General features: G+C 44.5%; 2 protein-coding genes across 2 annotated transcripts in view; one reads left to right on the top strand and one right to left on the bottom strand.

Annotated features, from left to right (window-relative positions):
* The window catches only part of LOC137412978 (thioredoxin reductase 1, cytoplasmic-like), a 110936-nt gene extending 105134 nt beyond the window's left edge, over positions 1-5802 (top strand). The window contains exon 16 of the mRNA XM_068098338.2: positions 5025-5802. Coding sequence (XP_067954439.2) covers positions 5025-5087 — 63 coding nt within the window. The 3' untranslated portion in view covers positions 5088-5802. The remainder of the gene's footprint in view (positions 1-5024) is intronic.
* A 22969-nt stretch (positions 5803-28771) lies between these two features.
* Positions 28772-59892, bottom strand: LOC137415665 (caveolin-1). The gene is made up of 5 exons (XM_078775423.1): positions 59733-59892; positions 52252-52422; positions 33361-33452; positions 29941-30206; positions 28772-29804 (listed from the first exon to the last, which is right to left on the bottom strand). Exons 1-4 carry the CDS (start codon positions 59751-59753, stop codon positions 29942-29944), a joined length of 549 nt encoding a protein of 182 aa, XP_078631549.1. The 5' UTR covers positions 59754-59892; the 3' UTR covers positions 28772-29804; position 29941.
* Between the last annotated feature and the right edge of the window lie 12197 nt (positions 59893-72089).

Raw genomic sequence — 72089 nt, 5'->3', positions numbered from 1 at the left:
GTCTGGAGTATATGGAGTATTGGAATGGATGGTCGTGGAGTGAGTATGGTGGAAACTGTGGAGTGGAGTGGATGGTGCGAAGGTGTGGATGGGGGAAAGGAGGATGGACCCCATCACGAATACCCGGGGAGGGTAGTGTAAGAGTTAGGTAGAGGGTACAGGTAAATTGTGGTTGGATTTTGGCATCTGTGGTGCGTGGTGGAAGAATGGTGATTGAATGGGTGCATTAGTGTTGTGGAAATGGCTGGGCGTGTAGCCTGTTAGTGTGTGTAGTTGGTTTGGGCACTCCACCACTGTGAGGATGTCGGCCAGGTGAGGCCGCAGGTGGGCTCTGGGAGCCGGTAGAGTTGTTGTGGATGGGGCCCGAGGATCCGGAGGACGGACCCGGGTAGCCCAGTGCCAGAGGGCACCGAGGGGTGACAGAGCCAGGAGGGGCCTTCCCCAGTTAGATAGGTTAGGGTGAGGAGCTAGGTAAGCTTGGGTGGCAACTACAGTGGTGGAGGTGTACAGGTGGGTAGACCTGCTGGGAGAGCTGCACGACCCAGCCCGGAAATTGTGCAAGGGCACAGGGAGATGAATCGGGGGAGTGAGACCCCAAATTGAGAAGCACCACAGTTTGGTCAATGGGAATTGGTTTCTAGAACCCATAGTGTAAGTTGGCCAATGGATTGGCAGGGAAAGACCCCGGGTAGTGTAAAGTGTGTTAAAGTCAATTAGAAGGTAGTTAGGATTAAGATCTCCTCGCACCATCTACATCCACTCACCTGAGGTGACGTAACTCCACACCATGCCATGTTTTATTATTTTTATTGATGCAAATGTTTGGAATGTGAGGCGCATCATGACGTGGGTGTGACATTGTGCTTTGTGTTCCATCTCTTCCTCCTTATGAGGATTGATGATGAATTGGTGATGGCAAATTTTGGCTTAAAGGGATTGAACCAACGAATTTGGAGTAGGGGAAATATGGGGAAGACGTGACGTTAGCGACGAATTTGTAAAGGTGTAGATTTTGTAAATATGGGGTAAGGGCAAGGGTAGAGTAGGTGACGGGGGGGGGGGGGGGTGACGTACGGTAGGGACGAGCTTTCTCACTTCGCTCTCCGTACGCACTTCGCCTTGCATTGCCTGTATTGATGTGTACCCTTGTGACCTTACCCCTCGCTCATCTGTCTTTTCCCCCCTTGTCTCCCACATGAGGACCTGTGCGCAACTGGGCGCCGAGGGGAGCGTGCTTGAGTCCACCATTGTGCGCCCGAAACTCCCGGAACCAGCTGTCTGCATCGATGCACCACCTTATGGACCACATGTCTGTGGCTGAGCACCACTTATGGACCCCATGGGTTGGGGCATGGCCCCTCTGCTGGAACCGGCCATGAAGGCCCGAAATCTTGCTGGTGGACCTTGGTCACAGGGCACCTATGCCCCACAGGTGAACCACACTAGTCGGCCCTGTGGGCCATAAATAAATAAAAATGGACGCGTTGGGTGCATTTTATTATTGGAAATAGGCCGCCAGCAAAGAAGATGACATCAGGAAGATGGCAATAGCCAGCAGAGGGAGCTGAAGAGCAAGAGACCACCAGCAGGGTTAGGGGTTGTTTGGTTATTTTTATTGAGAACTGTGGTGACTGTGCACCGATTGGTGCTTGATGGTGTATTGATGCAGAGCAGACTGTCCCCCCCCCACCCCCCCCCCAAAAGAACAATCACAGGTCCTGGGTTCGTTTTGTAAATAAAATAGCGTCGTTGTAAATAATGCGCCCCCACCGTAAATGTATAGTTTGAAGACCATTCCGCAATTCGGTTAGTTGTGGGCGTGAATTTGTTAGGCAGGGTGCAATGGAGCAGCGGGACATATTTATTTATGTTTTAAAACTGTCACACTCAGGGTCAGGTTAAATGTAGAGGGAACTACACCTACGTGCCACACTAAAAGTTAAGGTAAGAGGCCCGGGACGTGCCTAAGAGGAGGAGGGTGCAGTGTTGTGGATATGAGGATTGTGTTTTTTTTTTTTTATTGCTTTATTCTGGACCCTCCTGCCTCCAGTCTGTTGTATAAAGGTCAAAGGGCGTTCCCGTAGTTAATTCCATAAAGCATACACGGACACCATATATCCCTGTTCAGTAGTTATATCCTTATTATGTGTCTTAGGCTAAGGATTTGTCTTCCATTAATTTAAATACTCCATTGCACCAAGTGAAATAAGAGTAGATCCCCTTTCATTCACATTCCCCTTCCAACAAATGCCAACTGTTCCCTCCGCGACTCCATTCGCCACGAGGTCGGCTTGGAGAAGAAGGGGGAGGAGTTGCCGACTCCTGGGCGTGCCCGCCCATCGTCATCAAGGGCGGAGCCAGAGGGCCGTGCCGACCAATCAGGGCCGAGGCGAGCCCACCGATGGGCGTGTCCTGGACACCAGTGGCTTGATCGCCTGAGGCGCTATATAGAGCGCGCGCGAAAGCAAGAGAGGAAGTTGTTGTTGGACTAAGCAAGAGAGGACTGTGTTGGACTAAGAGTTGGACTAAGCAAGAGAGGAAGTTGTTGGACTGGGTTGGACTAAGAAAGAGAGAAGAGAGAGAAGAGAGAGGAGAGAAGGGGTGAAGCGAAGCAAAGAGAGAAAGAGTCCTGGAGTTTGTGAGAGAGGGAGAGAGAACCCGTCATGCCAGACCCCCCACCAGCAGCGTTGGCTCCACCAAGCAGCTCCGACCCGTTACCCCGCGCACACGACAGGATCGGCGGCCGTCGAGGTCCAGCCCGACGTCCCGTGCGGGATCAAGCTTCAACCAGCTCCGTGCCCTCCTCCCCCTCCAGCCACCCACCTCCTTCCAGCCAATCCTGCCTGCAATTTCCCCATTCGTGTACGTGAGTTTGTTCTGTGTGTCTTGTCCCAGGGTATTAATTAAGCCTGTTTAGATAAGCTAGTATTTTCACTGTCTTTCTGGTCCGTCCCTCTTTCTGCTTTATTTTATTATCCTCTTCTCCTTGGTTTCTTTGATTGTGTAAATAGTAGGAATAAATTTAGTAGCATTTCAAACCTTTTTGTCTCCTTCCTCTTCTTCTTCTTCTTCTTCTTCTTCACATCCGTCGCGCCTTTGTCTTTTCCCTATGAATATCTGTGGCGCGATTTTGGCCAACATTCAGGAATTGGGTTAGTCGGGGTAACTGTTCGGGCGCGGCGGCCAACCGCTCGGCCAATCCAGTAACATCCTAGCCGCGTCCGTAACAATATATATATATATATATATATATATATATATATATATATATATATATATATATATATATATATATATATATATATAAAAGAGATTTGTTTGTTTGTCTGCACGCGCAAATCTCCTGAACGGTGAAAGATAGGAGGAAATCACAAACAAAAAATGTCGGGACAGGCCCCAGGAAGGTTATAGGCTAGGTGGCGAGGCCGCCTCAGCCGCGCTGGGCCCATTTCACAATTAAAACCTGAGCTGAATTAGTCGTCAATCTCTACAGCCATGAGTAAAAGCTGAATTATAGTTGTAAATTCATTCAAAAAGAACCCGGGCAACACCGGGTGCTTTCAGCCAGTCTTCAATAAATGATGAAATCCTCTGTGGCAGGAATAGGATATGCTGTATTTGGAATAATGGAATGAAAGGTCTTCGATGCATGACAGACAGGATCACCATTGCAGAAGGTTCTGGCAGCCCAGCAGTCACCATGACAACCGGTTAGTCAAATTGCAGCAAAGACTCGCAAAGGATCAACCTGTATGCAGAGCACAGCAAGATGGAATCTCTTCCACTCCACAATTTCCTGGTTGTTTGTGAAGATTTCAATGCAGAGATGGGTCACTTGTTAAGAAATTCGTATTGCAGTAAAACATGTCTTTTGACACTTCCCTCTACTGCACCTCATGCGATTGGCCAGGGAAAGTTTTTGGCTCGTCTTTAATGAACAAGCTGCTGAGGTTTGTAATTTGTTCAGGGTTCTCGTATTGCTGGCCGAAGGAGTTCTATTATTGGTACGATTTAAGTTTATTCATGTGAGGTCCTTTCTGCCGATCGGAGTGTCTTGAGACGGGAAGGATGTGGAAAAAGCAGAGGACAATAAACCAGCAAATGTCGGAAAGCTAAAAGGCCATTAGACCTTGGGCCAACGTTATCCGTCTGTGATAACTGTGGAAGGGATTGCCATTCGAGTCGGCCTTTACTGCCACGAGAGACCATGTTTAACCCAGAAGTTAACCTCCCAAGAACCCAGATCCTCCCAAGATGCAATGGTCTCCCAAGATGGACGGGTGCCTATCTAAGGATGAGCACGTCTCTAGGAATTCGTAAATTGTTATAACTAGCCTACTCTGTTAATGACGCTGGGATCTTGTGATGTCCACCAGCTAATGCTGGCAGACGAGACTCCCAGCTTGATTGCCATCCGAGGGACTGCACACCCTGATGCATCGCTATACCTCCAGCAAAGCACCAATCAGAATTTAGTCGGGACATGGCTCTAACCCAGACCAGACCGCTATCAGCTAAGTGTGCCACCATCGGCCCAAATCCTTTTTTATTCATTGGAGTTTGCTTCTCATGAAACTATGGCTTCAAGAAAAGGAAACTTGGCCATGTATAACCTAAACCAATAGCACCAAATGTCATTTGGATTATATTTTGGCATGGAATAACACTGAGGATTGAATTGTACAAGAACTGATGGGTCAGATCAGAGGATTGACAGCAAATGTGTGAGCCTTTCAGTACCTAAGCTGTATGGGCATAAGCTTCAGACCAAAAAAAGAAAACCTTTCCAAAAACAGTGTGTGAATAAATAGTGTTCGGTTTTGGGCTGTTCTGCTTTGCTATTTCAACCTTAAACATCTTGTGAAGTTACAAAATCGTGTCACTTTTTTAAAATGTTGTTTTAACTTGGAAGTTTTGCTCTGTATGACCGTTAGGCCACGATTGGAGATTGGCTGTCCCATAATTGCTGGTGTACATGTTGAAGTAAACTCACCCAACATTTATTCCTTTGTTTTCATTTGTAGATCTTCACCACTCTGAGCGTCACCAAACGCTCAGGGCACACTACTGAAGTGACCGGCTGCTGAGGTTAAGCCCTGCTGTACCTTGCCGGATGTTCACTGGCCTTGACTCTTGCCCTTGTAGGGTGAGGGGTACAAGCGCCAGTGCCTGGCAACACAGCGGGGGTGAAGTCTCATTTCTGATGACGTTTGCTGCAAGCAGCGACGTGTGACTGCTCCGACCATGTTGACTTCGGTCCACTCGGATTCAGTACAGTCGCATTTATGAAACCTCAGCCAATAAACCTTTCGGTAGGCCTGGCTAGGATGATTGCTCTGCGGCAAGTTCATTCTGTTGAATTTGACGTTGTTTTGCTTCTTTCTCCCTTCCTCGCTTCAGCTTGTTTCAGAATTTTGTTACTTCCATCTTTTCTATTATTTCTTATTTAAGACAGCCATTTCGATTTGATCAGCCATTGCTGCTTTACATGTGGAACTCGACTGTAACTTTAGGTCAAGCTAAAAAAAAAAATTCCTATTTACGATTTGGTAACTAGAAGGTTGTGGGAATCAAGCTTGTTGTTTTGCAGTTTAGGGTCTTTTGTTTCGATAAATGATTGATTTGATGGTGGTCCCCCCAATCAAATATCACCTTTCGTTTTTGAACTTTAATTTGCAGAAGATGCGTGAATGAAATTGACATGAAAGTGTAAAAGCTTTTTCTATATTCCTGGTAGAAATGCATCTGGTTGGGGTAGGTGATGGTATAATGAGCATTGAAAATAAATGTTGTGTATTACAATTATTTTGTAAAAGTATCCTCTATCTTCGATTCCTGGACCTAATGGTACACCAGTTTATTATTTTTAAAAATTTCAACACGCATTGGGATGGGCAGGATCACCATTGCAGAGGTTTCTGGCAGGATCAACGCTTGCCTGGTCAATAATTCCTGTTGCTTTTCATCATATAGATTTGACAAAAACATTTTTTGTATGTAGTGTCAAAGCTTGAAGAAATGTTGGAATGGATTAAACAAAAAAATGGGGAAGAAATGGGGGGAGATGGAGAGGAAAACATACCAACATTACAGACGAGACTTAGAAATAAGGGATGCAGAGAAGAATTAGGGTGAAAGGTTGACAAAATGGACACAACTCTAACATCTCAAGCCCAACAGTTGAATAAAAACAGAACCTGGAAGAACTGGGGTAGAGTCCCTGTATATAGAGTTCTGTCAACTCAAATTTGGACGCCATTTTGTGTCTAAGTGTGTCGGATTAGATATACATGTACATTCGCGATATGGGGTGATATATTCTAAACCTGCTTTAAAAATTTTTACTACACATATTTAGTCTTATTATTACATACAGGTGATATTTGTTTTGTCAAAAACTCAGCTATTGCCGTGAAAAAGAGCTGTGTGGTGATATTAAAAGTGGTATGGCAATGCATATTACAAGCCAACACTGCATATAAGAGCTAACATTATAAGTAAGACAAACCAATGCTGTCGTTCTCTGAATTTTAATAACTTTTAGAAAGGAGTGTGGGCATATCCAATATTTTTTAAAGGGTGCCGAGAGCAATTCCGGTGTAGGACTTCCAGCCGACATATAGTCTAACACACTTAAAACAAATTCTGTACGTGGTATTGCCATATTTCTATAGTGTACAACTTTAGTTTTATCGACATTTATATTCAATTTCCATTGTAATGATTTAACAAGCTGCAAGTCAGCTTCTGTCTCTGACATAAGGAAAACGTCATCGGCATCTAGTAAGATTGAAACGTTCATTTATTACTACACCCTTGCCCAGAACTCTGATGGATATTGCCTGATCGATTAATATGTTTCATAGCTGGCGACTTAATTAACACTTAATTTTCGACTGCGCCAAGCCGTAATTAAACAGAGAAAAAACTTTTAAAAATACCTGCAGTGTGCACGGTTTGTCGAGTCGAACAGATATGGAAAAGTACAGATACGACGTCGTATTCACCATAACTTGTTTAATTTCACCAGGAACACGATGAGGCCAACACAGTAAACATTCAGTACAAAACTTAGTTCATACATTCAGTACAGAACATGATTCGTACATTCAGACCGTAAGAAAACTCTGCCCGTAATACAACACTCTGACCAGACCAACACTTCATCCCACTACGTTCACTCCTCACAAGTGAAACTCATCACTACTCCGTTCACTCCTCACAAGTGAAACTCATCACTACTCCGTTCACTCCTCACAAGTGAGACTCATCACTACTCCGTTCACTCCTCACAAGTGAGACTCATCACTACTCCGTTCACTCCTCACAAGTGAGACTCATCACTACTCCGTTCACTCCTCACAAGTGAGACTCATCACTACTCTGTTCACTCATCACAAGTGAAACATCACTACTCCGTTCACTCCTCACAAGTGACTCATCACTACTCTGTTCACTCCTTACAAGTGAGACACCATCACTACTCCGTTCACTCCTCACAAGTGACTCATCACTGCTCCGTTCATTCCTCACAAGTGAAAAAGTACAGTGACATTGCCCGCAGACTACCCAACCGCAGACCAGGCAATGTCACTGTACCGGGACATTTCATCAATCAATGACGATATGCGGTCCGCTAGGACTACCCGAAAAAAATTGAGCAGGGTTCTTCCCACGGAAATGCATTTTTGGTCAGCTCCTTGAAGATTATAAACAAACACAAATCACTTCCCTTTAAAAGGGTTTTCAACGGACAGACAACCAAAAAAAAACCGAGCAGATAGAATTGCTTTTGAACATCGATCATCAAGCGGCGTGGGCCTACCTGGCAGAGTCTCGAGGAGTCGATCGCTTTCCAGCTCTTTCGTCTGACTTTCGCTTCCCAAATTTGTCTTCTGACTTTATCACTTGGAAATCTATACATCTTATATTTCCCAGATTGGTTTGAACAACCAAAAGCAGAACAACCAGTCATTTTGTTTGGCAATAAACAACATTCCCGTACCAAGCTGACGTTCACGCACGGTTAAGTTAGACACAAAATGGCGCCACGAAATCACGTGACCAGAAATCTCGGGTCAGCGCATGGCGCAACTCTCTTTATACAGGGACTCTAAACTGGGGTGGTGAGGGTTAATAGAGCTAGAAAAGGGCCCAGTTTCTGCCCTAAACTCAAAGGGCTGGTGGCATGGCTGAACTCATAAAGCACATTTAGCACAAAAGAAAGGTAAGAATATGAAATAAAGGTCAAACGTGATGTAGTTATTATTTTTTTCAACACACATTGGGATGGGCAGGATCACCATTGCAGAGGTTTCTGGCAGGATCAACGTTTCCACAGACATGAATTAATTATCAATGCATATTTTCATTGAAATTTAATCACTTCACATGTATTCTAAACACTGAATGTGGGAATAACTATGCGTTGTTAAGCATTTATTAACCTCTTGGAACAATATCCACAACACTACACCCACATACACTACATGACCAAAAGTATGTGGACACCCGAACATCTCATTCCAAAATCATGGGCATTAATATGGAGTTGGTCCCCCCCTTTGCTGCTATAACAGCCTCGACTCTTCTGGGAAGGCTTTCCACTAGATGTTGGAACATTGCTGCGATTTGCTTCCATTCAGCCACAAGAGCATTAGTGAGGTCAGGCACTGATGTTGGCCGATTTTGCCTGGCTCGCGGTCGGCGTTCCAATTCATCCCAAAGGTGTTCGATGGGGTTGCGGTCAAGGCTCTGTGCAGGCCAGTCAAGTTCTTTCACACCGATCTCGACAAACCATTTCTGTGTGGACCTCGTTTTGTTCATGGGGCCATTGCCAAGCTGAAACAGGAAGGGGCCTTCCCCAAACTGTTGCCACAAGGTTGGAAGCACAAAATCGTCTGGAATGTCATTGTACGCTGTAGTGTTAAGATTTCCCTTCACTGGAACCAAGGGGCCTAGCCCGAACCATGAAAAACAGCCCCAGACCATTATTTCTTCTCCACCAAACTTTACAGTTGGCACTATGCATTCGGGCAGGTAGCGTTCTTCTGGCATCTGCCAATCCCAGATTCGTCCGTCGGACTGCCGGATGGTGAAGCATGATTCATCACTCCAGAGAACGCGTTTCCACTGCTCCTGAGTCCAATGGCGGCGAGCTTTACACCACTCCAGCCGACGACGCGGCATTGCGCATGGTGATCTTCGGCTTGTGTGCGGCTGCTCGGCCATGGAACCCCATTTCATGAAGCTCCCGACGAACTCTTATACTGACGTTGCTCAGGAGTAGCTGGATGGGGTGGGTGTGCCCTTGAGGCTCGCAGGCTGAGGAGTAGCTGCATGGAGTTGGTGTGCCCTTGAGGCTCACCAGCTTAGGAATAATGGGGTGGGTGTACCCCTGAGCCTCACCGGCTAAGGAGTAATGGGGTGGGTGTACCCTCAAGGCTCGCAGGCTAAGGAGTAGCTGGATGGGGTGGGTGTGCCCTCGCGGCTCACCGGCTAAGGAGTGGTGGGATGGGGTGGGTGTGCCCCCGAGGCTCACCGGCTAAGAAGTAGTGGGATGGGGTGGGTGTACCCCTGAGCCTTGCCGGCTAAGGAGTAGTGAGATGGGGGTGGATGTACCCCTGAGCATCGCCGGCTAAGGAGTAGTGGGATGGGGTGGGTGTACCCTCGAGGCTTGCTGGCTAAGGCGTAGTGGGATGCGGTGGGTGTACCCTCAAGGCTTACTGGCTAAGGCGTAGTGGGATGGGGTGGGTGTACTCTAGGCTCGCAGGCTAAGGAGTAGCTGGATGGGGTGGGTGTGCCCTTGTGGCTCACCGGCTAAGGAGTAGTGGGATGGGGTGGGTGTGCCCTCGAGGCTCGCAGGCTAAGGAGTAGCCAGATGTGGTGGGTGTGCCCTCGACGCTCGCAGGCTAAGGAGGAGTGGGATGGGGGTGGGTGTGCCCTTGAGGCTCGCAGGCTAAGGAGTAGCCAGATGGGGTGGGTGTACCTACCCCTATTCTAATGATTTGGGACACAATGGGTCCTTTGAAAATCCATTTACCCGACTCAATTGCTCCAGTGGCCGCTGACGTCCAAAATGGTCTTAAGGGAGAGCATCCCTATTCTATCCTAGTATTACCAAAAACTCATGTTCATTTACCATTAACCTCCCTCTACAGTGGTCTGCACAACCAATTTGTCTGCCGTCCTACATTTTGGTGCTCTTCTCAGTTTGGGGCTGGCCCTCAAATGTTGCACTTGTGCCTTTGGACAATGTAGTGTAGCTAGGTAATGTGTGGGTGGCTCCATCTGCGGGCATGTGCCTGACTTGAAATGTGACACTCCGTGCTGCTGGGGCTGTCCTCCTCTGCCAAGCCCTGGCGGGGTGAGAAAGGGTATTCGAGGGGGGGGGGGGGGGGGGGGAGTTTGTGTATCTGCTCCATATAAACACCCTCCTCGTGAATCATTCCTCAACCAACGAGGAAGAAAAGAGGAAGGCAACTAATGTCAATTTAGTCAGCCAATTTAAAAGATAAAGTAACGCAACTCGTCAATTTAAATAATCATTAACTAATCCCTCTTACTCCGTCTGTCTTTATCAGCCTGGTTACACACTATCTATAAGCAAGACTGCTAAATGATCCCATCTTTTAGGTGTGTTTTAATGCGTTTCCCAATCACACTGTTCATCTTTTGAGTGTTTTAAATGCGTTTCCCAATCACGCTGTTCATCTTTTAAATGTTTTAAATGTGTGTTTCTCATTCGCACTGTTCATCTTTTAAGAGTGTTTTAAATGTTTCCCAATCACGCTGTTAATCTTTTAAGAGTTTTAAATGTTTCCCAATCACGCTGTTCATCTTTTAAGTGTTTTAAATGTGTTTCCCAATCATGCTGATCATCTTTTAAGAGTTTTAAATGTGTTTCGCAATCACGCTGTTCATCTCTTAAGTGTGTTCTAAATGTTTCCCAATCACACTGTTCATCTTTTGAGTGTTTTAAATGTGTTTCCCAATCACGCTGTTCATCTTTTAAGTGTGTTTTAAATGTGTGTTTCTCAATCGCACTGTTCATCTTTTAAGAGTGTTCTAAATGTGTTTCCCAATCACACTGTTCATCTTTTAAGAGTGTTTTAAATCTGTTTCCCAATCGCGCTGTTTATCTTTTAAGTGTGTGTTTCCCAAACACGCTGTTCATCTTTTAAGATTGTTTTAAATGTTTGTTTCGACTCCACATGAAAAGATTGCAACTCCGCAATCCTCAGATTCGGACTCAACAATCCTCAAAAGATTGCAACTCCACAATCATCATAAAAACATTCAGACTCAACAATCCTCACAAAGATTGGGATTGCACGATCCTCACAAAAAGATTTAGACTCCACAATATTCACAAAAAGATTGCAACTCCACAATCTTCACAAAAAGATTGGGACTGCACAATCTTCACAAAAAGCTTGGGACTGCACAATCTTCACAAAAGGATTAGGATTGCACAATCCTCACAAAAAACAATTTACCCGACAATCCCTGCGAGATCAGTGGTGGGCCTCTTAGGCCTACTCATTTTATGTTGCGGAGAATGAACCAAACTATCCTAGCACATAGGCTATCCTACCAAATCCAAATATTCCAAACTCATTCACTATCTTTCCTAATAACATTAAAGTGGAAACTCATTCCAGTAGAGGTCACTATTCACTCATTCCAGTAGAGGTCGCTATTCTCTCATTCCAGTAGAGGTCACTATTCTCTGATTCCAGTAGAGGTCGCTATTCTCTCCTTCCAGGAGAGGTCGCTATTCTCTCCTTCCAGTAGAGGTCACTATTCTCTCATTCCAGTAGAGGTCACTATTCTCTCATTCCAGTGGAGGTCACTGTTCTCTCATTCCAGTAGAGGTCACTATTCTCTCATTCCAGTAGAGGTCACTATTCTCTCATTCCAGTGGAGGTCACTATTCTCTCATTCCAGTAGAGGTCACTATTCTCTCATTCCAGTGGAGGTCACTGTTCTCTCATTCCAGTAGTCACTATTCTCTCATTCCAGTGGAGGTCACTATTCTCTCATTCCAGTAGAGGTCACTATTCTCTCATTCCAGTGGAGGTCACTATTCTCTCATTCCAGTGGAGGTCACTATTCTCTCATTCCAGTGGAGGTCACTATTCTCTCATTCCAGTGGAGGTCACTATATTCTCTCATTCCAGTGGAGGTCACTATTCTCTCATTCCAGTGGAGGTCACTATTCTCTCATTCCAGTGGAGGTCACTATTCTCTCATTCCAGTAGAGGTCACTATTCTCTCATTCCAGTGGAGGTCACTATTCTCTCATTCCAGTGGAGGTCACTATTCTCTCATTCCAGTGGAGGTCACTATTCTCTCATTCCAGTGGAGGTCACTATTCTCTCATTCCAGTGGAGGTCACTATTCTCTCATTCCAGTAGAGGTCACTATTCTCTCATTCCAGTGGAGGTCACTGTTCTCTCATTCCAGTAGAGGTCACTATTCTCTCATTCCAGTAGAGGTCACTATTCTCTCATTCCAGTGGAGGTCACTGTTCTCTCATTCCAGTAGTCACTATTCTCTCATTCCAGTGGAGGTCACTATTCTCTCATTCCAGTGGAGGTCACTGTTCTCTCATTCCAGTAGAGGTCACTATTCTCTCATTCCAGTAGAGGTCACTATTCTCTCATTCCAGTGGAGGTCACTGTTCTCTCATTCCAGTAGTCACTATTCTCTCATTCCAGTGGAGGTCACTATTCTCTCATTCCAGTAGAGGTCACTATTCTCTCATTCCAGTGGAGGTCACTATTCTCTCATTCCAGTGGAGGTCACTATTCTCTCATTCCAGTGGAGGTCACTATTCTCTCATTCCAGTGGAGGTCACTATATTCTCTCATTCCAGTGGAGGTCACTATTCTCTCATTCCAGTGGAGGTCACTATTCTCTCATTCCAGTGGAGGTCACTATTCTCTCATTCCAGTAGAGGTCACTATTCTCTCATTCCAGTGGAGGTCACTATTCTCTCATTCCAGTGGAGGTCACTATTCTCTCATTCCAGTGGAGGTCACTATTCTCTCATTCCAGTAGAGGTCACTATTCTCTCATTCCAGTAGAGGTCACTATATTCTCTCATTCCAGTAGAGGTCACTATATTCTCTCATTCCAGTGGAGGCCACTATATTCTCTCATTCCAGTGGAGGTCACTATATTCTCTCATTCCAGTGGAGGTCACTATATTCTCATTCCAGTGGAGGTCACGATATTCTCTCATTCCAGTGGAGGTCACTATTTTCTCTCATTCCAGTGGAGGTCACTATATTCTCTCATTCCAGTGGAGGTCACTATATTCTCTCATTCCAGTGGAGGTCACTATATTCTCTCATTCCAGTGGAGGTCACTATATTCTCTCATTCCAGTGGAGGTCGCTATATTCTCTCATTCCAGTGGAGGTCGCTATATTCTCTCATTCCAGTGGAGGTCGCTATATTCTCTCATTCCAGTGGAGGTCGCTATATTCTCTCATTCCAGTGGAGGTCACTATATTATCTCATTCCAGTGGAGGTCACTACTCTCTCATTCCAGAGGAGGTCACTATATTCTCTCATTCCTGTGGAGGTCACTATATTCTCTCATTCCAGTGGAGGTCACTATATTCTCTCATTCCAGTGGAGGTCACTATATTCTCTCATTCCAGTGGAGGTCACTATATTCTCTCATTCCAGTGGAGGTCACGATATTCTCTCATTCCAGTGGAGGTCACGATATTCTCTCATTCCAGTGGAGGTCACGATATTCTCTCATTCCAGTGGAGGTCACGATATTCTCTCATTCCAGTGGAGGTCACGATATTCTCTCATTCCAGTGGAGGTCACGATATTCTCTCATTCCAGTGGAGGTCACGATATTCTCTCATTCCAGTGGAGGTCACGATATTCTCTCATTCCAGTGGAGGTCACGATATTCTCTCATTCCAGTGGAGGTCACTATATTCTCTCATTCCAGTGGAGGTCCTCCTCAAAGCATCCTCCCCGCTTCTTCCCCCTTCCAACTCTCACCTCAATCTCCCCCAACCTCCTGCTTCGCTCTTCCCCCACCTCAAATAACACCTCATTGTGCCTCACCCAATCACCATCAAACCTTTTGTCCGCCCCATCCTGCCCTATCTCAGAGCTATTCTGAAATATCTGACACCTGCAACAGCTCTCCCCACCTCTTCCTCCTCTTCCACATCTGACCCCACCCCTCCTCCCCCCTGTTCTGTATCCGATACTCCCCCTTCCTCTTCATTAATGGTATGGACCTCAAACATCCGGGGCCTTCGTTCAAACTTAACTGATCTCTCCATACAGGTTGCTTCTGACAAACCAGACGTGATCTGCTTAACAGAAACTTTCCTCCTTCATGATGTCTCTGATTCCTTCGTATCTCTCCCGGGTTACTCCCTCCTCCGGTATGATAGACCTGAGCCTCGTCCTGGAGGTCGGGTTGCTATCTTTATCAAAAACTCTTCCTCACTCGTCCTGCACTGCCCTCTTTCCACCTCACCCCCAGGAATACCTCTGGCTACGGCTTCCCCTTCGCTCCCACCTCTTGTTCATATGTGTGTGTGCTGTACCGTCCACCAAACAGTGATGACTCAATCTACATCTCGCTGTCTGATAATATGGACCAACTTCTATCTACTCATCCCAACTCTCTCTTCCTCATATGTGGTGATTTCAATTGTCACCATGCCAGTTGGCTGGGTGTGGGAACCTCTCACCAGCCATGGCTCCTCAGCAAAGGACTTCTGCGACTCACTGGGACTGACACAATCTGTCGATTTCCCGACCCGGATCTCAGTCAACGGAGCATCTTCTCTTCTGGATTTGGTTATGACTAACTTCCCTGAAAATGTCTGCTGCTCTTCTTCTGCTCCAATCGGCTCATCTGATCATGTGCTTGTTAAAGTGGACATCTCTCTGACCATTCTCAAGGAGCCTCCTCAGCGTCGACGAGTCTGGCATTTCACTCAGGCCAACTGACACGGTCTTCAAGCAGCCATCAACCATCTGGACTGGTCTCCCATCTCTACCACCTCTGACATCAACTCATCCTGGGAATTCTTCCAAAGTAAATTGCTCTCTCTCATGCACAGATTTATCCCATCTCCTCTTCTGTTGTCATACCCTTCCTCCCATGCATGGTACATGGAATCTTGTGGTGATGCTGTTGCCCAGAAACAACTTGCCTTCGTCTCCTGGAAAGCAAATCCAACGGAAGGAAATCTCATTTCCTTTCACAAAGCCCGAAACAAGTGTGTGTCCACCCTCAGGAGAGCCAGGAAACAATATCTCTCCGTTCTCAAGTCCGAACTCTCTTATCTGTCTCCCTCTTCCAAATCCTGGTGGCATCTAGTCAAATCTGTTTCTGGTGTTTGTTCCCACTCTATCCCCTCCCTTACCTCAAACGGCGACACAGCTGACTCCGCACGTGAAAAAGCTGAATGCCTCAACTCTGTGTTTGCCTCTAAATCTTGTGTCCCAAACCCATCCCTCTCTGTACCCACCGTACCCAGTCGTACCCAGCTGCTCCTGGACTCAGAAACTTTTCCACCTTGTCAGGAGGAAAGGACACGGTCAACCCTCGACTCTGATTCTGCAACTGGACCTGACGGCATCAGCCCACGGGTCCTAAAATCCTGTTCTTCCGCTCTTTCACTCCCTCTCTGTTCTTTTCACCCTCTCTTTTGCTCAAGGTCAACTGCCATCTGCTTGGAAATTAGCCAAAATCACCGCTTTACACAAAAAAGGTGCAAAAACAGATCCTGGCAACTACAGACCAATCAGCCTTCTCCCAATTATCAGCAAAGTCATGGAATCCATCATTGCTTTGGATATGAAATCTTTCCTCTTCTCCAATGGCTTGATCTCTGATCATCAATTTGGCTTCAGACCAGGTCACTCTACTCTGGACATGCTGCTTCTGCTCTCAACAATTGATGGAGGTCCTCAATGCCAAACAGGAAATTAGAGCTGTCTCCCTCGACATATCACGTGCCTTCGCTACGGTCTGGCACCCCGCTCTGCTCACCAAACTCTCCTCCTTTGGTATCCATGGAAATCTCCACGCATGGCTGGTGGACTTCCTCTCTGGTCGTAGTCAACGTGTGGCCCTGAATGGGGTTCTCTCATCTCCTCTTCCTGTTCAGGCTGGAGTTCCCCAAGGCAGTGTTCTGGGCCCTGTGCTTTTTCTGGTCTTCATCAATGATCTCTCCGACTCTCTTAAAAATCCTCTCTATCTCTTTGCTGATGACTCCACTCTCTGCCGCTCCATTCCTCATCCCTCAGATCGGCAGTCTGCAGCCTCCTCACTCTGCAGACCTGGACAAAATCACTGACTGGGCAAACAAGTGGAACATGTCTTTCAATCCTGACAAATCTCATGCTGTTACGATGTCTCTCTGAAAAGACCGACTGGACAACCCTCCCATCCACTTTCTGAATAATCCTCTCCAAGAAGTTCTGTCACTCAAGCTTTTGGGTCTCACTATCTGCCATGATCTTTCCTGGGAAAACCACATTTCAAATCTGGCCTCCAAAGCCAGTCGCCGACTGGGCATCCTCCGTTGTGCGAAGTCCTTCCTTGGCACACCTGAGCTCCTTACCACATACAAGGCTTTCATCCGCAGCTCGATGGAATACTGCTCTCCCCTCTGTGCTGGTGCTCCTGCCTCACACCTAGCTCGTCTTCATGCTGTTGAAACCAAAGCGTTCAGAATCATTGGAATCTCCCGTGATGAAGCTACCTCCAAGGGCCTTTCACTTGCGCACCGCAGGCAGGTTGGTGGTCTTTCTGTCTTCTACCGACTCCTCTCCGGCCTTGCTCCTCCAGCTTTCTCTGGGCTCTGTCCCCCAAATATTCCTGAAGGTCGCACAAGATCTGCCTGCAACCCTCTTGTGGTTAAACTGCCAAAATCAAGACTCTCTGCTCACCTTCACTTTCATTCCTCTTTTCTCCCGCCTCTGGAACAAACTCCCCCACTCCCTTCAATCCCACTCCTCCCTCCAGGTCTTTAAAACAGCTGTTCACCACCATCTCTTATCTTTCCCCATCCAAAACCTTGATCTTTTCTACCCCTGCTAATTTCACCCCAAATCCTCTTTTTTGAAATACCAAATTCTTTCCTGGAAGTCCTTGGTGTCCTTGTGTTTATACTTCTCCCACCCCCCCCCCCCCCTTCCACGCCGCCTCCCCCCAAGCCCTCTCCCTCCCACACATTCCCGATGTCCCTCACAAATGTTGTGTGTATGTGCTTCCCCTTCTCTCCCCATCTTGTCTACCGCTCCCCTTTTTACATGCTTTGGTTGTTTGTCTGTTTGATTTGTTTGTGTGATAAATGTTAGCTCTTTCACGAGCCTCGATTATGTATCCAAAAAAAAAAAAAAAAGGTTGCTATATTCTCTCATTGCAGTGGAGGTCATTATATTCTCTCATTCCAGTGGAGGTCATTATATTCTCTCATTCCAGTGGAGGTCATTATATTCTCTCATTCCAGTGGAGGTCATTATATTCTCTCATTCCAGTGGAGGTCATTATATTCTCTCATTCCAGTGGAGGTCATTATATTCTCTCATTCCAGTGGAGGTCATTATATTCTCTCATTCCAGTGGAGGTCATTATATTCTCTCATTCCAGTGGAGGTCATTATATTCTCTCATTCCAGTGGAGGTCATTATATTCTCTCATTCCAGTGGAGGTCATTATATTCTCTCATTCCAGTAGAGGTCATTATATTCTCATACCAGTGGAGGTCATTATATTGTTATGAATTAGGGGTAGAGGAATATCTAGATCCAGGTAGATCAGCATAGGTAGGTGTCCGGCTGTCATGATAGGGAACCTCACCTGTAATTTCTGTGTGTAGCCCGAATGTCGGATTAAGCTTGCATCTTTGTCCCCGCCGCGAAGGGCGGGGCATGCTAATTAGTACAGGGATTATGAGTAAAATTCCCTTGTGTGTCATTCCCTTGGTGAGCATCCCAGTGTCCCTTATGGCAATACATCCCATAGACATTAGATAGGCCCATTAGCGCACCACATTAAATAATTCCCCGCCGCGACAATGGCGAAGAACCAACAAGCAATAGCCACGCCCAGGAGAACGTGTGATTGGTTGGGGTAAGTAGCTGGCCACTGATTGGTGGAAGGAAGCGGCACACTGATTGGCTACCGACCGTTGACACCCTGGCCAATCAGTGTGGAAGGTGCGAACATTTGGCCAATCGGTGCGGAAGGCGCAAAACCACTACTTAGAAGCAGGTCGCTGATTAGAGGGCAAGGGCCGGTGACGTCAGAAGGCGAGAAAGACCACAAAGAAGCGATGCACTGGTTGGTAGAGGGAGAGAGCTGACGTCAGACCGCAAGTGACAAAACGACTCGCTCGCCGGCATTTTATCTCTCTCTCGCTTTGGTTTCTGCCCTTCCCAGACCTTCCTTCTGCCCTTGCTTTTTGTTCCGTTTGGACTTTGCTTCCTGTGCCATCTGCGAATTTGCCTGTTTGACGACGGACGTTGGAGCGCCATCGAGTCTCCTCCCTGGCGTCCACGTACGAGCGAGGCTTGCTGCTGGAGCAGACGAGACCGGGGCAAGCGGATGGCGCGGGGGCACATCGAGGCTTTTCTTCACGCCAATCAGAGCCGCGTTGGACGACGGACGCTGCACATCCAGACAGATAAGCACAGACGCGCAAACAACGGGTCCTTTAATTCTCTCCTATCGTGTGTATTTGAAGTGTGTGTGTAAGAGCACTCAATAGAGGGTTTAGTTTTTATCATCGCATTCCATTGTTCTCGGTAGAGTCCCTGTATAAAGAGAGTTGCGCCATGCGCTGACCCGAGATTTCTGGTCACGTGATTTCGTGGCGCCATTTTGTGTCTAACTTCACCGTGCGTGAACGTCAGCTTGGTACGGGAATGTTGTTTATTGCCAAACAAAATGACTGGTTGTTCTGCTTTTGGTTGTTCAAACCAATCTGGGAAATATAAGATGTATAGATTTCCAAGTGATAAAGTCAGAAGACAAATTTGGGAAGCGAAAGTCAGACGAAAGAGCTGGAAAGCGATCGACTCCTCGAGACTCTGCCAGGTAGGCCCACGCCGCTTGATGATCGATGTTCAAAAGCAATTCTATCTGCTCGGTTTTTTTTTGGTTGTCTGTCCGTTGAAAACCCTTTTAAAGGGAAGTGATTTGTGTTTGTTTATAATCTTCAAGGAGCTGACCAAAAATGCATTTCCGTGGGAAGAACCCTGCTCAATTTTTTTCGGGTAGTCCTAGCGGACCGCATATTGTCATTGATTGATGAAATGTCCCGGTACAGTGACATTGCCTGGTCTGCGGTTGGGTAGTTTGCGGGCAATGTCACTGTACTTTTTCAGAGGGAATTAATTTTGATTTTATAGGGGTGGGAAACCCATGGTCCGTTTTGTTTTCAGTTGTCTGTCCATCCATTCAAAACTTATGACAACTCTGAAAATTTAAGGCAAGTTATTTTTTTGGTTTAAAATCTTTAGCCTAATCGGCAATCATAAAAGCAATTTTAGGGGGGGACCTGCTCAATTTTTTTGCGGGTTGTGCAGCCATCCATACGTCCAAAATTTGACGAGTTATTGTTTGCTTTGTACAGTGCTCATGCGTCTTGTGGCATATTTGCTCAAATATTTCCCACCCCGGGATTTATGGCCAAATTGTAGTGATGGAAGATTTTGCACATTGGACAATCCCTATATATTTAACCTGGTGACATCTATCGTTCCCAAAACATACAATATTTCTAGGTGATTAATGCAGTAAAACAGGTGTATTTGTGTACCCACATTTAAAACTGGCTCAACTTTCAAAAGCTGTTATCCCTGTTTGATATCAATATACATGTGGTCGATAGAGCTAGCGATTTGTCTGGCCATCTTCCAGAAGATTGTCCATGTGATTTTCTGTTGTGGAAGTACTAGTACATGACAGCTCATTAAAATTAAACTGTGTTGTGTTAGAATAAAAATTTCAATAAATAAATACATCAAGGACACTCATTGTATGATTGCAGGAACATTTCGATGTGAATCAGTTTGAGAGGGGGCGAGCTGATGACAAAAAGAGGTTGAAGTGCTCTGCAGTTCCAACAATATTTAGCTACCGGAAACCCGTGAAGCTGCGCAACTCCCCCAAAAAGCGTGGACCGTCCAGAACTGAGACTACATCTACCAAACTTGTCCGACCACACCTACTCCACTCATGAACGTATTGACTCCTCAAATGAATCTCAATGTAAGAATTGTTTTATTCGGCAATTCGGCATATTAATCGATCAGGCAATATCCATCAGAGTTCTGGGCAAGGGTGTAGTAATAAATGAACGTTTCAATCTTACTAGATGCCGATGACGTTTTCCTTATGTCAGAGACAGAAGCTGACTTGCAGCTTGTTAAATCATTACAATGGAAATGAATATAAATGTCGATAAAACTAAAGTTGTACACTATAGAAATATGGCAATACCACGTACAGAATTTGTTTTAAGTGTGTTAGACTATATGTCGGCTGGAAGTCCTACACCGGAATTGCTCTCGGCACCCTTTAAAAAATATTGGATATGCCCACACTCCTTTCTAAAAGTTATTAAAATTCAGAGAACGACAGCATTGGTTTGTCTTACTTATAATGTTAGCTCTTATATGCAGTGTTGGCTTGTAATATGCATTGCCATACCACTTTTAATATCACCACACAGCTCTTTTTCACGGCAATAGCTGAGTTTTTGACAAAACAAATATCACCTGTATGTAATAATAAGACTAAATATGTGTAGTAATTTTTTTTTTAGCAGGTTTAGAATATATCACCCCATATCGCGAATGTACATGTATATCTAATCCGACACACTTAGACACAAAATGGCGTCCAAATTTGAGTTGACACAACTCTCTATATACAGGGACTCTAGTTCTTGGGTTCTGTAATAAAACTGTTTATTTTTGTGCATTTTACCCCCATGTTCGTTTGAGTTCGTTTCCTCCAGGATCGGAGCTGCTGGTGAGATCGCTCCAGGTAAGAGCTCACCGCTTCTTCCTCTTCCTTCTTCCTCCCGTGCTTGCATAGTCAAAATCCACAATTGATCGTCGCCTCCGTTAAAGTTCGTTTGGCCATCCGCGATCCCACGGTATTAACCAAGGGGCAATTGCGCGACAATATTCTCTCATACCAGTGGAGGTCACTATATTCTCTCATTCCAGTGGAGGTCACGATATTCTCTCATTCCAGTGGAGGTCATTATATTCTCTCATTCCAGTGGAGGTCACTATATTCTCTCATTCCAGTGGAGGTCACTATATTCTCTCATTCCAGTGGAGGTCACTATATTCTCTCATTCCAGTGGAGGTCACTATATTCTCTCATACCAGTGGAGGTCACTATATTCTCTCATACCAGTGGAGGTCACTATATTCTCTCATACCAGTGGAGGTCACTATATTCTCTCATACCAGTGGAGGTCACTATATTCTCTCATGCCAGTGGAGGTCACTATATTCTCTCATGCCAGTGGAGGTCACTATATTCTCTCATACCAGTGGAGGTCACTATATTCTCTCATACCTGTGGAGGTCACTATATTCTCTCATTCCATTGGAGGTCACTATATTCTCTCACCGTCATCCACACCACAAATCAGAATTCGGGAATTGGATTCACATCCACCATCAAAAACAAATATTTCACAGAATCTCGATTCATTGAAAATTCTAACAAACCAGAAAAGGAAGGAGAAAGGTACATTGTGTCTCCTAAAATTCTCCACATTAACAAACTCAACATTTCTAAATTACTCGTGGCCGAGGGTCCTGAACTTCTAACCCCCCCCCCCCCTCCACCCCCCCGTACAGCCCCAAAGCCTGAACCTCCCCCTACTAAAGCTGTCCCATCTTTACTCTCACCCTCCTCCCGCTCATAAAAGCAAACGGGCATTCCCAAGTGGAAACAGCAGTATATTTAACGCTCTCTGCTCCCCTATGATGCCATCACCGACTTCACAGAAACATGTCACAGTCGCATGTGCAATTCACAATTTTAAGAGAAAATAGTCGGAAATAATAGCGAGGACCTGCTTAACCTCCGCGTAAAAGCTCTGCTTTTGAAAGGGTTCCAAAGGGCGAATTCTAAAAGTTTCCTAAATTGGTGGAACTCGCACGCATATATGGACGGGTGGACGCACGCACAGCTCCTTTTATAATATAGATAAGAATGTGGAGAGGAACGCAGGACCACAGTTTCTAAAAGAGAGGCCAAATAAATTTGCCATTGACAGAAATTTGCCCTGCAATTTACAACAAAGTGAAGCATTGAGTTTCTGAAGAAGAAGAACACCTTTATGCATCTGCAGATGCGTCGGGCTGCCAAAGTAGTTTGCTCGGCACAATCCTGGATGGGTCTCCACTCCGACGCAGGATACTTGAATGGCTCATTTTGCGAACCTTGGAAGGATGATAGCCTGAGTCAACCCATCTAATGTTAATTCAACGGCTTGACAGGAGCTTGAACTCAGGACCCTGAGATCCCAAGCCAGCCATCTTAGCCGTTAAGGCAACACCGGGCTTTCCCTAATTCTGAAGAAGCGAATAATTTCTTGTGAAAACTGGGAAACAGCTCCAGCAGATTCCATGCCAGCTGTTGTGGGACATGTCCTGCCGAGTGCCTTCTACGTCATCATTGGCCCAGAGGTCCCATATGACGTGTACAGCAGAATATATGAAACCTGCACAAAATCACATGATGGGAAAATGTTTGGAAAGAGTGCTTTGGAGAAGATGGGTTCGTGAAGGAAATCGTTGGCATTGTGATGTTCAATGTTTCGGTGCACCACAAGAAGTTGCTCGGCCTCTAACTTGATAGAAAATGGGCAGTGGAGAGGCATCTACATACCGCAGGTCCATACGAAAAAGTCCTTTCTTGAAACCAAGAATACCAGCTTTCTTAAGGAGATATTTGGAAGTGGGTCACCATACCAGTGCCTCCTGAAATAGAAAATCCATGCACAGCAACAATCCGGAAAGCCATGATATGGCTGACAATGTGACCAAGTCCACAGCCACCGTCTGCGAGCTGGAGGTAAAGGACTTCAGGTTTAACACTGCTTTCTACTCCACAAGAAGTCAAGCAGGTGCTTCTTCATTGTCCGCAAACTCACCAAATCCATCCTCACTGATCACCTCCACTCATTTGTTCCTCTTTTCTCAAACCTACAGAACCAACTTCCCCAGTCTGTTCATTCCCTCCCTCCAGGACTTCAAGATGGCTTTTCATCACGACCTGCGGTCATCCCCCATCCATACTCATGATCTCTTCTACCCCAAATGTCCTCATTCCCAAGTACTCCCTTTCTCCATGATGTTATCCCCTCTTCCTCATCTCCATTCGTTTGTTATTTGGCGGTGATTTGGTCCTTTTCTGTTTCATTTCCCCTTTCCATTTTGTTTCCTTCCATTCTGCTCTCGCTCTTCGAAGAGCCCTCAATCATTTTATAGGCACCAAATGCAATTAGTAGAGACACCGCAAACAAACAGGAGAGGAACAAGGCAAACAAACAGGAGAGGAACAAGGCACACAAACAGGGGAGGAACAAGGCACACAAACAGGAGAGGAACAAGGCACACAAACAGGAGAGGAACAAGGCACACAAACAGGAGAGGAACAAGGCACACAAACAGGAGAGGAACAAGGCACACAAACAGGAGAGGAACAAGGCACACAAACAGGAGAGGAACAAGGCACACAAACAGGAGAGGAACAAGGCACACAAACAGGAGAGGAACAAGGCACACAAACAGGAGAGGAACAAGGCACACAAACAGGAGAGGAACAAGGCACACAAACAGGAGAGGAACAAGGCACACAAACAGGAGAGGAACAAGGCACACAAACAGGAGAGGAACAAGGCACACAAACAGGAGAGGAACAAGGCACACAAACAGGAGAGGAACAAGGCACACAAACAGGAGAGGAACAAGGCACACAAACAGGAGAGGAACAAGGCACACAAACAGGAGAGGAACAAGGCACACAAACAGGAGAGGAACAAGGCACACAAACAGGAGAGGAACAAGGCACACAAACAGGGGAGGAACAAGGCACACAAACAGGAGAGGAACAAGGCACACAAACAGGGGAGGAACAAGGCACACAAACAGGGGAGGAACAAGGCACACAAACAGGGGAGGAACAAGGCACACAAACAGGAGAGGAACAAGGCACACAAACAGGAGAGGAACAAGGCACTCAAACAGGGGAGGAACAAGGCACACAAACAGGAGAGGAACAAGGCACACAAACAGGGGAGGAACAAGGCACACAAACAGGGGAGGAACAAGGCACACAAACAGGGGAGGAACAAGGCACACAAACAGGAGAGGAACAAGGCACACAAACAGGAGAGGAACAAGGCACACAAACAGGAGAGGAACAAGGCACACAAACAGGGGAGGAACAAGGCACACAAACAGGAGAGGAACAAGGCACACAAACAGGAGAGGAACAAGGCACACAAACAGGGGAGGAACAAGGCACACAAACAGGGGAGGAACAAGGCACACAAACAGGAGAGGAACAAGGCACACAAACAGGGGAGGAACAAGGCACACAAACAGGAGAGGAACAAGGCACACAAACAGGAGAGGAACAAGGCACACAAACAGGGGAGGAACAAGGCACACAAACAGGAGAGGAACAAGGCACACAAACAGGAGAGGAACAAGGCACACAAACAGGAGAGGAACAAGGCACACAAACAGGAGAGGAACAAGGCACACAAACAGGAGAGGAACAAGGCACACAAACAGGGGAGGAACAAGGCACACAAACAGGAGAGGAACAAGGCACACAAACAGGAGAGGAACAAGGCACACAAACAGGAGAGGAACAAGGCACACAAACAGGGGAGGAACAAGGCACACAAACAGGGGAGGAACAAGGCACACAAACAGGGGAGGAACAAGGCACACAAACAGGAGAGGAACAAGGCACACAAACAGGGGAGGAACAAGGCACACAAACAGGGGAGGAACAAGGCACACAAACAGGGGAGGAACAAGGCACACAAACAGGGGAGGAACAAGGCACACAAACAGGGGAGGAACAAGGCACACAAACAGGGGAGGAACAAGGCACACAAACAGGAGAGGAACAAGGCACACAAACAGGAGAGGAACAAGGCACACAAACAGGGGAGGAACAAGGCACACAAACAGGAGAGGAACAAGGCACACAAACAGGAGAGGAACAAGGCACACAAACAGGAGAGGAACAAGGCACACAAACAGGAGAGGAACAAGGCACACAAACAGGAGAGGAACAAGGCACACAAACAGGAGAGGAACAAGGCACACAAACAGGAGAGGAACAAGGCACACAAACAGGAGAGGAACAAGGCACACAAACAGGGGAGGAACAAGGCACACAAACAGGGGAGGAACAAGGCACACAAACAGGAGAGGAACAAGGCACACAAACAGGAGAGGAACAAGGCACACAAACAGGAGAGGAACAAGGCACACAAACAGGAGAGGAACAAGGCACACAAACAGGAGAGGAACAAGGCACACAAACAGGAGAGGAACAAGGCACACAAACAGGAGAGGAACAAGGCACACAAACAGGAGAGGAACAAGGCACACAAACAGGAGAGGAACAAGGCACACAAACAGGAGAGGAACAAGGCACACAAACAGGAGAGGAACAAGGCACACAAACAGGAGAGGAACAAGGCACACAAACAGGAGAGGAACAAGGCACACAAACAGGAGAGGAACAAGGCACACAAACAGGAGAGGAACAAGGCACACAAACAGGAGAGGAACAAGGCACACAAACAGGAGAGGAACAAGGCACACAAACAGGAGAGGAACAAGGCACACAAACAGGAGAGGAACAAGGCACACAAACAGGAGAGGAACAAGGCACACAAACAGGAGAGGAACAAGGCACACAAACAGGGGAGGAACAAGGCACACAAACAGGGGAGGAACAAGGCACACAAACAGGAGAGGAACAAGGCACACAAACAGGAGAGGAACAAGGCACACAAACAGGAGAGGAACAAGGCACACAAACAGGGGAGGAACAAGGCACACAAACAGGAGAGGAACAAGGCACACAAACAGGAGAGGAACAAGGCACACAAACAGGAGAGGAACAAGGCACACAAACAGGAGAGGAACAAGGCACACAAACAGGAGAGGAACAAGGCACACAAACAGGAGAGGAACAAGGCACACAAACAGGGGAGGAACAAGGCACACAAACAGGAGAGGAACAAGGCACACAAACAGGAGAGGAACAAGGCACACAAACAGGAGAGGAACAAGGCACACAAACAGGAGAGGAACAAGGCACACAAACAGGAGAGGAACAAGGCACACAAACAGGGGAGGAACAAGGCACACAAACAGGAGAGGAACAAGGCACACAAAAGTCTATCTGTTGTAAGAATATGTGATTGATGTAAGAATGCCCTTGTGTAATGTCTGTGTAATGTAATTTTGTATTGTCTTTCTGTCTGTCTATCTGGTGTAAGAATGCCCGTGTGTAATGTCTGTGTAATGCAATTTTGTATTGTCTTTGTCTGTCTATCTGGTGTAAGAATGCCCGTGTGTAATGTCTGTGTAATGCAATTTTGTATTGTCTGTCTGTCTATCTGGTGTAAGAATGCCCGTGTGTAATGTCTGTGTAATGCAATTTTGTATTGTCTTTCTGTCTGTCTATCTGGTGTAAGAATGCCCGTGTGTAATGTCTGTGTAATGCAATTTTGTATTGTCTTTGTCTGTCTATCTGGTGTAAGAATGCCCGTGTGTAATGTCTGTGTAATGCAATTTTGTATTGTCTTTGTCTGTCTATCTGGTGTAAGAATGCCCGTGTGTAATGTCTGTGTAATGCAATTTTGTATTGTCTGTCTGTCTATCTGGTGTAAGAATGCCCGTGTGTAATGTCTGTGTAATGCAATTTTGTATTGTCTTTGTCTGTCTATCTGGTGTAAGAATGCCCGTGTGTAATGTCTGTGTAATGCAATTTTGTATTGTCTGTCTGTCTATCTGGTGTAAGAATGCCCGTGTGTAATGTCTGTGTAATGCAATTTTGTATTGTCTTTCTGTCTGTCTATCTGGTGTAAGAATGCCCGTGTGTAATGTCTGTCTAATGCAATTTTGTATTGTCTTTGTCTGTCTATCTGGTGTAAGAATGCCCGTGTGTAATGTCTGTGTAATGCAATTTTGTATTGTCTTTGTCTGTCTATCTGGTGTAAGAATGCCCGTGTGTAATGTCTGTGTAATGTAATTTTGTATTGTCTTTCTGTCTGTCTATCTGGTGTAAGAATGCCCGTGTGTAATGTCTGTGTAATGCAATTTTGTATTGTCTTTGTCTGTCTATCTGGTGTAAGAATGCCCGTGTGTAATGTCTGTGTAATGCAATTTTGTATTGTCTGTCTGTCTATCTGGTGTAAGAATGCCCTTGTGTAATGTCTGTGTAATGTAATTTTGTATTGTCTTTCTGTCTGTCTATCTGGTGTAAGAATGCCCTTGTGTAATATCTGTGTAATGCAATTTTGTATTGTCTGTCGGTCTATCTGGTGTAAGAATGCCCTTGTGTAATGTCTGTGTAATGTAATTTTGTATTGTCTTTCTGGCTGTCTATCTGGTGTAAGAATGCCCGTGTGTAATGTCTGTGTAATGCAATTTTGTATTGTCTTTGTCTGTCTATCTGGTGTAAGAATGCCCGTGTGTAATGTCTGTGTAATGCAATTTTGTATTGTCTTTCTGTCTGTCTATCTGATGTAAGAATGCCCGTGTGTAATGTCTGTGTAATGCAATTTTGTATTGTCTTTCTGTCTGTCTCTCTGGTGTAAGAATGCCCGTGTGTAATGTCTGTGTAATGCAATTTTGTATTGTCTTTGTCTGTCTATCTGGTGTAAGAATGCCCGTGTGTAATGTCTGTGTAATGCAATTTTGTATTGTCTTTCTGTCTGTCTCTCTGGTGTAAGAATGCCCGTGTGTAATGTCTGTGTAATGCAATTTTGTATCGTATTTCTGTCTGTCTATGTGGTGTAAGAATGCTGTTCAGGGGTGTCCAGAAGGGGTATGGAGAGCAAAGATGGGACAGAGTTGGCAGACGAAGGTTGAGACTTTTGTGGGTGTGTTGAGGAATTTGTTGGGGGCAGGTGAGAAAGGTTGAGTTGTTGTGGGGGTAGAGGGGTTGAGGTGGGGATGGGGTTTGAATTGAAGGCTTGGAGTGTGGAGAGCAGGAGCGCAATTTAAGCCGTCGAGGATTTGGGGTTTGGGAATGGGGCTTGATAACTTGGGGGTTGGGAGGAGGAAGACTTGAAGATGTGGGGTTGAGGACTTGGGGCTGGGAATGAGGATGATTGGGCAGCAGAGGGTGATGAGGGGGGGGGGGGGGGGGATTATGACTGGAATAAGACAGGGTGTTGAGGAGTTGAAGTCACATTTCACATTATGCGGAATTTCCATGGGTCCCTGCCATTATGTTGTCAAAGGACATTCCTGTCAAACTCCCTAAATATTCCATACTCCAATGGGAACTAATTCCCTCTGAACAGCCTGGTGGAACCAGCCGGGTTATCTGTCAGTTTTAATATAAAACCCTGCAATCAATAGACAGCTTGCCAATGATAAAGTTGGCGTTATGTTGAAGTATCGTTCAGTATTATCTCCCACATGGAATTATTGATCTGCATCAAAAGAAAGACAAAACTGATCAATAATTTTCTTTATTATTTATTAACAATTTCTAATTTTGCATTCCACTCAGATGCACACACAGTAGCGTTCAATATATATATATATATATTTAAGCAAGTTAATCTGGTGTTGAACTTTTTCCATTTGTGCAATCAATTACTTTATTCAGTGTTTTCATTGCCTGAAGCTTGTATTATAACTTTAAATACATTCAATAAAGTGTGCAAGCAGATAAAATTCACCATGTTGTTCAGCTTGTTGGAATTGAACATGGGTGGAATTTTAAAACGTGACATTGCGGTGCAACATTTGATGGAGAATAGTCAACTGGAGAGTTATTTGTAAAGTCTGTGAATGAACAAGCAGTTATTGCTTTCTTCCGGTCGGTTAAGCCGTTTAGTTTTTAAATTGCTCTGTTGGGAAAACCGATTGGTTCTACAGTCATGACGTCATTGGTCTTCCGAACTCCCATTGGTTGACTCGGTCACCACCATCAGGGATAGGGATAGCGAGTGGTGACTGAGTCGACCAATGACGTCATGACTGAAGAACCAATCGGTGTCGCTGTTACTGAGACATGCTATATTTGCATTGCAAAAAAGTAGTCAAATAAGTGTGCAAAAAAGAAGTCCTGGAATGAGAAGTCTCTGCACTGCATTGATGTGCTTGCACGTACTTGGTGGGGCCTGTACAAAATTGTGTGCACTCATGGGACTTAAGAATTCCATTAAGGCGCACCGGTGGAATTTTATTAACACAGTTACACAAGGATTGACATCTAATGGTTTGAAGACGCATGCAGAGTACAGAAAAAAATTAGAGGACAACACTTGTGATGGTGGTTATGATAATAGGCTGCAAAAAGGAAAAGTAGTGATAATCTCAGCCTGAAGGTCGGGCAATGCAAGATGGCGACATCGGCTGCAAAAAGGAAAAGTAGTGCCAATCTCAGCCTGAAGGTCGGGCAATGCAAGATGGCGACATCGGCTGCAAAAAGGAAAAGTCGTGCCAATCTCAGCCTGAAGGTCGGGCAATGCAAGATGGCGACATCGGCTGCAAAAAGGAAAAGTAGTGATAATCTCAGCCTGAAGGTCAGGCAATGCAAGATGGCGACATTGGCTGCAAAAAGGAAAAGTAGTGCCAATCTCCGCATGGAGGAAGGTCGGGCAATGCAAGATGGCGACATCACCTCAGGCGATGGCAAGTTGCGAATCCTTGTGATGCACGCTCCGAATGTGGTGCAGACATCGACCCATGGAGTCGAACACAGGGTCGAGAAAGGCGTGGACATAGACGGCGTAGATACGAGCGATGGGTTGAATCTGTATGAGGAACCCATGGACGAGCGGAACTACGGCCCAGATATGCAGGAAGGACAGCACAGCAAAAATTAGGCCCCATGCGAGAGCCAGTGGTAGGCCGATGGTGGCCGTGAGCAGCCGATAACACCAGTACCTGGAGAACATTGTGACCGCCATTAGCACCGTCTTTGTCCTTATTATGACCATGAGCTCCAATATCAGCCCATGTTTCATTTGCAAAAGGGAGGCAAAAGGGAGGCCTAAGGGAGGCCTCCAGCCTTGACAAGTGAGATGTTTGCAATGAACTTTTTTTCAGGCAACAAGCCGAAAGATAGTTTCCAATCTCTGCTAAACCTAATAAGACAATAACTTGTTTTGGCATAACACTTCAGTAGTCTGTATCACCGCTACATATTATGTGCTACCTCCAACACTTTGGTAGTCTGTATCACCGCTACATATTATGTGCGACCTCCAACACTTCAGTAGTCTGTATCACCGCTACATATTATGTGCGACCTCCAACACTTTGGTAGTCTGTATCACCGCTACATATTATGTGCTACCTCCAACACTTCGGTAGTCTGTATCACCGCTACATATTATGTGCTACCTCCAACACTTCGGTAGTCTGTATCACCGCTACATATTATGTGCTACCTCCAACACTTCGGTAGTCTGTATCACCGCTACATATGTGCTACCTCCAACACTTCGGTAGTCTGTATCAGCGCTACATAGTTACCAAACCTCATCTGACAACTTTCTATGAAGCATCTTGGGTTGCACAACTTGTGTTGGGATTGTGATTGTGGGCAGATAATATGAGGGTCGGTACGAAAGTAATGCCTCTAATATTATTACTCACTAAATATAATTCCAATTAAAATGAAAACGACAACGGCACTCATAGAGTGCATCATCTCACCTCGTGCACTCAATCTGAACAAAAATACCATCATGAAATGATCACCCTACTATTAAGGCCCACTGCTATTATATCCCATATACCTATATCATCCATGCAACCTATTATGTCACATACATTTGCAATTATCCATAGCTTTATTGATTGATTATTCTGATATTTATTGAACACGTTTGTGCACTTTAAGGCTAAATTGCGTCAATGAAGGTGAATATGAAAAAGTTTTCAAACTATATTCCCCATTGGTAGTCGAGCATATATGTATGAAGTTTCGCATCGATCTGCTAAGATGCTAAGTGGCTCTGGAGAAGAACATTGTTTACGTTTTTATTTACTATCCAATATGGCCACCAGACCACGTGACCAATGACATCATAAATTTAATTATTTGTACACATCAGGCCGTACATCAGATATATGAAGTTTCGGATTTTTCAGATAAGGACTTCGATTCGACCAATTATGGCTGGAATACTACTTCACTGATGACGTCATCATTATCACGTTTTACAACCCCTGGGAGTGCCGAGTTTGGAAAACAATTAATCCGTAATCATTATGACATCATTATGTGCTGTCATCATTATGACATGTGCCGAGTTTCAATTGGTTTCGTTGAGTGGCTTTGGAGAAAAAGATGTCCAATTTTTTCCCTTTAATCTAATATGGCTGCCACACCAAGTGACGTACGACGTCAGAGTTAGCAATAAAATATTTCCCATGGGGAAACCCTCCTATGTTTAAAGTTTTGCATCGATTGGACAAGCAGTTGTAGAGAACAACGTTTTATAGGGAAAATATATAGACGCGGACACACACAAACACGCATGCACGCACCCAGGCATTCCAATAGTTCAGCATCCCCTTATGGGTGAGACAAATTACAGGGAATATTTATACATTGCATCCATTGGAAGTGATTTAATACCCTGAACTACTTACTCCTTACTTTCCAGCAGATTTACCATCTCTTCCAATTTGTCCGTTTCGACCTTGGGAGGTCTACCGAGAACTTGGAGAAATCGGATCTCAAAAAGCAAGTGGTCCCGCCAACATCTTTCAGACTTATGTGTTCCCTTATGAAACAGCTGAACCATTGACGGACATAATAATCAACGCGTCATACATGCAACAGACATTCCGAACACGGTGGAAAAGGGTACATGTTGTCCCTGTTCCAAAATCGTCCCCTGCCACCATTGACAACTTGTGCCCAGTTTCTCCAGCTGATCATTTCTCAAAGATTGCAGAACACTTTAAACACTCAGTCGTTTCTTTATGCTTCGGAAGTTGCTGATCATTTCTCAAAGATTGCAGAACACTTTAAACACTCAGTCGTTTCTTTATGCTTCGGAAGTTGCTGATCATTTCTCAAAGATTGCAGAACACTTTAAACACTCAGTCGTTTCTTTATGCTTCGGAAGTTGCTGATCATTTCTCAAAGATTGCAGAACACTTTAAACACTCAGTCGTTTCTTTATGCTTCGGAAGTTGCTGATCATTTCTCAAAGATTGCAGAACACTTTAAACACTCAGTCGTTTCTTTATGCTTCGGAAGTTGAAATATCATTGCCTCACAAGCAATGATCTTGTAACCATTTTCACATCTTTTGGTCGCCCTGTATTTGAATATGGGGTTCATGTGTGGTGAAGCGGAATTGCAAAGCAGCAATATAACGCAATTGGAATTGTTCCGAAAAGAGCATGTAGAGTTATCCTGGCCCTATCCATCATAGTTACTGAGATGCGTCACACGATTGTGGTCTGGAGTCACTCAAGAGCAGATGTTTTTCACTCAAGAACTCTGCCGATCTTTTGCGAGACTTCCGTGAAATTCCAAGCTTCGCCATTTGCAACCCGCCGACAGATCTCATCGTGGCTGACAATTACGGAACTCAAAAAAGTTAAACAAATTAAGATGTAAGACAACAAGGTTCAAGAACAGAGCAGTCGTATCTTATCCGCATATTGAATGACCCCAAATGATTGTTAAATTTTGAACTCTGATGTCATGTGTCTATTTGAATCTACATGTAATTTATCCGTTTATTTTGTTTGAACATGCTATTTTTGCTCTCCTCTTCTTTGTATTTATCTTTTGTATTTATATGTCGTGTTTGTAAAATTTCGTGGCAGCCATTTTGAAAGCGTTGTCACATGACCGATCGCAGTGGCGCTCAACTTAAAATTGGCGAGATACAAACCTTTCATTGTGATGTCGTGTAGCTTTCCGATGACGCTTTGGTTACGAACTGAAAAATAAGAGGCATTACTTTCGTACCGACCCTCATGCATCGACAACGCTACATTCTTGATACATGGGAATGGTCTGGCTATGTGTTGAGGTAAAGTTTTATGATTTGTTGAGGCAGAGTTTTACCTGGAGATGGTAAACGTGGTAAAGCTTGCCTTCCAGATACTGTCAAAGCTGTGAGAGCTGTCTGGCTCTGCTATCACATCCTCAAATTCAATCTGGATGTGGGAAATAAAACAACCAATGAGATAACAGAAGAATGAGAGTATAAATTGGAGAAATCAGTGCTCAGAGGGGGGTAGTGGGTGAAAATGAGATATCTCCAAAGAAGGAAGAATAATGAAGGGACAGTGTTAGTCAATATATTAAACACAAGTTATCACTCATTATCTATCTATAATTCCAGTAATCTCTGTGTGTATGTTTGTATGTTTGTATGTTTGTATGTATGTATGTATGTATGTATGTATGTATGTATGTTTGTTTGTCTGTGACCGCTGTTTCTCGACAACTACCGGTCCGATATACTTGAAACTTGCCAGGTATATTGCTGGGGACCCGAGGATGTGCCTTTTCAAGGTTTGAAATTAATCGGACAAGTAGTTACCGAGCTATGGCGATTTAGCCGTTCGCCGTTCGCTTTGGCGTTGCGAATGGACCAAACCATTTCATGTAAATAGAGGGGGGGGGTTGTCACCGTACTCGCAAGCCGTTCGCCGTTCGCTTTGGCGTTGCGAATGGACCAAACCATTTCATGTAAATAGAGGGGGGGGGGGGGGGGGATATAATTTTAGATATATATATAGTACGGGCATATATATAGTACGGGCATGCCCTAGTATTCATCAATTTGAGCAGTACTGTATACATTTTCACAACCACAGTCGAGGTGGTGTTTAACAAAATGCGTTGTTGTTTCTGCTACATCAAGGCTTACATTTAATCTACTCGCAACGGTACCCGCCCTACGGGCGGGGCTTCAATTGTGAGGCGGGGCTTCAATTGTGAGGTGGGGCTTCAATTGGGAGGCCCAAATGAAAAGGCAAAATATCGGAAATTGAAGGCTTTTTATTTCAAACGATTCATATAAACATCCGTTGAATCATATCACACGCAAATCATCAAAATCTAAACGGTATTTGTAGAATTTCAATAAAAGCCACATCACTGTTCATATCGGTAAATATTATTCCATCATGTTTGGGAAAATTGGAAAAGTTGGAAAAACAATATAGCCTATTTTACTCCAGGGGGTCCCAGGATTACCCACCCAAAATTTTGTTGCGATCGGTTTAGCCGTTTTTGCGGTGCCTGGGAACAGACAGACGGACAGACATTTGGTGAATTATAGTAATATAATCTGATAACACAGTATTCTTTGTAATAAACCTACTTTTAATATTCTACTACTACGAATTAATTTTCTCTACTAGACCTGGAGTCGAGCTTGTAGATAAATTATTTTCAGGACCCAAACCCTACAACACATCCGCATACTTTTTACATGAATTACAAAGACATGAATAAACAATGGGCAAACATGTATCATAAATGGGATGTGAGCCGACAGAGCATTCAGAAAGTATTCAGACCCCTTCACTTTTTTCACATTTTGTTATGTTACAGCCTTATTCTGAAATCGTTGAAATTCATTTTTTCCCCTCATCAATCTACACTCCATACCCCATAATGACAAAGAGAAAACAGGATTTTAGAAAGTTTTGCAAATTTCTTAAAAAGAAAAACACTGAAATATCACATTGACATAAGTATTCATACCCTTTGCGATGACACTTGAAATTTAGCTCAGGTGCCTCCCATTTGTCTTGATCATCTTTGAGATGTTTCTACACCTTGATTGGAGTCCACCTGTGGTAAATTCAATTGATTGGACATGATCTGGAAAGGCACATACCTGTCTATATAAGGTCTCACAGCTGACAATGCATATCAGAGCAAAAACCAAGCCATGAGGTCGAAGGAACTGCCTGCAGAGATCAGAGACAGGATTGTGTCGAGGCACAGATCTGGGGAAGCCTACAAAAAAAATTCTGCTGCATTGAAGGTTCCCAAGAGCCCAGTGGCCTCCATAATTCTTAAATGGAAGAAGTTTGGAACAACCAGGACTAGGGTGCACACGGTGCCCCTTTAAAAATATATATTTATAGAATCAATCTGTCCCTGGTCTCATTGTATTCCTATACCAAAATAAGAAAGCCAGGCAAACTTTCAACAAGATTGGAAACTATTTATGTGTCCCACCACTGCTTTGAATATTCACTGGCAAAAACAAATAAACGCTTACAGAAATAGGTGGTATACATACAAAGGACACATGTAGGGATTTATTTTGTTAGCAAACATCGACAGAAAATATTAATGCATGACAGACATAGTTCAGATATTGATATAAAGTACATTTTATATTCCTTCACAAGTTCACACATGTATTCAACAATGTATTAATTGAACATAATGGCCAATTTGGCTAACATACACAAAACAGAAAGGCAACAAACTCATGAATCAGCTGCTTATGACTTTTGGTCCAACAATGTCTTTATTGTCCCTGACTTTTATCATATGGTTCAGTTGTCCTTTTTCTCAGATTGGGCCTCATCTTTCTGTTCTCCAACAACTTGGAGAACATTCTGATAGTGCTCTTCACCGCGAGCAGCTGCCAAGAAGTCGGAGCTCAGCTTCATGCCTCGTTCTGCTGAATCATTCACTACATTGATTGCTCCAACATTGATCAAGGCATTCTTGTAGAATTCTGATTCAGGCCACTCGGAAACATCCAGGGACAGGAACCCTGCTTCCAGCTTCAGAACATGGAAGAAAAACCATGAATCTTTGGTGACAAAGTCAGCAAGTTTTGAGCCGAGATCGACTTCTGTTGGGAACCTTGGTTTGCCAAAGCCTGTTCCGAAACGATTCTTAGGAAGCTGGCGCGGTGTGTCAGGTCTTTTTTGGAGCAGTTGGTCTGCAAGTAGGCGACATTAATGAGCTGGGGTGTTACTGCTGAATAGTGCCAGTGGTATTAGCTCTCCGGTAAGGTACCACAGGTGTCGACTGAACGCCTTCAGTGTGCTACTGGCCACTATGGTGTTGAGTTCCTGATACCGTAGCAGCTTCTTGTACAGGAGGAGGTCATTCCAGGGCACATCTACACTGATGGAGCATTGCGTCCACCAAGTGGAATAGACAAGTGTTGCAAAGGTGACGAATTCTGTGAGCTTCTTTCCCTGGTGCTTGGCTGTTATTGTTCCAGATGGGAGATCCTGGATTTGTGTCTCAAACAGGCAGATTTTCAAACAGTAGATCAATTTCGCCATCCACCTAGCTTCGTGTAAGGCACCAGGACGCTGAAATGTTGTAGTAGGGTAGTCAGGATCAAGATAGACTGCACACAGCTGTAGAAATTCTTTGTAGTCATCCCGTTTCTGGTCAACTTGTGATGTCACGAGTTGCAAGGTTTCTGCACGCCATTCATCAATTAGATCTTTACCTTCCTCGGGAAATGACGCTAACTGTATTCGGTGCAGTGGCTGATCGCTCTCATGGGGAACCAAGTTCCAATTTTTCCTGAGACGAGTGAACAGCATGACATCTGGAGACTTGGATGTCTCGATCTTGAGATCCTCAAACACGTGCGTAAGAATGACTTCTCCTACGTGATGCCGACAACCAGACCACAAAAGTGGACGTTCTAAGGTTTCCTGTATCTGAATGCATGCTGCGGACACATGCCCTGTGTTGCTAGCGGTCGTATCAAGCATCGTGTTGCAAATGGAGTCTGTGCAGTTCCAACTGCACAGCAAATCAAATGTGAGCTTTGAAATGATTTCTCCAGATTTTTTATCAGTTCCAGGTTTGTAAGCAGGCACACCAAGAACCTTGATGTCTGTCACATATCCAACCGCCACAGTCAGCCGCTCCTCATTTTCATATTTATTTGTGAACGAGGGAAGCAGCTTGCCATCCCAGTGAAGAGAAGCAAACTGTGGAACATCCCACTTCTCCTGGTAACTTTCAGCTATTTGCTTTCCGATTTCTCGTCTGGATTTATCAGCCACAGCATACGATGTATATACTTTGGACACATCCCCTCCAGCTTCCTGGACGAATGCCTCAGTGAAAGCAGCCTGTTGTGATGGAGTCATGTTCATTCTGGTAGCAAGTGCAACCATTTTGGGGGATTTCATGATGTTATGAGGTATGAAAGCCTCTGTCCCAGAATGTACCACTCGTCTGTGCTTTCTTCTCGGATGTGTATCCATAGAGGTTCCTGGCAAGAGATCCACTCCATCCTCGGTGTCACCAGGATCAGTATCAGAACTGCTCTCAAATGTTGCTGTAGCAGTTAACTCCGCCATCTCAGCTTCTGCCTTTTCTTGCCTTCGTCTGTCCAGAAGCTTGCATTGTTCTGATCTCTGTTTCTGTTTCGCGAGGGAAGCGTCAAAACCTCCAAAGCTAGCAATACGATCTGTCTTCATGGACTGCAGGAATTTGATGTCCTCAGGAGTTTTCATTTTCTCTTCAGCATCAAGTGGCCAGAGTGAGAATGTTTTGGAAAGATCCTACTCATGTTCATGGACTTTGCTCAAAACAGTTGGCATGTCATGGCGACTTTTGGGGATTTGTCTTAGTTTGGAGTTCTCATCGTGCAGCTTCAAGATCTTTTCACATGCTTTTTTTTTTTTTTTTTTTTTTTTGTATACAAGATCGAGGCTCGTGAAAGAGCGAACATTAATCACACAGAAAGACAAACCGACACATAAAACATATAACATAGGGAGCGGTAGACAAGATGGGGAGAGAGGGGGAAGGACACAAACACAACATTTGAGAGCAGGGACCGAGAGACATGGAGACATCGAGAGATCTGAGAGAGGGCGAGGGCTTTGGGGGGGGGGGGGGCGTGGGAAGGGGGCAGTGGGAGAGGTATAAAACATATGGACACTGCCAGGACTTCCAGGAAAGAAGTTGGAATTTCAAACAAGGTGGATCTGGGGTGAATTAGCGGGGGTAGAAAAGATCAAGGTTTTGGATGGGGGAAGATAAGAGATGGTGGTGAACAGCTGTTTTAAAGACCTGGAGGGAGGAGTGGGATTGAAGGGAGTGAGGGAGTTTGTTCCAGAGGCGGGAGAAAAGAGGAATGAAAGAGTGAAGGTGAGCGGAGAGCCGAGATTTCGGCAGTTTAACCATCAGAGGGTTGCTGGCAGATCTTGTGCGACCTGTAGGAATATTTGGGGGACAGAGCACAGAGAGAGCTGGGGGTGCAAGGCCGGAGAGGAGTCGGTAGAAGACAGAAAGACCACCTACCTGCCTGCGGTGAGTGAGTGAAAGGCCCTCAGAGATAGCTTCATCGCGGGAGATTCCAATAATTCTGAAAGCTTTGGTTTCAACAGCGTGAAGCCGAGCTAGGTGTGAGGCAGGAGCACCGGCCCATAGGGGAGAACAGTATTCCATTGAGCTGCGGATGAAAGCCTTGTATGTGGTGAGGAGCTCAGGTGTGCCGAGGAAGGACTTCGCACGACGGAGGATGCCCAGTCGGCGACTGGCTTTGGAGGCCAGCTTGGAAATGTGGTTTTCCCAAGAAAGATCATGGCAGATAGTGAGACCCAAAATCTTGAGCGACAGAACTTCTTGGAGAGGATTGTTGAGAAAGTAGATGGGAGGGTTGTCCAGTCGATCTTTTCGGAGAGACATAGTAAGAGTGTGAGATTTGTCAGGATTGAAAGACATGTTCCACTTGTTTGACCAGTCTGTGATTTTGTCCAGGTCTTCAGAGAGTGAGGAGGCAGCAGACTGCCGATCTGAGGGAAGAGGAATGGAGCGGCAGAGAGTAGAGTCATCAGCAAAGAGATAGAGAGGATTTTCGAGAGAGTCAGAGAGATCATTGATGAAGACCAGAAAAAGCACGGGGCCCAGAACACTGCCTTGGGGAACTCCAGCCTGAACAGGAAGAGGAGATGAGAGAAACCCATTCAGGGCCACACGTTGACGACGACTAGAGAGGAAGTCCGCCAGCCATGCGTGGAGATTTCCATGGATACCAAAGGAGGAGAGTTTGGTGAGCAGAGCAGGGTGCCAGACCGTGTCGAAGGCACGTGATATGTCGAGGGAGACAGCTCTAATTTCCTGTTTGGCGTTGAGGACCTCCATCCATTGTTGAGACAGCAGAAGCAGCATGTCCAGAGTAGAGTGACCTGGTCTGAAACCAAATTGATGATCAGAGATCAAGCCATTGGAGAAGAGGAAAGATTTCATATCAGAAGCAATGATGGATTCCATGACTTTGCTGATAATTGGGAGAAGGCTGATTGGTCTGTAGTTGCTAGGATCTGTTTTTGCACCTTTTTTGTGCAAAGCGGTGATGTTGGCTGATTTCCAAGCAGATGGCAGTTGACCTTGAGCAAAAGAGAGGGTGAAGAGAACAGAGAGAGGGTGAGATAGAGCAGCAGAGCAGGATTTTAGGACCCGTGGGCTGATGCCGTCGGGTCCAGTTGCAGAATCAGAGTCGAGGGTTGACAGAAACTTTTCCACCTTGTCAGGAGGAAAGGACACGGAGTCCAGGAGCAGCAGGGTACGACTGGGTATGGTGGGTACAGAGAGGGATGGGTTTGGGACACAAGATTTAGAGGCAAACACAGAGTTGAGGCATTCAGCTTTTTCACGTGCGGAGTCAGCTGTGTAGCCGTTTGAGGTAAGGGAGGGGATGGAGGGGGAACAAACACCAGAAACGGATTTGACCAGACGCCACCAGGATTTGGAAGAGGGAGACAGATAAGAGAGTTCGGTCTTGAGAACGGAGAGATATTGTTTCCTGGCTCTCCTGAGGGTGGACACACACTTGTTTCGGGCTTTGTGAAAGGAAATGAGATTTCCTTCCGTTGGATTTGCTTTCCAGGAGACGAAGGCAAGTTGTTTCTGGGCAACAGCCTCACCACAAGATTCCGTGTACCATGGACGGGAGGAAGGGTATGACAACTGAAGACGAGATGGGATAAATCTGTGCATGAGAGAGAGCAATTTACTTTGGAAGAATTCCCAGGATGAGTTGATGTCAGAGGTGGTAGAGATGGGAGACCAGTCCAGATGATTGATGGCTGCTTGAAGACCGTGCCAGTTGGCCTGAGTGAAATGCCAGACTCGTCGACGCTGAGCAGGCTCCCTGAGGATGGTCAGCGAGATGTCCACTTTAACAAGGACATGATCAGATGATCCGATCGGAGCAGAAGAAGAGCAGCAGACATTTTCAGGGAAGTTAGTCATAACCAAGTCCAGAAGAGAAGATGTTCCGTTGACTGAGATCCGGGTCGGGAAATTGACAGATTGTGTCAGTCCCAGTGAGTCGCAGAAGTCCTTTGCTGAGGAGCCATGGCTGGTGAGAGAGGTACCCACACCCAGCCAACTGGCATGATGACAGTTGAAATCACCACATATGAGGAAGAGAGAGTTGGGATGAGTAGATAGAAGTTGGTCCATATCATCAGACAGCGAGATGTAGATGGAGTCATCACTGTTTGGTGGACGGTACAACACACATATGAACAAGAGGTGGGAGCGAAGGGGAAGCCGTAGCCAGAGGTATTCCTGGGGGTGAGGTGGAGAGAGTGCAGTGCAGGGCGAGTGAGGAAGAGAGTTTTTGATAAAGATAGCAACCCCGCCTCCAGGACGAGGCTCAGGTCTATCATACCGGAGGAGGGAGTAGCCCAGGAGAGATACTATGGAATCAGAGACATCATAAAGGAGGAAAGTTTCTGTTAAGCAGATCACGTCTGGTTTGACAGAAGCAACCTGTATGGAGAGATCAGTTAAGTTTGAACGAAGGCCCCGGATGTTTGAGGTCCATACCGTTAATGAAGAGGAAGGGGGAGCATCAGATACAGAACAGGGGGGAGGAGGGGTAGGGTAAGATGTGGAAGAGGTGGAAGAGGTAGGGAGAGCTGTTGAAGGTGTGTCAGAGATTTCAGAATAGCTCGGAGAAAGGGAAGGATGGGGCGGACAAAAGGTTTGATGGTGATTGGGTGAGCCACAATGAGGTGTTATTTGAGGAGGGGGAAGAGCGAGGCAGAAGGTTGGGGGAGATGGAGGTGAGAGTTTGAAGGGGGAAGAAGCGGGGAGGACGCTTTGAGGAGGGGGAGTGAGAGGGGGGAAATTGAGAAGCAATGAGGGTGGGGAGATTTGAAGGGGAGGGGTGAGGGGGGAGTTTGGGAGGGAAGGGACAAGGGGAGGGATTTGAAAGGGATGGGATATGGGGGAGATTTGGAGGGGAGGGGTGAGGCAGGAGTCTAGGAGGGGAGGGGCGAGGGGGCGTCTTGGCGGGGAGGGGTGAGGGGGTAGTTTAGGAGGGAGGGGGCAAGGGGGGAGATTTGAAAGGGATGGGTGATGGGGAAGATTTGGAGGGGAGGGGTGATGGGGAAGATTTGGAGGGGAGGGGTTATGGGGAAGATTTGGAGGGGAGGGGTGAGATTGGATTTTTGAAAGTGTACGATTTATGGGAAACGAACATTTATTGCAAAATGAGTTTCTTGTGACCTTCGAGTTAAAAATACGTTTAAGGACGCTGGATGGAGGATGGAGTGCAGGAGAGTTTAGGGAATGTAGAAAAAAGGCACTATAGGAGATGGATATTTTTTTTGGGATGAATTGATTTGGTGAGCAAGTCGAAAGCAGCCTTTTAAAGAAGAAGAAGAAAAAGGTGTTATAAAATATGACGGAATACATAACTTGAGGGGAAAGTGTAAACATTGAAGGTTAATGAGTGAAAACTATCTGGGGAAATGGGGGAGAAACACGTGGTCGAAGAACGAACGAACGAATAAGAATGAATAAACGAATGAGAACAGAGAAGGAAATGTTTTTTTTTTTTTTTTTTTTTTTTTTGAGTTGAGATTTACACAAGGAAGTAGGCTATGGGTGAAAAGACTGGGAATACAGAGAACGAAAGTTATTGGATCACAAACGACGGACCACTGAGAGAAAAACAAAGCCTCAAGGTTGTACAGTGCACACTGTACAAGGCCTTGCTCGCGACACGGCAAACAGACGATCAATTTATGAAAGATAAACACCGAGAAACAACCAAAGTTGCACACAATAACTTCACACACCGAAAGATAAATACAGTTTCGACAAAATACAATTGTGAACAGACTTAACTTCGAAAAACGTGGAGACCGTGTGGAGCTTCGAAAATCCCTGCCGCCGTCTCCAAGATCTCGCGAGCTTTGCGATCACATATCAAAGGAACGTTTGCTTTCTCATAAAAAGGCTGAATCTTTGCAAGCACCAGCTTGGAACAATCCGACTTGGTTTTGTTGGTAGAATATCCATCCTGTATATGGAATATCAGACACCGAAGGACCTGTAGTGCTGTAGGCAAGCGAGATCCAGTTATTTCTGAATTGATGTCCGTGATCGATTGACCTAGTGCAAATATCTCAGAAGAGTTTCTTGTTTTCATTCTACTAGATCCTGCTGCAGTTGCTGGCGAGCCTGGCGTAGATTCATGCTGGAGTTCATCAGTTGAGCAGATATCAAGAACACCAGCATCTTGTGATGATTTATCCTCCTCCATAATATTTCCTCTCTGCTAGTAATTCTGGCAGCGCACACAAACGTATCACAAATGTGTGTCAATATCTACACCTGGGTAATAGCATCTGTGTCATGACAGGCCAAAGGCAAACATGTCAGCTACATCAGGATCAGTTCCTGCATAATGCATATACTTGCTACAGAGCAGATCAGTCAATCAGCTCATATTGTGACTGCATTGTTATGTCTAGACAATGTCTAGACTGTGCATGTCTAAAAATAGCCCAAATCTAGCAGCAGTTTCCATGGCAACTGTCTGGACATTTCATCCCTGGCATTTCTATTTCCAACTTTACACAGGTAAATCAATTCACATTGAACTCTCAAGAAAAAACAACAAATAATGATACTAGTGCTGGAAATAAAAACAGCCTATTTACCATAATATTGTTATAATGGCAGCTTATGGCCATTTTTGTGGAAATATTCAAGTGAATGGTGGGACACATAAATAGAGTCCAATTTTCATAAAAATTGACTAGGACTATTATTTTAATGATTGGAACAAAATAAAAACAGTGACAGGGCAATATGCTCATATGGGGGCACCGTGTGCACCCTAACCAGGACTCTTCCTAGAGCTGGGGCCGCCCGGCCAAACTGAGCAATCGGGGGAGAAGGGCCTTGGTATTAGAGGTGACCAAGAACCCGATGGTCACTCTGGCTGAGCTCCAGAGATCCTGTGGGGAGATGGGAGAAACTTCCAAAAGGACAACCATCACTGCAACACTCCACCGATCTGGGCTTTATGGCAGAGTTGACAGACGGAAGCCAAACAGTTCAATCTTGGTTTCATCAGACCACAGAATCTTGTTTCTCACAGTCTGAGAGTCCTTTAGGTGCGTTTTTGCAAACTCCAAGCATGCTATCATGTGTCTTTCACTGAGGAGAGGCTTCCGTCTGGCCACTCTGCCATAAAGCCCAGATCGGTGGAGTGTTGCAGTGATGGTTGTCCTTTTGGAAGTTTCTCCCATCTCCACACAGGATCTCTTGAGCTCAGCCAGAGTGACCATCGGGTTCTTGGTCACCTCTTACCAAGGCCCTTCTCCCCCGATTGCTCAGTTTGGCCGGGCGGCCCCAGCTCTAGGAAGAGTACTTGTTGTTCCAAACTTCTTCCATTTAAGAATCATGGAGGCCACTGTGCTCTTGGGAACCTTCAATGCAGCAGAGATTTTTTTGCAGGCTTCCCCAGATCTGTGTCTCGACAGAATTCTGTCTCTGAGCTCTGCAGGTAGTTCCTTCGACCTCATGGCTTGGTTTTTGCTCTGATGTGCATTGTCAGCTGTGAGACCTTATATAGACAGGTGTGTGCCTTTCCAAATCATGGCCAATCAATTGAATTTACCACAGGTGGACTCCAATCAAGGTGTAGAAAAAATCTCAAAGATCAAGAAAAATGGGAGGCACCTGAGCTAAATTTCAAGTGTCATAGTATGAATACTTATCCCTGGTGTTGGGCTAGCGGCTAGGGTGCCAGCTTAGGATCCTAGGATCCTGGGTTCGAATCCCGGTCGATCGCTGAATTAACGCCAGGGGGGTTGACTCAGCCTGTCATCCTTCCGAGGTCGGCTAATTGAGTGCCAGTTCACTGGTAATTCCCTGCTTGTCGTAAAAGGCGACAAAAAGGGTTGGCGGCAGGAAGGGCATCCGGCCGTAAAACATTGCTTCAAAAGGGGACCAAAAAACAACAACAACCACGGTGCCCGAAAAAGGCCAACCCCCGCTTTGCGGGGGAAAATGGCCTCTAAAGGTGTTTTTTTATAGTATGAATACTTATGTCAATGTGATATTTCAGTGTTTTTCTTTTTAATAAATTTGCAAAACTTTCTAAAATGCTGTTTTCTCTTTGTCATTATGGGGTATGGAGTGTAGATTGATGAGGGGAAAAATGAATTTAAACGATTTCAGCATAAGGCTGCAACATAACAAAATGTGAAAAAAGTCAAGGGGTCTGAATACTTTTTGAATGCACTGTAGGTTCTCCTGCACGGGCCGGAGGTTCAGATGGGAACACTAACAGGTCAACCAACCATTGCCATTGTTGACGGCCAAACAATGTTTGAAGTTTCCTCTATACTAGGTGTCTACCTATCGCTTCGCTGATGGGTTTCAGCATGTTGTACATCACATACATGCAGCATGTCTTGCTGTGAATCTCAGAGTATGTAAAATGAATGGAAACATGCAAAAAATGGTTCTTTTATAGCGTTGTTGTTGTTGTTGTTGTTGTTGTTGTTGTTGTTGTTGTTGTTGTGATTGTTATGTTTGTTTGTGTACTCTTTCCATTTACTTTTATACATTTTCTTATTGCTTCGAGAGACGTTATTGTATATAATATTGTGTGCTTCTTCCATGTCCTTCTAATAATCTACACTAAAGGGTTTCTGCTGATGTAGCATAATCAGAAAATTGGAAAGCGTCCGTAAATGAAAATTTACGTTAAAAACCAAAACCGCATATGTAAAAAATAATAATTAAAAACCTCAATAAATATGTAGCATTTGAAAATGGAAATTTCTACAACTTGTTGACTGTGAAATAAACATGACAATAATGTCCGTAAATGAAAAAAAGAGCGCCCGTAAATGAAAATTTACATTAAAAAACCAATTGATATCGAGCATTTGAAAATTGTAATTTCTATAACTGTAAATTGTGAAATAGAAATCTCAATGAAACTTTACATAAAAACTGTAAACGTCTGTTAAATAAATAAAAATAAATAAATATAAATTGATATCTAGCATCAGGTCGGTGATTCTTGCCTATAATCATAAAGCTTCTATTTATTATGTACGAAGCACGGTTTGTTATTGCTTACACAATGTGAGCAATAACAATGTGTAAGCATACCCACTAGCGTACCCCACAATGTGTAAGCACACCCGCTAACATACACCACAATGTGTAAGCACACCCACTAGCATACCCCACAATGTGTAAGCACACCTGCTAGCATACCCCACAATGTGTAAGCACACCCACTAGCATACCCCACAATGTGTAAGCACACCCCACAAAGTGTAAGCACACCCCTCTAGCATATCCCACAATGTGTAAGCATACCCACTAGTGTAATTTACAATTATACAGACTTGGCATTTAATATGGAATATTTTTTTGTGGGGGTGAACTTACTTTTCAAGATGTCTTAGAACCAAAAGTTCATTGGAATTATGTTGAAATTATTCTAGATTTTGTTAATGTGACCTTTAAAAGAAACAAAAACCACATTTGACATTTCGAAACAAATAAATTGATCCTTGAAAGTGATGTAAACTGATATCGAACTCAATTCATGGACAGTACTGTGTTAAACTTCTGTACGTTTTCCAGAAGTATCTCTTTATGTTGCACATTAGCCAAAATTATTTTTAACAAATACAAAAGTTAAATTACGACTGGGATTACGGACAGAAAAATTACAGTTCAGTACTTCGTGTAACCCCCACGAGCATTCAGGAGAGCACGTACACGTTGATGCATGCTCTTCACGAGATTTGCCAAGGTTTGGACAGGAATCGCTTGCCATGCAGTGACAATACCCTGCTGCAATTCACGCACAGAGGTCGGCTGCTGGTCCAAGTGGTCGATTTGACGCGTTAATTCTGCCCACAAGTTCTCTGTCGGATTCATATCCGGGGATATGGCAGGCCACTCCATATGATGTACACCACGGTCAGCAAGAAAGTGTTGGATCATGCGAGCACGATGAGGCCGTGCATTGTCATCTTGGAAGACAAAGTTTCCTCGAAAGGCTGCACGAGCAAATGGAAGCAATGTTTCTTCCAGAATGACCCTATACTTGAACTGGTTCAGGTTTCCATTCAGAACAACCAGGTCAGTTTTGCCCCCTGCATGAAAAGCAGCCCAAACGGTCACCCCACCACTTCCAGCTTGGACTCTTGGCACTATACAATCTTTGTTGTAGGCTTCATGCACTTGTCTGCACACTCTGACACGGCCATTTTGACGATAGACCAGAAATCTAGACTCGTCACTGAAGGTCACGTGATTCCAGTGTCCTGGCTGCCATTGACGGTGCTCTCTGGCCCACTGCAATCGGCGCTGGCGGTGTTGTCTGGTCAGGCGTGGCTTTTTCAGGGGACGCCTGGCACGATAGCCTGCTTGAACCAGTCGTTGGTTGACTAGCCTTCTGGATACAGGCACATTTGTCAGTTGCTGCCACTCAGCCCTAAGCCGATTAGCTGACTTGGTACGACCATTGCGGACTAATCGGTGCAGCTGGCGATCATCCCTCCTTGTGGTTCTGCGGGGACGTCCTGGCCTCGGTATTGGAGTAGGGACACCCCTCTGAGCATTTCCTTTCAGGATCTTTGACACCCGACCTTGAGTGATGCCATACTGCCGAGCAATAGCACGCTGTTTCATGCCGTAATTTCGTAAAGCCACCACTCCATGACAAACAGCATTGTCGAGTTGACGGACCATCTCCAGAGGAAGCGGCAATAACTTTTGGAGATGTGCAGCAGTTGTTTTCCACTAATACAGAACGCAACAACCCTTGCATACCCGACTGTGAAGCCAATCATCAAATGCACCTGTCCGTACATTTTGCCACGCCACCTGTGATATAATCCTGTTGACTTCTTGCTGCGACAGACAATCAGTGACATGGTTCTTTTAACAAATAAATCACCAGAGTTGAGAAAGTAAACCCAAGTCAAGAAAAAAAAAAAATTCCATATTAAATGCCATGTCTGTATATTGACGAAGTTGAAATAATCCAAGTCAAATGAGATTTCAATAATCACAAAATAATTTTATCAGGTCGGGGCGTGCATGGGGTTACTGATCAGGGGCCAAATTTCCCCCGGCACGTAATTATAAACCCAAGTTGTAAGGAACTCGCAACTCCCAAGAAACCAAGTCCGAGTCTCAAGTCAATTTCAAGTCCGAAGTTAGTCACAAAATTTTGCGACTTGTGTCAGAGTTTCCGATTTGAGTCGCCAACTCTGGGTACAGGTAGTTATCAAAATGTAAGGCCTGAGCATGGACCATTTGATCACATAGGATAGATCATTTGCGCTTGAATCGAGGACTTCGTGTTTCGGTTAAGTTGTCCTGTTTTTTTGCATAATTGGAAGGTGGTGTGGTTTGTGATAGGTTATCTAGGTTCAGGACGTCATGTGATCTGTCCCTTCTGTCTGAATTGGCGGGGCCCAGGCAAGGTTAGGCGGGGTGACCCCCAAAAGAGTTATAAGCGGGGAGTCACATGATTGAGCCAAAAGCGGGGACACCTCCGTCTCAGTGGCCACGCTGCATCACGTGAGGGACAAGAGGAGTTGGCAGGGTGAAAGGGGGAGTATTTGAGCCATTCACAACTGTGATGTGGAGTGTACATGTCACAATATTTAAACTGCAGAAACCTGAAATGCAACGGAAGTCAAATGATCAATACAGCAACTTGAATAAATAGCCCCGAGAGGGCTGACAATCACCTCTCGAGGTTGTAATTCAGGCCTCTGCTGATTTGGGGGGGACCCCATGGAAGCCCCCTAACCCCATTGGTGGCCCCCTGATATTAAATCGAAAAACTGAAGCTTGAGCGATTGCGTGGGCTACTGTCTTGTGTTCATGTGTCAAGTTTCAGAACAATCAGCAGGGTGATACGGGAGGATAAAATAATAAAAAGTTGACGGACGGACAACAGGACAGACATCCGGACACCACGACCCATTTTATAAGTGATCTCATCGAGACTCGAGATCAGATGATCTACAAATTAGATTGCGCACAGACAAGACACTCACAGGACACAGACACAGGCAAACATAAAGACACCTTAATCATCGAGACATTTGAAAGCAGGAAGCGATATTAGCGAATTCAAATTGTCTTTTGAAAAATAGTGGATGCATATATGTAATCCACTTAATAATAATAATTATTATTATAATAGCATATACTGACATTAGAACACAAGTCTTTGAACGTCATACATGTCCATCATCCATATTTTACAACTCAGGTTCAACACCACAAAATTATTTCCATGTATTTCATCCATTATCCTCATCACCAACATCATCATCCTCATCAGATCATCTGCAGCACACAGATTTTAGACAAGGAAGGAATATCTAGAGAGATCAGGGAACACTCAGGTCCAATTCTAGTACAGGCACTTTTGCTTCCTTTCCCTATACTGTTACAAAGATGACTTGGGGGTTATTGATTGGTTCATTATTAACTAGTTATCTCATCATTAATGTTAGCATCAGTGCTTTGTAGGCACAGTTATCAACAACCAGGATCACATGTATAGGAAGCTCCATGTCACTTGATAGGTACAACCTGGCCTACAGAATAGGTACACGACCGCATCCATTACACTTTGAATGTTTTGGTAATTAGAGTAGGGCAGAAAAGGTGTTAAATAGTCATTTCCATCCTGTCCCGGCCAAGCCTGGTGTTGGCTTAGCGGTTAGGGTGTTGGCTTGGGATCCTAGGATCCTGGGTTCGAATCTCGGTTGATCGCTGAATTAACGCCAGGGGGGTTGACTCAGCCTGTCATCCTTCCGAGGTCGGCAAATTGAGTACCAGTTCACTGGTGATTCCCTGTGTGCCGCAAGAGGCGACTAACAGGGTTGGCGGCAGGAAGGGCGTCCGGCCATAAAACATTGCTTCAAAAAGGGGATAAAGGTGCCCGAAAAAGGCCAACCTCTGCTCTGCGGGGAAAAATGTCCTTTATGGCACCATGTTCAAAATCCTTTGTCCTTTATGGCACCGCAATAGACACGAGTGAGGAAATGCCCATCTATTGCACTAAATAATAACCATAAAACCAACCGGAGGCCAGTTCTGAACGCTGCCATTTGGACGCACCAGCTACATCGCCACAGAAGACAAGCAGGCCAAAGACACGCCACGAGGAGCCGTGATTGGCCAGGGCGAAGCAAGAAGTGACTCACTATTGGGCGGGAGTTGACCAATGGGAAGGCCGGGGTAAAAAGGGACTTGTGATTGGCCAGGATGGAGCAAAAAGCTACCCGCTGATTGGTGGAAGGAAGGCCGAGGAGGAAGCAGAGCACCAATTGGCAAAGACCACCGAGGACGTCAGAGGCGAGCAAGAAGCGGTGCGCTGATTGGTGGAGAAGCGCTGATGACGTCAAGACCCGACGCTAAAAGAACTCGGGGACGGACATTTTCGCTCTTGCTCACTGACCCTGGACTCTTGTTCTCTGACCCTCTGATCTTGCCCTGTTCCTGCCATTCTCTGGTTCCCTTGTTCCTCTCCCTTGCGCGTTTGTGCTTGGACCTTTCGTGGTCAGAGACGCCAAAGGGAGACGTGCAGAGTTTTGCAGGCGGAGACGATGAGCAGCTTGCCGCTACAGTGCTCGAGTAAGGCCTGTTTCCCGCCGTTTCTCGAGTAAGGCCTCTTTAGGTGTTTCGCGCACAACCCCAGCCGGACCTCCCGGCCTTGAATTCCTGGCGAGACCCCCCCGAGCTGATCAGAGCTAAGTGCACGATAAAACACGTTATTATTTTCCAGTTTATTTTCTTCCTGTGTCTGTGTTATAAGTCTGGTGTGGGGACGACCCGATTAGGAATTTGATTTTACCGTCGCGTTTTCTTGTTATCGGCATCCGTTTAATAAACCCTTTCATTATTTTCTGCACATTTATAAACCCGGTTTATGTTTGAGTTTCTTTTTTCAGGGTGAAGACGTCGGCGAGACCCGTCCAGGTAAGTCGGTTCTCTTCTTCCCCCTCGTATAATCCGCCACATGGTTGGATTCAAAACGCCTCCATTCACGCTCGTTTGCCTTCCGTGGTTCTTTTAGTGTTAATTGAGGAAATCACGTGACAGTTCTTTTGATATTGATGCCTCAGAATGTTTTCACAAAAAAAATTGCTCTCTCTAATCTAATCCACATAATAATCCCATTTCACTTGGACATATCCTACCCATGCTCTCGGCTCTGGTGCACTGAATCCTGAAGCAGGGTAGGGGCTATTGAGCAGTTTCCTTTTTATTCATCATTAAAGACCACACTCGGTGGTGTAATGGTTGGAGTGTCCTCTCCGAGTCTGGGAGGTCAGCGGTTCAAACCCCGGCCGAGTCGTACCAAAGACTTTTAAAATGGTACGTGTTGCTTCCTTGATTGACGTTCAGCATTCAAAACGATAGAGCACAGACAATCCCCATTTGTTGGTATCCAAGGGGAGGAGGAAATGTCACACTGAGTGCGGAGAGAAAAGCGCGTCGCCATTGTTATGACGTCGCCATTGTTATGACGTTGCTGGTACCCAGAGTATCACGGGGCAGTGACGTCACTTCCCCCAAGCTCACTGGCTTTGTGTTTGTCTCGTCATTATGTGTGTGTGTGTGTGTGTCTGTGAGTGAGATCTCCATTACAACCCTCAGAACTTGTCATTGTGAGGGAGCATATCTGTACCATTGACACAGTGCCTCCCTGTAGGTTAGGGCAGGGACCATTTTAGAATTTGGCCAGGATTAACTAACCTATTCTTCAGAGGTTCTTATGGAGGAGAGGTTCTTATGGCGAAGAGGTTCTTATGGAGGAGAGGTTCTTACTGAGGAGAGGTTCTTACTGAGGAGAGGTTCTTACTGAGGAGAGGTTCTTACGGCGGAGAGGTTCTTACGGCAGAGAGGTTCTTACGGCGAAGAGGTTCTTATGGAGGAGAGGTTCTTATGGTGGAGAGGTGGTTACGGCGGTGAGGTTCTTACGGCGAAGAGGTTCTTATGGAGGAGAGGTTCTTACGGCGGAGAGGTGCTTACGGCGGTGAGGTTCTTACGGCGAAGAGGTTCTTCTGGAGGAGAGGTTCTTACGGCGAAGAGGTTCTTACGGAGGAGAGGTTCTTATGGAGGAGATGTTCTTACGGAGGAGATGTTCTTACGGCGGAGAGGTTCTTACGTCGAAGAGGTTCTTACGGAGGAGATGTTCTTATGGAGGAGAGGTTCTTATGGAGGAGATGTTCTTACGGCGGTGAGGTTCTTACGGCAAAGAGGTTCTTATGGAGGAGAGATTCTTATGGAGGAGAGGTTCTTATGGAGGAGAGGAGAGCAAATCAAGGACAAAAAAGGAAATTGTGAACATTTGTAAAGTACATGGAATTGTTTAATAATGAATGAGACGTTTTATTTGCACCAGTGGGTCTTTTTTTTTTCTTTTTTTTTCTTCTTTCTACCTGTGAAACCCAGAATCAAGAAAATGGATTGTTTGGGGTAGAGAAAGACACTCATGAAAGTTTTTGGACAACATTCGTTTCCAGTTGTTTGTACAGATTTTTTTTGTGCGGTTTTAAACTACGTGACAGTCTTAGCCAAATCTGGGTCACTTAGAGAGAGAAAAAAGAAAGATTCAGCGTTTTTTTCCAGTTCATAAATATACCGTTTTATAAAATCTTTAGGTGTTCAGCTCACCCCAACTAGGTCATTGTTGAGGCTCTTCGGGTCGCGGTTGATCAGGTCAATCTCACGGGCATGCGGTTGGAACCCCGGCTTCTTCATTCCAGCGCTGTCGTAATCGGATGTGTTATGTGGCCGGTAAATGTTCCCTCCTTCCCGAATTGAACTCGGACTCTGCAAGGGCAGCTGCAAGCAGCCAAAATGCTTTGAGAAAGAAACCGATTCTCCATTTTTCCCTAAGAGCTCCCTCCTGCAATCCCAACTATAAAAGGTTTTCCATTGAATACACTTCATTCATATACTGGTCGTGGTGATGGCAATAATGCTAGTAGCGTCATATCAGTAGTAGTAGTAGTGGTAGTAGTAGAAGTAGTTGTAGAATTTGTAGTAGTAGTAGTAGTGGTAGTAGTAGAAGCAGTAGTAGTTGTAGAATTTGTAGTAGTAGTAGTGGTAGTAGTAGAAGCAGTAGTAGTTTTAGTAGTAGTAGTTTTATAAGTGGTAGCAGTCGTAGCAGCAGCAGTATTAGTAGTTTTAGTGGTGGTAGTGGCAATAGTAGCAGTAGTAGTAGTGGTGGTAGTAGTTTTAGTAGTAGTGGTAGTAGTAGTTGTGGTAGTAGACAGTGGTAGGAGTAGTAGCAGTCGGCAGTAGTAGTAGCAGGTTCTAGCTACTTCTTGGCATCAAGGCCGAGAGCCGATTTGTTTTAATGTGACGTCATCAATACATGCATCGATCGATTTATAGACTGTATCGGACAGCACAATGGATAAATGAACTCTTCAAACCTGCAGGTGTATATATTCACCCCCAAGTATACAAATCAGTATTTGGTTCATAAATGTGTTGTGTTGTGACGTTTTGTACAAACCTGCACCACTGCATGGTGTTTGTGCGTTACGATACCAGGAGGAGCCACATGTGATCCAGGATGACGTGACATCCACACCACTACCCTTGTTATGAATTTTTACAAGGATAAAAACTTTGAGAATCTTGATGCGGTGCCCTCCGCAGGTTGGAACAGGAATGCGGATTATTTTCAGGATGCCGGAGATAGCTCGCCTACTCTTCACGAAGGACACCGTGGGATCTTTAAATAACGCCCACCAATTAATACTGGCAGACAGGACGCCCGGCTTAACGTCCATCCGAGGGACGGCACACAAATTGATGAATCACCTGTGAAACATCGCGATGACAGTTTACAGGTGAGTGTGCGTACCTCTAGTCTAGGCCATCCTGCCAGCCCCACTTAATCACACAAAGCATAATATAGACAATGGAAAACAAGTTTTTATAATGGTTTGAAATGATCTGCATCAGCGAAAAATAAGCACAATAAATGTTCTCAAGCAGATTTTCATGGAGGTATTCTCACCATCATGGAAAGAGAAGGTTTTTGAGCATGAGCCCTTCTTCAAAGCAAGAAGGAAGACTTTATAAACGAAGTTTCTATCGAATAAATAATACAAACACTGTAAACTCATTAAGATGAATAATCTTTGCAATGAATTTTGATAATATTGAAAGAGGATTCTAATTTCTTACTACCTCCGCCACGGAAGGCGGGCGACGGTTATGTTTTCACTCCTGTCTGTGAGCAGGTTATCTCTAAAAGTTGTTGATGAGACTTGGTGGACAGGTTGAGATTTTAGTGAAGATCCGGATACAATAATTTTTTTTAAATTTCTGAGTGATTCTTCACCACTGAGAGATAGGGCCAAAAATTATATATAGTACGATATTTCAAAACTTTGTCGACAGATTCGGACAAAACTCGGTGGACATGTTGGGTTTGTGACGAGCACAAATTGATCCAATTTTGGTGAAGATCCGGAAACTGATCCGGATACTAGAATTCTTTTTAATTTCTGAGTGATTCTTCACCACTGAGATAGGACCAAAAATTATATATAGTACGATATTTCAAAACTTTGTCGACAGATTCAGACAAAACTAGGTGGACATGTTGGGTTTGTGACGAGCACAAATTGATCCAATTTTGGTGAAGATCCGGAAACTGATCCGGATACTAGAATTCTTTTTAATTTCTGAGTGATTCTTCACCACTGAGAGATAGGACCAAAAATGATATATAGTACAATATTTCAAAACTTTGTCGACAGATTCGGACAAAACTCGGTGGACAGGTTGGGTTTGTGACGAGCACAAATTGATTCAATTTTGGTGAAGATCCGCAAACTGATCCGGATACAAGAATTATTTTTAATTTCTGAGTGATTCTTCACCACTGAGAGATGGGGCCAACAATTATATATAGTACGATATTTCAAAACTTTGTCGACAGATTCGGACATATATGAATAGACATACCAAGAAACAAAAGATGACCGTCTGTACACTTGCCTCATATTCATCTTTTGATCTCATATCCAATTTTTTTGAGCATACAGCAATAATAACAAATTTGACTTCACGGTTCCAATACTTATGGAGGGCACTGTATCTTACTTCTTACTATAATTCACCAAATGTCCGTCTGTCTGCCTGTCCGTCCGTTCCCAGGTACCGCAAAAACGGCTGAACCGATCGCAACAATATTTTGGGTGGGTATTCCTAGGACCCTCTGGAGTAAAATAGGCAATATTGTTTTTCCAAGTTTTCCAATTTTCCAGTTTTTCCAAACACGATGGAATAATATTTACCGATATGAACAGTGATGTGGCTTTTATTGAAATTCTACAAATACTGTTTAGATTTTGATGAGAACTACAAACCTGCCGCGAATGCGGAAGTGGACAGATTATGACAATGCGCGGGTTTGATAATATCCCAATACAACCGTCATTTAAAACAGTATTTTGTTAAAGTATCAATTGATGATTGGAATTGAGTGAATACAATTACGATTTTGAATTCGTAATTGTATTCACCCAACCGTACGGAACTTCACAATCAGGATTTAAATATTTGTTTATGTCACGAATGTTGTTAAAAGTTTATTTTTTATATTAATATTATTTCATTTGTGATTGGAGTTATGCTGTTTGGAATGAAAAAAGTGATATCGAGTGCAAGTGAATGACGAAATGCCGTGACGGTTTCTACTTTCTAAATGTGAAATTTGTGGATCGCCATATGCAGATTCGCCATTGACTGGGAATGGAACAAACGTACCCATTGGGAGATTTGCGAACGGGTACGTTTTTCATGCAAGTCCTTCACGAACTTGCTGTCCATGTCTGACGTGCAACTGAAGATGCTGCAGAAATGTGGAATTTATTGGTTTCATGCTTTAGCATTCGCCGTTTCTGCATTGTCTGTTTGCCTCTGGCCTCCCACCCGTGCGTAGCATGGGTACCTCGCTCGTATCTATAATAATAAAAGGCAGTATCCGTCCGTCTTTCTCCTCCATAACTTCAAAACCATGAAACCTAGCGGCCCTAAACTTTTCATGCATACACGTGGACCTCCAACAGATTGCAATGATGACAACTGGGTGTTTGGGTGTGTTATAACACCATTTTTTGAAGATGAATAACGAGGGGCTCATAAGAAAAAAACCCGAAAAAGCCTTACCAGTGTGGCGGCCCGCCATCTTGGTCAGCCCACTGCTCCTCGCTGGGTTCTTAAGCCGCCATTTTGTTTCGGCCTATTCAAACGTGATTTGCCTTGGAAACACCATCGATTACCATTACAGAATTGACGCATATCATAAAAATCTGGATTGGAATATGGGGATTTGATGCTGTAGACTAAATAAATATCTGTAGTAAAATCTGACACAATTGACCACATCTAGCGATTGGTGAACGCTATTCAGGCTGCTTTTGCAAGCCATGGCGTTACAGTAGACAGAGCTCACATTTTTGTGCGATATTATTTCATTGCATTAATAGTTATATTAATATACCTACAAAAATATAGCCTACTTATTAAAAACAAAACAAATCAAACAATAAACGTCCGCCATTTTGAACCAGTTCATTGCAAATGTAAAGTTGACATTTTGTTTGCTCTCAGTGGTTTCCACATTTTGCTGATTTGCTGCTTGATTTTCACATTTATAGAAGACTATTTAAAGGTAAATCTTTGTGGTTGCCGTTTTTTTGACCGTTTGGTTACCTTTGACATTTTTACAAAATTATTAATTTGCCTTCTCCATATTCTCATAACTAGGGCATGCCCGTACTATATCTATATATCTAAAATTATATCCCCCCCCTCTATTTACATGAAATGGTTTGGTCCAAAGCGAACGGCTTGCGAGTGGTGACAATCCCCCCCCTCTATTTACATGCAATGGTTCGGTCCAAAGCGAACGGCTTCCGGAGTTTGGTAAAGAAATCGCCATCGCGTACACAAACGCGCAGGAAAGCGAATGAATCGCAAATTCGTTTTTATTAGTTGTAAAACATAGTTTAACGCCAACATAGTTTGCAAACGTGAAATAAATGAATACGCTCTCAAATGTGCCATCCGAGGCAGAGTGTGTCCGCCACGTTCGGCACACGCGATCGTTCGCTGCTCTCTGATTGGTTGAATCGTTTTTTGGACATAGCTCGGTAAGTAATTGTCCGATTAATATGAAACCTTGAAAAGGCACATCCTCGGGTCCCCAGCAATATACCTGGCAAGTTTCAAGTATATCGGACCGGTAGTTGTCGAGAAACAGCGGTCACAGACAAACAAACAAACGTACAGACGTACAGACAGACAGACAGAGATTACTGGAATTATAGATAGATAAAGCTTTGGTGAAAATTTGGGAACAAAACAAATGGTAAAAAAGTTACAGCCTTGAAATGGACACGCACGCACGCACACACACACACACACACACACAGGGACACACATACACACCACATACACACACCCCACACCACGCACACACACACCCCACACCACACACACACACACCCACACACACACACGTATTAAACTTAACTAGAAACACCAACTGCCTTTGGGAGCAGCCTGGGGTTGAAAGTGGGGGAGATAGGGCAAGTATATTTGGTGCCACGACGTGTAATCGCCCCTTGTTTACAGCAGGGGTCAGTAAACCACTTGTACTGTGGCACGTGTTGAAGCAAAATTAAGCCTGGTGTTGGCTTAACGGTTAAGGTGGCTGGCTTAAGGTCTTGAGTTTGAGCCCTGACATTCTGTTAAATAACAGAAAGTGGGTTGACTTGGCCTGACATCCTTTGGAGGTTGGCAAAATTAGTAACAGCTCACTGAATACAGGGCACTGCATACTCGAGGAGTGGGCCTGCGTCCTAGAGGAGTGGGCCTGCATACTCTAGGAGTGGGCCTGCGTCCTAGAGGAGTGGGCCTGCGTCCTAGAGGAGTGGGCCTGCGTCCTAGAGGAGTGGGCCTGCGTCCTAGAGGAGTGGGCCTGCATACTCGAGGAGTGGGCCTGCATACTCGAGTGGGCCTGCGTCCTAGAGGAGTGGGCCTGCGTACTAGAGGAGTGGGCCTGCATCCTAGAGGAGTGGGCCTGCTTCCTGGAGGAGTGGGCCTGCATCATAAATGAGTGGGCCTACACTTTAAGCAACTGCAATTCAAACAACTAGTGGGGACGCCTCTTTGTGGTGGTTGTACCCCCCAATGCAAGTCGGGGGCCAAATCTTCCCCATTCTTCCATGCTGCCTGGATTTATCAGGGCGGTGCTGACACGGTCAGAAAGGGCTGGCCCTTTCCCTCTCTCTCTCTCTCTGTAACTCTGTCATGGCCTCGACTTTGTGTAGGCCGGGGTACACCATCCTAGATGTGGAGGATCTCTGGTTCGCTCCTGAGAGATCAATCGGCTGTCTCCGTACCGCGGGCTTGTTCAAGAGAACTAGCCAGGGCTATACAGCAACAACAACAACAACAACAACAACAGCAACTGCAATTCAATGTGCTGATCATAGTCCAACAAATTAACTGCAGCTTAATTTAATACTGCTTTGTATATCTCTGTTTCTGGCTTGGTAACACTTTATACTGTTTCCATATGTTGAGTCTGAAGCTTGTTTTATTAGGAATGTGCAGTTGTAGAACAGTTGATAGAAAACAATGGAGTCCAACTTTACTGTGGTTTCCAGTGTGTCCGACATCAGAGGATGCGAAATGATGATCTTTACTGAACGAAGAAACATCCTCGGGCAGGTGGAGTTGAATCAAGTTGAAACACGAATTCATCAACATCGTCATACTGGGATTTGCTCTTTTTGCCATGTCGAGTTTACATGAATTATGACCATGAACTAGCTTTGGGAACAGTGCAAACGGGGTCGTATTCAAGTAAACCAACCCGACTACATGCACTCTCCCGCTATCCTCCACCCTATTCCAATTACCATTCCATCTACCAATACAAGGCCTATTTCAAAACTTTCAGAGCATTCATTGTAATGTACGACGAGGCGGAGAGGTAATGGAGATGTACAACTAAAACTATCAAATACCAACGCACAATCTGAACTACATGTTGCACAACTACACAAGGTAGCAGGGATCAAGAGGCGTTCCGCTGGTCTGGTCAACCAGAACTGACTGGGGCAACAACAACAACAACAACTACACAAGGTAGCAGGGAAGAGCCATTCCGCTGGTCTGTTCAACCAGAACTGACTGGGGCAACACAACAACAACAACAACTACACAATGTAGCAAGGGAAGAGCCATTCTGCTTGTCTGTTCAACCAGAACTGACTGGAGCAACAACAACAACTACACAAGACAGCAGGGAAGAGCCATTCTGCTGGTCTGTTCATCTAGAACTGACTGAGGCAACACAACAACAACAACAACAACAACTAGAGAAGGTAGTTTTGGAAGACATTTGCAAGTTCCCTCGAAAATACTTTTTATGGTTTCTGTATTTTCTCAGTCAGAACGGAAACTCACACTGACCTGACTTTTGTCGGAATAGCAACGCGAGCAAAGCTCCGGTGTGGAAAGCAATAGAGTTTGAGTTAGCGAGGGAAAGTACAACTTGCACTCCGTTTCACAAGGACCCTGTCCCTATTTCACCCATGTGGCTGCTGATGCCAGATTATGATAAGGTGTTATGGAATGTCAACACATGAAGGCCTTCACAAAATGCCAAACACACAGTCAAGATTCCTGAGCTTAAAATTGCCATTTTGTTTTTGTTCCTTCATGTGCACAGTGGGCTACATAACCTGGAATTCCTTACTATTACTCACGTTGATATTCTTCAGGCAATCGAGCCAACTTTTTTTTTGACTTTTTTATGACTTTCCTCCCAGCAACATTACTTTTGCATTCTTGTTTTTGTGTATATTTGGAAGGATGTTAACTATTTTTGCTGTTATTATTTATTTTTTCTCAAACAGTCAGATGGCAAGCAGCTGCAGTTATGGGATTGCAACATTTAGATTAAGGGATTACATATTGGGGTTACAATGGGAAATAGTCTCGGATTAAGAGTCACCTTCTGCAGGATTAAGACTCACCACATTCAAATCCCAATTCATTCGTCATACACATGCAGTCGTCAAAAAGTTTCTGGGAAGGGGCAGAGAACTTACCGTGGACGACTCCAATGCCATGAGACTCGGCCTTGATGGATCAGGACACCCAAGTTTGAGATGAACCGGAGAGGTGAAGTGGCGCAGGAACTCGGTGATCCGCTCCGTGAATCGTCCGATGGTTGGTGCTGCCTCTGCAGAATGTGGTTTGAGGCTGGGCCAGGGGAGTCACAAGTAGGGCTGGCACTCTTATGGGAACGCCTTTGTTCAACCCACAGAGTGTGGGATCCACTGTGTTAATCTTGTCACTTCCACACACATCTCGACAATGATCTCAACACACCAGATTGTACTCAAAAATGAATGCCCAACAAGAGTATGATTTTTCTATTTGAACATATGCGGCTCATGGCAGGCCTAGGTAACAGAGGACTACATTCATACCAAATGACGAAAGACTGGAGTCCATTATTTATTATACTCTGTTTTGGTGAAAGCGTTTTACAGACTCAACTCTCATTTGCAGCCACAATGTCATCTCCTGTATCTTTGCAGATTATTCATGTATGACCCATATGTTAAGTTTGACAAGTGCTGCAAAAGTCATTAAGCGTCTTATTATACTTGTACGACTTTTGAAATGTCTGCACGTGCCAACGATTCGGAATGCACAGCGAACAGATTTCTTTCCCTATTTCATTGCTTCCTATTTTACAATTGTTCACAATCACGGGATTTCAAAGGTTCTCCAAACCAGACAGTTTACTCCAGGAAATGCTATATATATATTGTTGTGGATATGAGGATTGTGTTTTTTTTATTGTATAAGTACATTGTAAAATATCACCCTCCGTCCTCCAGTTGTGTATAAAGGTCAAAATGCGTCCCGTAGTTAGGTCATATACAATCACGTTTAGCCAATCATAGATTCCCTGCTTGTTGGTAGTTATTTCCTTATTCTGTGTATTAGGCTAAGGCTTTGTCTTCCATTAATTGACACTCCATTGCACCGAATTCAAATAGATAGATCCCTTTTTATCCCAAAGCCTCATTCCCAAAGCCTCGATTGCCAACTGCATTCGCCGCAGCTGCTGGGCGGTTTTCACCGCGACTCCATTAGCCACGAGGTGGGCTCGGAGAAGAAGGGGGAGGAGCCGCCGAATCCAGGGCGTGGCCCACCGATCGTCATCAAGGGTGGAGCCAGAGAGCCCGTGCCCACCAATCAGGGCCGAGGCGACCTCACCGATGGGCGTGTCCTGGAGGCCGGCGGCTTGATCGCCCGAGGGCGATATAAGCGCGCGCGGAAGCCTAGGACTTGCAAAAAGGAGTCGAAGGTGGTTGCGTTTGAGCAAGGAGTCGAAGGTGGTTGCGTTTGAGCAAGGAGTCGAAGGTGGTTGCGTTTGCGCAAGGAGTCGAAGGTGGTTGAGTGATGAGTGGGAGTCCAAGGTGGTTGCGTTTGAGAGAAGAGTCCAGACGAGCTTGGTAAAGGCAGAGGAAGGGATCCCCACGGAGAGTTGCGCCCGTTAAGAAGTTGGCTCCACCAGCAGTTTGGCTCCACCAGCAGTTGGCTCCACCAGCAGTTTGACTCCACCAGGCAGCTTCGACCCGTTACCCCGCGGGAACCAGATTGCGGTGGCATCGGTGGCCGTCGAGGTCCAGCCCGACGTCCCGTGCGGGATCAAGCCCGAACCATCTGCCCAGCTGAACCTTCCCATTCCTCCTTCCAATCATTCCTGCCTGCAAATTCCCCATTCGTGTGAGTCTGTCTTTGTTTGTTCTGCCTTGGGGTATAAGTTAAGCCTGTGTAGATAAGCTAGCATTTCACTGTGTCTCCTTGATTCCTTCTGTCATTATTTTATTATCTTTCCTTCTTCCTTGGTTTCTTTTGGTCCTGTAAATAGTAATAAATAATAGTCGTAGTTCAAACCTTTTTGCCTTCGTCCTCTTCTTCTTCACATCCATGTCGTCTTTGTCTTTTCCCTCATTGAATATCTGTGGCACGATTTGGCCAACGTTTCAGGATCGGGTGTAGTCTTGGTAAACGGCTCACGCCGCGGTTCGCTTCGCTCGGCGCAACATCCATTACGCTGCGGCCGTGAGCAGGGGGTGTTCCTTCGCGTACCGGGAAGCGCTGGTATTTAGGTCATAGGACTTGTGGGCCTAAAACCCTATCTAGCGCCGACCGGGCGTGGCGTCATACCCCCGGGACCATGTCGGTCAGTAACAGACGAGGGGCTTAATCCCCCCTCGAAGGGTAACCTGCGGTCATGTATAACCTGCGGTTCACTTAATCCCCCCTCGAAATATATATATATATATATATATATATATATATACATAGATATATATATATATATATATATACATACATACATACATATATATATATATATATATATATATATATATATATATATATATATATATATATATACATATATATATATATATATATATATATATATATATATATATATATATATATATATATATATATATATATATATATATACATATACATATATATATATATATACATATATATATATATATACATATACATATATATATATATATACATATATATATATATATATATATACATATATATACATATATATATATATATATATACATATATATACATATATATATATACATATATATATATATATATATATATATATATATATATATATATATATATATATATATATACATATATATATATATACATATATATATATATACATATATATATATATATATATATATATATATATATACATATATATATATATATATACATATATATATATATATACATATATATATATATATACATATATATATATATATACATATATATATATATATATATATATATATATATATATATATAGTTATATACATATATATATAGAAATATATATATATATATATATATATAGAAATATATATATATATATATATATCCCCGGTGTGTACCAATGTTTAGAATAGGTACACCGTATCCCTGCGTGTCGTAAGAGGCGACTAAAAGGGTTGGCGTCAGGAAGGGCATCCGGCCAGAAAAACATTGCCTCAAAAAAAAAAAGAGAACCATGACAATTACAACTACATATGGGCAGGGTACAGCCCGAAGTACCCCGTGGGGGACCCCACTCTCTCTCGTCAAAACTCAAGGTGGGGAACCCGATCGAAGCAAGGGTGGAAATCACTCCATTTATGACGACGAAACGTCTGATGCCCCACGTGGAGATCGGTTTCTGAGGTTTGGGACAGTCATTGGAATGTAGGGACAATGACAGGGAGATCAGGAGAAGTGGTGGAAGTATTGGTCCGAAGAAGAGTGGACATATGTTGTGTGCAAGACACGAGATGGAAGGGAAGTGGTGTGAGAATGGTGAAGGGTAGGCAGGGACAGAAATACAAGTTTGTGTGGCAAGGGTGCCCGGAGGGCGTGAATGGTGTTGGTGTCCTGTTTTCTGAGGAGTTTGTAGACACTGTGGTGAGTGTGACTAGAGTGAGTGATAGGTTGATGATGGTGAAAATGATGATTGGAAAGCTCTTGGTGACGTCATCTCGGGATATGCTACGCAGGTTGGTTGGAGCGATGAAGAGAAGGACACGTTCTGGTGTGCGTTAGAGAAGCTGATGGAAAATGTGAAAGATGAGGAAGTTGTTGTGGTAGGAGGAGACCTAAATGGACGTGTGGGAAGGAGTATGGACGGGTTTGAGGGAGTTCATGGGGGTTACAGATATGGTGTGAGAAATGGAGAAGGTGAAAGGATTTTGGAGTTTGCTGATGGAGCTGATTTGTTGATTTGTAATACTCAGTTTCAGAAAGAGGATAATAAGCTTGTTACATACACGTCAGGTGGGTCGACGACAACCGTTGACTACCTGATGCTGCGTAGGCGAGATAGGGGGCACCTCCGGGACACAAAGGTGATCCCGGGGGAGGAGGCTGTTTCACAGCATCACTAGGTTGCCTGCGACATAACGGTGAAAGGTGCGAGGAGAGCTCGGCGGGTGAAATACCAACCGAGAATGAAGGTGTGGAGGTTGAAAGAAGTGACAGTGAGGGAGGCATTAAAAGAGAGGCTGAGTATGTTAGAGGATGATGTGGTTGAGCTTGAAAGTGGTTGGATGTCAATGAAAGATAGTCTGTTGGGAGCCGTTGGTGAGGGATGTGGATGGACAAAAGGACCACCGAGGCACTCGGAAACATGGTGGTGGGATGATGAAGTTGGAAAGAGGATTGACGAGAAGAGGAAGAAGTTCAAGGAGTGGCAGAAGGCGAAGGATACGGGAGCAGAAAAAGCAGAGCATGAAAGTTATAAGGCAGCCAGGAAGGCTGCAAAGAAAGACGTAGCAAAGGCGCAGGAGGCATGCAGGAAAATGTTCGGAGAACGCTTGGATTTGGAAGAGGGTCAGAGAGCGGTATTCAGGATTGCAAAGCAGATAGCGAAAGAGAGGTGTGATGTGATGGGGGTGAGTTGCTTGAAGGATGAAGTGGGACAAATCGTTGAGGACCCAGATGGAATTAAAGGAAGATGGAAGAGATATATGGAAATGCTGTTGAATGCAGAGAATGAATGGGATGGCAACATAGAGAGTAACCCAGTTTTAGGACCGGCGGAGAAGATAACTGAGAAGGAAGTTGAGGAAGCGATAAAAGCAATGAAGAGTAGAAGAGCGGGAGGGCCGACGCGAGTTGTGGGAGATATGTTGAAGGCAGCGGGAAATTGGGGTGTGAAGAGAATGACAGAGATCTGCAATCTGGTGGTGAAAGAAGGCCGCATTCCAGTGGATTGGGAACTGAGTACCCTCGTCCCTCTATACAAGGGGAAAGGTGACCCGCTGGACTGTGGCTCGTATCGAGCGATAAAGTTATTGGAGCATGGAATGAAGGTATTTGAAAGGGTGTTGGAGAGGAGGATAAGGAAGAAAGTGAAGATCGACGAAATGCAGTTGGGATTTATGCCAGGAAGAGAAACGACAAACGTGCTTTTTATTGTAAGGCAGTTGCAGGAGAAGTGCATGGAGAAGAGGAAGAAGTTGTTTCTTGGGTTTGTTGATCTGGAGAAAGCATTTGATAGGGTTCCACACGAAATAGTGACATGGGCATTGAGGAAGTTAGGAGTAGTAAGGGCATTTTATGAGATATTTCACAAATCTGTTAACTAAATTGTTACCAAAAAAATTTCTCACCAATATGTTTGTAAAGGTGTGTAATAATATGTGTTAAAATGTTGAAGTTCAACTCCCGTGGGAAACCCAGAAAAAAGCTGTTGAATTCGGGTACCGAAAAATTATTTTCGAGAATTTTTATTTTTTTTAATCGGCCCTTAAGTAACTTATGAGGGGTCAAATAAGGGTTTTTCATGATTCTGAGTTGATTGTTAACATTTATATTTTCACTTTTACATTTACACACAAAGTAGCTTTTATTTCACATCCATATATAATACTCAAGAGTTATTTCTCATTCACAATGTCAGAAGTTTCAACAGTCATTGTCTATGTCTTCTTCAGACTCAACAACATCATGACTGCAGTTTCTGCATGTAATGCCATTAGAGACTCCACAGGCCGAGATGCACGTGACCCCATTCTTCTTGCAGCTGCATCGCCGGTTGCTGCAATCTCCATGACAATTACAGCTCGTGAACTGCAATAGCTCCTCAGGAGCCGTGGGGTCCAGTGTTGGAACTGGCTCATACCCATGCACACCTATTGTCCATCCATAGTCACTGGGGTTCAGAGACATGCTCTGTAGAAGGATCCAGTCCCGGGTCTGCAGGTAGGCACGGAGTGAATGTTGTGCAGCTGCACCCTCTGTTGGAGGTAGAGTCTCTGGTTTGATCACTCCTGCCGCTGCCTTCCTTGAGAACATGTTGTACCGAATTTCACCCAATGTAGTATCTCGTCCATGGTAAATGTACTTGAAAATCGCAGTACCAGCCTGAATCACTGTTTCCTTGGTGGCTTTGATCTTGGCTTTGATCACCCACCCCGCTGCCCAGAGTGTGTCACCTGGAGTGAGGAGTGGCTGATCATGACCCAGGGAGGAGGAAAGCTCAGCGAGGGGGAGAAACATGATCGCGTTCGTTCCTATCTGTTTCCTGTTCGTAAATGGAATAATCTTTACTTCAGTTCCTCTCAGGATCTTAGCTTTGTCGAGTGCCTTCAACTTCACCCGGGGGAAAGCTGCTGTTGTCTGTGGATCTGGCAAAGGTGGTGCCGGAGAGGTGACTTCGATCCAACCCATTGAGTGAAAGGGAGTGTTTCCGTGAATAGAGACAATGTTTAAATCTATATTGTCTCCAACAAACTGAGTGACTGCATTGTTTGTTTCCCCAACCTCCATAAAGACCACCTGATCATTACTTGACAATTCACTTTCACTGGCTGGCACTTTGGCTGTCATCACTGATTGATCCTCAAGCGCAGCATCAACCGCAACCTCATCATTGATCTGTTCATCGGTTTCCTCCACAATGGTGTCAAGAGTGCCAGAAGTATCTGGAACATCATCTCCACTCCTACTATTAAGGAAGCAGTATTTGTAGTTTTGTGTCTCCGTGTAAGACTCAGTGTATCCCAGCCGGTGGAACTTGTTGAGCATCCATTTTGACCCAAATCTATGATCAAGTTGTATGGCAAGCCCCATTTGGTGTGGCAATACTCCAGACCGAGGTCGACAGGCCTTAATAAAATTCTGCCCCCAAACGGCAACTCTTTCGTCTGTCTTGACAATCGGTCTCAAGAACATCTGAAGGCTTGCAGGAACAAGTGTCAGCTGACTATCGATGTCAGTCATACTGTGTGTGGTGGGGTATGACTTTGGACCTAAATCAATCAAGGCAATATCATTGGATATGAACTTGAGTGCCGTCTTTATGATCTGAGTCTTCTCATCTCCATGGTCAAGATTAGCATGATGCTCTTGCAGAATATTGTCGGTGCCATCTTTGAGACAGAGTACATCTGCCCTTCTTTCCTGTGTTGTGAAATACAAGGTGTCTTCGTATTTCTCTAGAAGTTTTATCGTTAGCCAATGCTTTGAATAAGAAAGGCTCTTCTCTGGTGACTGATCAAACTCCTGCAGCTTTTCATGGACTTGGTCCATGTTCATTACCCCATGCTCTAATTCTGAGTCTAACCATTCGCAGAATTCAATAAAAACTGCCTCTCGCTCCTCATCAATACTCCTCTGTCCTCTCTTCCTTTTTCCTTCCTCATCAGTCTTGGACAAACTCTCACCTCTCGCAAACATAAGTTTGCATCGCAAATGGTACAGTTTCTTTTGCTACCAAGTCGTTGATCCCTTCCAGGCGTCCAGTGACGTCAGTGCCCCAGTCATCCCCGCGACTCCGTGCTGTCTTCAGCAAGCTTGCCTTCAGTGTATCTGCAGTCAAATTATCTGGCACTCTATATTTCTTTCTAGCTTGTGCTGGATTATTTTTGTAGAGCTGGGCTGGTTGGTTGCAAAGAATGCATACATCCTTATACAGGAGGTCAACTGACTGATCTTCTAGAACTGCAGCCAGTTGATGAACTGAACTCACAAGTAGTGCGTCTTCTCTTCAACTTTGATGACTCTTTCTCTGCCTTTGATGCTTGAGCTGACTTCTTGGTGGTTGCAACAAAGTTGTTGTACAGATCATTTTTACACTTCTGGTGGTACCTCAGTTTTCCTTCCTTTTGAGCCTCCTTCATACGTTCCACAACAGTAACATTTTCGACAGTTTCTGCTTGTTTCAATAAAGTTGAGTATCCCTTTGGAGTTGCCTGTATGAGCCTTTCAGCTGGTGTATCCGAGCGTGCACAGATGAAGCAATTGAGCACAGGTGGAGTAACGTCTTCATCCATATTGCTAGACTCCATGTCCTGCAAAGTAGAAAATGAGATATATTTAGAAATTATTTTTCCACAAAGGAGTGTCTGTGGTGAAATATAAATGTTAACAATCAACTCAGAATCATGAAAAACCCTTATTTGACCCCTCATAAGTTACTTAAGGGCCGATTAAAAAAAATAAAAATTCTCGAAAATAATTTTTCGGTACCCGAATTCAACAGCTTTTTTTCTGGGTTTCCCACGGGAGTTGACCTTCAACATTTTAACACATGTTATTACACACCTTTACAAACATATTGGTGAAGAAATTTTTTGGTAACAATTTAGTTAACAGATTTTCATATGTTTCCCTTACTAGAGTGGAGGAATGGTTGATCAGAGTAGTGATGGCAATGTACAAAAGAGCGCGCACAGCTCTAAGGACGAAGGACGGGAACAGTGGTGAGTTTCAGGTGAAGGTGGGAGTGCATCAGGGGTCGGTACTAAGTCCACTACTATTTGTAGCTGTGATGGAGGTGCTGGCTCAGAACGTAAAGGAGGGTTTACCGTGGGAGTTGTTGTATGCAGATGATCTGGTGTTGATTGCGGAAAGTATGGATGGACTGAAGGAAAAGATGAACAAGTGGAAGGAATGTATGGAGACAAAAGGTCTGAAGGTGAATATCGGAAAGACGAAGGTGATGGCAAGTGGTCAAGCATGTGGTGAGGTGGAAAGAACTGGGAAGTGGCCGTGTGCTGTGTGCAGGAAGGGTGTCGGAGTGAACTCCATTCAATGTACAATGTGCGCTGAGTGGGTTCATCAAAAATGTAGTGGTCTGAGAGGGTCATTAACCAGTGTGGCAGCTACATTCAAATGTAAGGTGTGCACAGAGGGAGCTGCAGATGGAGGAAATGTTGAGTTGGATCTTGGAGACGGCGTGAAGCTGGAAGGTGTGAAAACATTTTGTTACCTCGGAGACATGCTGAATGGAGAAGGTGGATCAGACTCGGCAACGGTTGCTAGAGTGAGATGTGCATGGAAGAAGTTTCGGGAACTGAGTGGCGTGCTGATGAGGAGGGGAGTGTCGTTGAAGCTGAAGGGAAAGGTGTATGCTGCATGTGCAAGAAGTGTTATGATTTATGGGAGCGACACATGGGTAATGAACGTAGAGCAGCAACAAAGGCTGGAAAGGGTGGAAATGCGAATGGTTCGGTGGATGTGCGGAGTATCGTTGAGAGAGAGGAAGACAAATGATGAATTGCGAAAGATGATGGGAATAGAGCTTGTGATTGATGCTGTGAAGAGAAACAGGTTGAGATGGTTTGGTGATGTGTTGAGGAAGGATGAAAGTGACTGGTTGAGAAAAGTGATGGAAATGAATGTAGAAGGAAGTAGAGGACGGGGAAGACCGAGAAAGACTTGGCTGAAGATGGTGGAAGAAGAAATGCGGGCAAGGGGGTTAACAAGGGGAGATGCAGAAAATAGGGCAAAATGGAAAAGATTGTCATGGGGACCGCATGGCTAACCCCCGCTCTCGCAGGGAAAATGGCCTTAAAATGCATGTTGTTGTTGTTGTTGTTGTATGTGTGTGTATATATATATATATATATATATATATATATATATATATATATATATATATATATATATATATATATATATATATGTATATATATATATGTATATATATATATGTATATATATATATGTATATATATATATGTATATATATATATGTATATATATATATGTATATATATATATGTATATATATATATGTATATATATATATGTATATATATATATATATATATATATATATATGTATATATATATATGTATATATATATGTATATATATATATGTATATATATATATGTATATATATATATGTACATATGTATATATATATATGTATATGTGTCGAGAATAGAACCATGTTCCACACCTTGAGTTCAAGAGATAACAAGATTTAATGATGAACCAATATCACAGCGCTGTGGAGGGTGTAAGAGTTATACCATTCACAAATGAACAGCATGGCCACATACACTCCTGAGTTCCTTACAGAAAGAACTTCCTTATATACTTGCAGAGTGTGATAAAAATCTCCGCTAATTTTGGCAAGTTTCAGCAGTATAATACACAATGGGGGAAACGTTGACCAGTACCCCCACCCTTGTCCTATCTTCTTTGGCATGAGCAAAGGGCAAGATGCGGGAGGGAGAAAGAGCACCGTGACATTCTCAAAACTTATCTTCCATGTTGGCTTTTGGTCAAGGACAGACAGACGCGTTTTTACTAGGGGGTCTAACGGAGCAAGCGGTTTCACTATCTTTCTACATTTTTTGGCACAGTTGGACAATAAAACATAGTTCAAAACAAGAGGGAACATAGTAAGCTTAATCCTTTTCACAAAGCAACCATTATTAAATGCAAACCACAATTACATAAGGCACAATAAAAGGCATGATCTCGACATTCCCCCATTTGGTCTCTACGAGACTACGTATCACAGAGACCAGGCCACATCGGCTTTATTTGCAAAGCAAAAGAGAATAGTGTTATATGTGGCCACATCGGGCTTTATTGAGTGTTGTATGTGTGTCCTCCCAGGGCATGCCATGCACATAAAGTACCTCGCATGCATGTTTGAAAGGTGTCATGTTGTGCGTGTTTGGAACATGAAGGCTCAGAACATGAAAGTCCATTAACGTTTCGGATCCACAACGAAGGCGTCTGGTCCAGATGAGGTTCTGCTCCGCCAGGGGGCCAACAACCTCCCCTGCGGAACTTGCTCCCCCCACCCTTTGCAGATGCGGTCCTTGCAGATCTTCGAAGTTAATCAACGATCATGCCCATGAGATCTCTCACGTGCTGCTGTTCTGGGGAATACATAATGTTGTCAGTATCTTGTGTCTCGTTCCTGGTCAGGGTACAGAGCGTTAAAATCCGAATCACTTGAAGCAAAGAGATCCGAAACATTTGAAGCAAAGAGAGGGACTTCCTTTATGTCAAAGTCTCCCATGGACGCCTGGTCGGCTTGCGGGTCTAGGATATCCATGTCGGGTCCCTCGACTGCCAGACCCAGCGTCGCAATCAGATCCATAGTTGGGTCGGAAGGGGGTGTACAGCTGTGAGCTTGTAATACATAAGAGGCGTTAACCAGTACACGCAAGGGGTTTACCACACAAGTATCACAGCCATCACAAACATCAATACAGGCATCAGCCAGTTCCCACAAGGGATTTTCAACACAAGTATCACAGTCATCACAAAAATCAATACAATCTTCTGAAGCGCCGGTCACATCTGCCTTGTTGTAGGACCCATTCAGGTCGACGGCCTCTGTGGTCAAGATCATGGTCTTCCGACGGCGGTTTCTTCATCGTCCATCCTGAAAAATACTTTCTTACACACACCATGATCAAATTCCTAGCCCCCCGTCCCACCAATTGGCATTTAGTTACCTTATCTCTCAGATGGTTGGCTTATTCATAGCCGCATTTCCTGTGTCGTGTCTGGAAATTCAAATGCCATATTTACTTTCACCAATTTCCGAAAATACCTTCCTTTTAATCATCTTCCCTACATCTAATAATACATGATTTACCAACCATTTCCCCCCCATTTGGTCAATGGAAATAATCGGTATTCTCCCCTTCAAAATTTCACTGTTATCCTATCAATACCTGGACATTTTTTCCCTTCCTTCCTAGATACGCGAATTTCACACCAGTATAAACCCACTGGAAAAATTATCTGAAAAATAACGAAATCGTCTCCAAGTTCTCTAGCTAATCTCCATCCGCAATCACCAACTTTACCCTCCTATGCATTTTGCCTTAGGTTTTAGAACCTAGAGTCTACCAAAACAACAACAACTAGCCTCCCAAAGCCATTTCCCTGCAAGAGCGGAGGTTAGCCTTGCGGTCCACATGACAATCTTCTTCATTTTGCTCTATCACCTCCCTTTGAGCAATAATTCAATTGATGTGATTCCCACGTACCTGGTGGAGTTCTGTTCACCTGGTCTGCAGAGCCGTGATCCAATCTTCACCAGCCCCCAATCACCTCCTCGATTGGGGTCATTCTGCATGTAGCAATCTAACACAACGTTTTTAAACTTTACATTCATTGGTCCCCCCAGTGCAAGCCAACCCCTTGTATCGCCTTCTTATCTCAAAAACAACAGTCCATAACTAACCACTTTCCTTTATTTCCTGTCTTTTCCATTAACATTTTACAACCTTTTCCTCTACTTCCTCAACAATTCCTGCAGTCACCTGTCATTGACAAATAATCCATCTGAGTCGACTTTCCAATCCAATCATCTTTGCACTTTCCACGACCTTCTTCACACTTCCTCCCAAACCTTTCCTTCAGACACAACCCACATGAGTTATGAATACAATTTCCCCTTTCAGGCGCGTGTCTAGCCACTCACAAAGTGTCCACAAGACAAAATCATCATATTTCACACCTCAGCTCTCGAGACCACCCAGGGGTCCCTTGAGAGATGCATCCTAATGTTAATCAGCTCTCGAGAGCTCAATTTTGAACAGGGG

The sequence above is a fragment of the Myxine glutinosa genome, chromosome 4, assembly GCF_964187855.1.
Source record: "Myxine glutinosa chromosome 4, kmMyxGlut1.1, whole genome shotgun sequence".
Classification (NCBI taxonomy): domain Eukaryota; kingdom Metazoa; phylum Chordata; class Myxini; order Myxiniformes; family Myxinidae; genus Myxine; species Myxine glutinosa.
Note: the sequence above shows the minus strand (reverse complement) of the source record. Positions and strands in the feature narration are given on the sequence as shown.

What these genes read in the sequence shown, in the direction of transcription:
- LOC137415665 (XM_078775423.1), bottom strand. Translation starts at nt 59,753, where the DNA reads ATGGCATTGGAGTCGTCCACG. An exon ending in TCAACAATGACCTAGTTGGG is followed by an intron (nt 33,453 to 52,251) that starts GTGAGCTGAACA and finishes TCCCACATCCAG; the next exon opens with ATTGAATTTGAGGATGTGAT. An exon ending in ACCACGTTTACCATCTCCAG is followed by an intron (nt 30,207 to 33,360) that starts GTAAAACTCTGC and finishes AATGTTCTCCAG; the next exon opens with GTACTGGTGTTATCGGCTGC.